Raw genomic sequence first — 69,129 nt, forward strand, 5'->3', positions numbered from 1 at the left:
TTTAACCAGGTTGAACTCTGCTTTCTGTTGAAGATGGCACATTATTGAAGAGTAGAAAAACTTTGTTGTCAAAAAACGATTTTTTCGACCTCTTAGCCAGCGCTCAGACAGCAACATAAGTTGCATATAAGGTTCCTCTTCTCATCTGAAACCGCTGCCGCTCACATACTGGAATCAAGTGATTTGGCTTAAAACTTTAATGAAAGTGGGGCCGCAAATTGAGTAAATGGAAAATATAGAATTAGATGCTGTGTAAAGTGTAGTAAAGTAACTTTTTTAGGTTGGTGTTAATAGTGGGTGTTATTCTACCCCTTGGAGGGGGTATGAGTACGGTCCTGATTAAAATTCCGGTAGCGTGCCCTTAGTTTCGACCTGGCTAATTATCGGAAGCGTGCCTGCTGGGGTTTGACGAGAAGCTTAAACAACTTTGTATAGAGGTTTGGTACAATATAATACTATTATTTATCCAGCACATAACGATACTGGGTCTGGCTATTAATATGTCACTGGAACTAACTGTCCCACAGAATAAACAAATACAATAATACTCTAATACAAACTATAAGACATTAAAAAACTTACAATTTTCCAAGGTATTTCCAACATAAACGGACCAGAGGTCAGTCCGACAATAGATCAGCACAGAAATAGCCAATCCAATAAATTGTATCATTATATCATAAATCAACCACATCAAATTTGGCCCACTGACGTGCATAGTAAGGAAGCGGTTGTTTCTCAATTTTTCTTTCCAAGCTTTATTTAAAGGATGTTTTATTTCATTTTAGTAAAAAGTGGTATTTCAAAACTTAGCAATTTTTTATTTTGCGTCATAAGTATTTTATTTCATATTAAGTTATTTCTATTTAATTGGACAGTTTACCACAGTACTATCCACTTTAACAAGACTTTTCCACAACTCTTCCCATTCACTCTAAAGTGAGCGAAGTTTCGATCATTTTAAAACATGCTTACAATGCCATTATTGTTTAGTGTTTGATTCTGCTTTTACCTCAATTTGTTTATTGAGGGTTATTTCATGGCAAGTATAGCCTGATATTTCTGCTTGATCTTTGTGACGAACAATTGGGTTTGTCTAACCGCGTGTTTCATCTTCTTTTTTTTGTTTTTTCGTCTTGTACGTGTTTTCTCATTGACGATAAACTGCTCTTTTCACACTTTTTCTAGTATGCTTCTTCTTTCCTTTTTTATGACCTGTCATGGTTTAAGGATGTATATTACTGTCTTTACTCAATTTAGATTTAAATTTATATTAGAAATTATTTGAGTACTTTGAGTTTCAATTTAATTTCCATTAATATTTAGTTTATATGGATAACGTGGTCGACTTAATATTTATCTTCCGGTTTTAGGATTGCCTTGAATAAATTATACATAATAATTTTGTGTTTTAAACTTCCACATATTTCTTTTCAACACAAAATATTTCACGGATAATTTAAAGCCATTTAGGCTACAAGCAGCACTTTCTTTGATATTTCTTAGGCCTAATTTAAGATCTGAGTTTATCTAACTTGATGATGAATTGGCAGAAAAGTTTTTTAATGCAGCATACAATTCCCACTATATGGCATACTTCCAATGTATCGGTTCATATTATGGTCCACGTCAAATTGTCCTACAGTACCATTGAATTACCCTTGGAGAATTGTGTTCATAGATTGTGTCAAATCACATTGGGTGTAAAAAATGAGGTGTTCATTAACGCAAACAAAAACTTTGTATGTGAAGAAAACTTTCAAATATTAGACACAGGAATAAAACTTATATTGTACATATAACGATTAATACATTATTAATGCCGATTATATATTTTAATATATTAGATTGTATAGCTTATATGATTAGATTATATATATTGAATACACACAAGAAGCAATGTATATTTTGTTTGTGCTGTGTTGGCTTAGGGTAATCACCTTCTTAGCCATCATTTTTCTTCTTAATAACAAAACTTAATATATTTGCTCTTCGAATTAATTTAATTCTGCAATATTTATTATTGGTGCAGATTTCTAAATAGTTTCAGCTATACTTATACTCAGGTAAGTCATTAAACGTAAATCACCGCAGAAATTCATTGGCTCTTGAGTTAAAAATAAGACTTTTTCTGGAGAGTAATTTCAATACATTTATCAGGGGCTATTTACTTTTTAATAACGTTATCTTACTCAGGAAAATATTTTATCCACTATTTATATTTGAAGGAAACATTGGCCTAAGTAAAATCTGTAATCAAAACATTAAGAGAATTTCAACTCTAACAAATAGATTTTCAAGACCATAACAGTGAACTGAGATGAGCCTCTATTTAAGGGATTAGCAGCAGTTCTTACAGCACGACTTTATTATTAAAATTTAAACATATACAATTCCGAAGGATAATAGTTCCATAGTTATTTAATGTTAGTAAAATACATTTATAATTATATGCTTTTTCAATAAGACTAGTTAAATTAGTTATTTGCAATTTTGGAATCTCATATTGTAGCTAATTCAGCTTTCATATTGCATATTGTATTTCATATTACAGCTATTGGTTTTTGGAGAAAAATTACACCTAGTGTTTTTCTAGGCTAGTAGAAATCGGTAGGGGTAGTACGCCTGTGTGTTGACCTAGGGACATGGATAAAAACAAAAATAATTGTTTTAAAAAAAAAATTAAATAAATTCTCATCGAAGATTTATTTTAGTATTTCGGAAAATTCGTCCCATTTATACCTATATATTCTTGTCCTTCTTTATTTCTTGGTAACTTTTTACTCATAACTATAGCATATATTAATTTTCACACTATGCTTTTTTTTGTTTGGTCGGGTTGATTTAATTTTTTCCAGTATATATCTATCAAACGAATTGTTTTTTTTAAACAGTGGCGGATCCAGGGGGCAAGGGGGGTGGGCACGGGCCCCCCTAACGAAGTCTAAAGTAGTGTAATTTACTTAATTAACGCAAGTTTGTCTTAATTAAACTTCCTCATAATGCAAGTTTATCGGATCAATCTATTTTGCCTCCTCCCCCTTAAGAAAATCCTGTATCCGTCCTTGATTTTGAATATTTAAAATTTATTATGTTTAACTTAATCCATCAAAAGTTACGAGACAATGATTAATTATTGAAATAGAAACTGTGACGTCACTATGTGTTTTGTTCCCACGCCAAGCTTCTACTTGGCTCCGAAAAGAATATTACTTGTAGACTAATTTTAATCTAAGGGACTATTAGCTTCACTGTATCTGATTTTTACTACGGAAATATATATTATGAAGGAAACTTTGACGTTCTTAACACATAAGGTGAAGAGAACTGTAAGATTATAAAGATATTAGTGCAAAAACGTTTGCCAAATTGAGACTTGATATAATAGTCATTTTTAAATTTACTTTTTATTTTGTGGATTATTAAATGACTCGGAGCATTGCTTGCTCTTCCTATCTCAGTTCCCGTTTGTTCTTCTGGGTTTAGAATTCCTAATTTTTTCTTCCTTGTAATATCGGCAAGTCTTTCCGTGGTTCCGGAAGTGGGGTGAACAAATCTGTTCTGAATTTGATCGTGGTTCCGCTATCTTGTCAAAGCTTTATAATCTTTGTGCTTCTTGACACTTTGCTTTCTGCATTAGCAATCTTGCGACCTGCGTCACTCAATTCCAGACTGGTTGCTGAATTTTCAGATTTCTAACCTTTTTCTATAGCTTTTCTCTTAAAATCCTTGTCTTTGAGTGACAAGGCCTGTCTCTTTCTGTAGCAGAGCTGTCTGTTTCACCGACTGCCTGCTGTCATCTTGTATTCGGCGTTGGTTTATCTAGCCATTTCTGTGTCAACACCGCTGGTGGTTCTAACGTATGAATATTTTTTCCCTTCTTCTCACCTATTGTTTGTCGTTAAAAAGATAAAAAATTGACATGGTTTCCTTATATGGACGGGTACAATTGCCTCAATTTTCTGTTCCTCTGAACAAATAGGTCCAGGTTTCCATGGTTTTGAAAAAAAAAATCCTTTTTGTATTCGGTTATGATGTACAATCTTTTCAGTCTGTTTTCCGTTGTGCTTTAGAGCATATGTTAAAATATTTGGTAGTTTCTTCATTGTTCTAAAAGGTCCTTCTCGTTTTGGTTTTAATTTCTATGTCCCTTCCGGTCGGTTTTCTGTACATAAGCTAAATCTCCTAGAGCATTTGCTGTTTTATTTTTTACTTTTTTCGTCATATTCTTCTTTTTGTGTTGCCTTAGCATTTTCCAAATTCTCATTGACTTAACTATTTGACTAAATTCTCCATATTCTCCTTTTCTATCGACTCTACACAGATTCTTGGATCTTTCAAATGTTGTAAGAAAAATGGTGTTTCATTTAAAAGACGTAAATATTCTGTCTTTATTGCAAAGACGACAAAAGGCAGATGGTCATCCCAGTTTTTACTCTCCTGTTTTGCGTGTATGTCTGGCATATAAGCGAGTTCTCTGTGCCTAAACCTGATTTTCCTGTTGGCTGACGCCATGTACGCAGATGTGTACCAGTGCTTAATTCTCAAATACTCAGTTATTTCGTCTAACATTCTTGCTCTAAAATATGGGCCATTATCGCTGAGTAGGGTTTTGGGGAAAATTCCATGTTCTAAAAAGAGCGATTTACTAAAATTTTCGCTATTGTGCTTGCTTTTTATCTTTAATTGGAAAAGCGTACATATATGAATTGAAATGATCAACTATAGATAACACACAGCGATTCCCTTGCTTTGAAACTGATAGATTTCCTCCTGAACCCCATATATCAATTGAATTTAATTCTCCTATTCTGCTGAGTTAGGTCGAAAATTTTCAATTTTTTAATGAATTCATCGACATCCAAAATTCCTGCGTATTCTGGTATAATTTTTGCAATTTCAAGTACTGTTGTTAGGGATGTGAATTTTTCTTCTGGTAAGGTCATTTTCTTTGTAATCTACAACTTTATTTAGTCTTCTCGACCCAGTCTTACAGCTTGCCACCAGCTGAAGAAAAGTAATTTTAGGTTGGTGTTAGTAGTGGGTGTTATTCTGCCCCTTGGAGGGAGTATGAGTACGGTCCTAAGGTGATTAAAACTTGGGTAGCGTGCCCTAAGGTTCGACATGACTAATTATCGGAAGCGTACCTGCTGGGGTTAACGAGAAGTTTAAATAACGCTGTATAGAGGTTTGGTATAATATAATACTTTTATTTATGCAACACACAATGATACAGGGTCTGGATATAAATAGGCCACTGGGATTAATAGGCCACTGTCCTACAAAATAAACAAATGCAATAATACTCTAATAAAAATTACAAGACGTTAAAACACATACAATTTTCCAAGGTATTTTCAAATTAACGGACCAGAGGTCAGTCTGACATTGGATCAGTACAGAGATAGCCGATCTCATAAAATGTATCTTTTATACCCTAAATCAACCACATCAAATCTGGCCCACTGACGTGCATAACAAGGAAATAGTTATTTCTCATTTTTCTTTCCAAGCTTCACTTAAAGGATATTTTCTTTCATCTGTGTGAAAAATTCTATTTCAAAACTTAGCAATTTGTATTTTGCGTCATAAATATTTTATTTCATATTAAATTATTTCTGTTCATAATTGAACAGGTTATCACAGAAGGGAAGCACCCATGTCATCAGCTATGCTCCTCCAAATGTATTCGCAATTTTTTCCCTTATGCTAAGGTCATGAGAGCTCATTTAGAGCCAGTTCCTCACCCACAAGTTCAATTAAAGCTGCCTTCATTTCTGGTGAAAAGGCCATGTTCAATTTTTGAATGTTTGCAAAAAACTGATTCGTCGTAAGCTCCCTTATGTCAAAGTTGAAAATTTTTACCTTCTAATGTAACCACATAAGTGTTGCATAAGCTCAACATAAGCACTACTTATGATTCTTAAGTTTCCGTCTGAGTGCCACCTTAGAAAAATAAGGATAATTTTTGTAATTTTAAGGCAATTTTGAGCTGTTTGGTTCACATTTTTCTTCCTCCTTGTTTTCAAATTTGTTCTCTTAGTTCATTTTAAAAAAATTTTAGGCATATTTTTTTATATTTCAATGTTCTGCTAGATTTTTGTTTATAAACCGTTTTCAGCTCCATGTAGGACATGGCGTTAGACCTAAAAACACACCTTATATAATCTCAATGGCTGGAAATGTAAGAGGTCTAACTGTGTGGGAGTTTTATTTATCAGCCTAGCATAAAAAATATGTTGAAATTAGGTTAAAAGTCCACTTATATATGGACTTTTTTTACTCAATTTAACTAAGCCTTCTAAAATAATGCGCAACTTAGAAAGGAGCCCAACCAGACCCTAACTGTCCGTACTGACATCACTGCAGCAGGTAAGGGTGCAAGAAAGCCCCCTGGCATATAAAAGCTGATTTATTACTGGATATTGTTCAGTCTAGTGAACTCTGAAGTTTGTAGTTCTTGGGGTGCAAAGGCAATAAGCCTTTAATGGATGAGCCTCAGCCAGTTTGGGTGGCCCTGCTCCAACTTTAGATACAAAATTAAATAAAATGATCCTCAAACTCAGTCAGTAGTGGCAAATATATTTGACTAAATTTACAAGTAAGTATATTAAAATTTTAAAACAATACACTTTTTTTACTTTGCAGGCTCAACTGTCGCATGGCAAAATTGAAGATGGATAATCTAAAAGGTCGACAAATCACTTCGATTCTTGATGGTAAGTTTTTAAGATAATCAATTTTGAACATGAGCAAGGTTTGATCTTGGCAGCATTCAAGAATTGCCCAAACAAGGCAATCAAAGGATCTCTTGTGGTCACTTCCAACTTTCACAAGCATCTGAAGATAAGTGTATGGTGAAGGAAAACAAATAGTTTTAGTCTTCTGAATTATAAGACACATCATGCTTCTGAAAATAAGCTTTGTTTGGCAACTATTGTCTTATTACCATGATCTGCAACAGCCTTAACTGTCCAGTAATTATGCACAACTGAATTTAAAATTCAGAAGCACAGTTGCTGACAGTTTGACAGAATTCAGAAAGAGGTGAACTGTAGTGTCAGTCTGGACCTCAATCACACCAGGGACAAAGCAGATAGTTACCTATATTAGTTTGAGTATCTTCAGCTACTTGCCATCTTCAAGAAGAGTACATATAAATTCCTACAGTTAGCTGCCTGTTATGTTGCCAAACACACTTAGGGTTAGGATATATATCAGTTTGTAGGGTATTCTATTTCTTCTCTCAGGCAGGCGTGGAAATTGCTGTGGAGAAGTGGAGCAGTTGCCTCCTCCGCCTTACTGCACAATGTTTATTTTTAAGTTTTACCATCTCTAAAATAATTGTTTAAAAGGATTATACAAGGAATATTACACTTTTTAATAATATATTTCAACAATTTTCACCACTTTGCAGCAGCAAAATACTTTTTCAAACAGTTCGTTCACCCTTTAACAGAAAACTTTCACGACTTTAAAACATTTTTAAAAATACAGTATAGTTGACATGTTTTCGATTTTGTATTACAGGACAGGGTTGGATCCAGGATTTTTTAGGGGGGGGCAAAATAGGTTTATGCGAAAAAAATTTTAGGGGGGGTGCAAAATAGGTTAATCCGATAAACTTGCGTTAGGAGCAAGTTTAATTAACGCAAGCTTGAGTTAATTAAGTAAATGACACTACTTTGGACTAACCTAGGGGGGACCGCGCCCCTTCAGCCCCCCCTTTATCCGCCAACTGCTTAGGGATTAGACGCTTTCAACAAGTTAGGACAAGAATTATTCAATTTGATAATTGACAGAAAAGGCCAAAAAGACTATATTAACATTTCAAGATCATAAGCAGCGCGCTAGCGATGCCTAAGTAAAGAACAATGTGGGCACAATGTGTGTGTGTCTTTTTTTCTCCATACCCGGGCACTTCGTATCGAAGGAGTTGTCGTAGAAACTTCGAAAAGGGCTAATTCGATTGGAAATTGGAGTGGCTAGTGCACTTGTTAATAGTCGAAAGTGATTGGAGGGAAACTAGCCTCCCCCCACGCCCATTATTTCCCCAAACACATCCAATCAAAATTTTTAGATAGCCATTTTGTTCAGCTTAGTTGATTTCCAGATAGAAAATATGTTTTTGAGGATGACACTCCCACAGAGCCCTCAGGGCAAGGGTTTTAATTTATGCCCTGGGGGCATATAAGGTTTTTTATAGAAGGTGTTGTCGTAGAAACTTCAAAACAGGCTCATTCGATTGGAAATTTAAAGGGCTATTGCCCTTTTTAATAGTTGAAAGTGATTGGAGGGCAACTAGCCCCCACCCACGCCTATCATTCCCCCAAACACATCCATAAAAATTTTTGAGATAGCCATTTTGTTCAGCGTAGTGGATTTCCAGATAGAAAATATATTTTTGAGGAGGACAGTCCCCCAAAACCCTCAGCACAAGGGTTTTAAGTTATGCCCTGGGGGTATATAAGGTTTTATAAAAGGTGTTGTTGTAGAAACTTCAAAAGGGGCTCGTTCAGTTGGAAATTCAAAGGGCTAGTGTCCTTTTTAATAGTCGAAAGTGATTGGAGGGCAACTAATCCCCCTCCCCCCCCACGCCCATCATTCTCCCAAACACATCCCATCAAAACTTTTTGAAAGCCATGTTATTAAACGTAGTTGAAAGTTTTGGAAATTAGGTATTTAAGGATGACAACCCCTCCCCCCAGAGCCCTCAGGACAAGGGTTGTAAGTTATGCCCTGGGGGCACATTAAGTTTTTTTATTGAAAGCGTTGTCGTAGAAACTTCAAAAGGGCTCATTCAATTGGAAATTGAAAGGGCTAGTGCGTTTTTTCATAGTTGAAAGTGATTGGATAGCGACTAACGCCCCTCTCATGCCCACTATTTTCCCAAACACATCTAATTAAAATTTTGAGATATCCATTTTGTTGAACGTAGTTGAAAGTTCTGGAAATACTGTCTTTTAGGATGATAACACCCTCAAAGCCCTCAGTGCAAGGATTGTAAGTTATGCCCTGGGGCATATAAAGTTTTTATTGAAAGCGTTGTCGTAGAAACTTCAAAAGGACTCATTCAATTGTAAATTGAAAGGGGTACAGCCTTTTTTAATAGTTGAAAGTGATTGGATAGCGAATAACTCTCACGCCCACCATTTTCCAAAACACATCCAATCAAAATTTTGAGATAAACATTTTGTTCAACGTAGTTGAACGTTCTGGAAATTACGTCTTTTAGAAAGATAACTCCCTCACAGCCCTCAGTGCAAGGGTTGTAAGTTATGCCCTGGGGGCATATAAGGTTTATAAAAAAAGATGTTGTATAAATCATAGGCAGCGCGATCGCGCTGCCTAAGTAAAGAACGGGGACACTCGAGAACGAGACAAGAAACGGGGACTAAGTAAAGAGGAGGACACCCCCCCCCACAACCCTCAGGGCAAGGGTTTTAAGTTATACCTGGGAGCATATAAGAACGATGTTGACACAATGTTTTATTTATTAATTTTTTCCTTTAGAGCAGGGCACTTCGTATCGAAGAAGTTGTCGTAGAAACTTCTAAAAGCGCTCATTCAATTGGAAATTGGAATGGCTTGTGCCCTTTTAGGCTAATATTCGAAAGTGATTGGAAGGCGAATAACACCCCTTCCACGCCCACCATTTCCCGAAACACATCCAATCAAAATTTTGAGATAGCCATTTTGTTCAGCTTAGTTGATTTCCAGATAGAAAATATGTTTTTGAGGATGACACTCCCACAGAGCCCTCAGGGCAAGGGTTTTAATTTATGCCCTGGGGGCATATAAGGTTTTTTATAGAAGGTGTTGTCGTAGAAACTTCAAAACAGGCTCATTCGATTGGAAATTTAAAAATCTAGTGCCCTTTTAAATAGTCGAAAGTGATTGGAGGGCAACTTGCCCCTCCATGCCCATCATTCCCCCAAACATATACAATAACAATTTTGAGATAGCCATTTTGTTCAGCGTAGTTGATTTCCAGATAGAAAATATATTTTTCAGGAGGACACTCCTCCACAACCCTCAGCACAAGGGTTTTAAGTTATGCCCTGGGGGCATATAAGGTTTTTTTTTCAAAAGGCGTTGTTGTAGAAACTTCAAAAGGGGCTCGTTCGATTGGAAATTCAAAGGGCTAGTGTCCTTTTTAATAGTCAAAAGGGATTGGAGGGCAACTAACCCCCCGCCCACGCCCATCATTCCCCCAAACACATCCATAAAAAATTTTAGATAGCCATTTTGTTCAGCGTAGTGGATTTCCAGATAGAAAATATATTTTTGAGGAGGACACTCCTCCACAACCCTCAGCACAAGGGTTTTAAGTTATGCCCTGGGGGTATATAAGGTTTTATAAAAGGTGTTGTTGTAGAAACTTCAAAAGGGGCTCGTTCAGTTGGAAATTCAAAGAGCTAGTGTCCTTTTTAATTGTCGAAAGTGATTGGAGGGCAACTAGCCCCCCTCCCCCCCCCCCACGCCCATCATTCTCCCAAACACATCCAATCAAAAATTTTTGAAAGTCATTTTATTCAACGTAGTTGAAAGTTTTGGCAATTAGGTCTTTAAGGATGAAAGCCCCTCCCCCCAGAGCCCTCAGGACAAGGGTTGTAAGTTATGCCCTGGGGACACATTAAGTTTTTTTATTGAAAGCGTTGTCGTAGAAACTTCAAAAGGGCTCATTCAATTGGAAATCGAAAGGGCTAGTGCGTTTTTTAATAGTTGAAAGTGATTGGATAGCGACTAACGCCCCTCTCATGCCCACCATTCTCCCAAACACATCGAATTAAAATTTTGAGATATCCGTTTTGTTCAACGTAGTTGAAAGTTCTGGAAATACTGTCTTTTAGGATGATAACACCCTCAAAGCCCTCAGTGCAAGGACTGTAAGTTATGCCCTGGGGCATATAAAGTTTTTATTGAAAGCGTTGTCGTAGAAACTTCAAAAGGACTCATTCAATTGTAAATTGAAAGGGGTACAGCCTTTTTTAATAGTTGAAAGTGATTGGATAGCGAATAACTCTCACGTCCACCATTTTCCAAAACACATCCAATCAAAATTTTGAGATAAACATTTTGTTCAACGTAGTTAAACGTTCTGGAAATTAGGTCTCTTAGAAAGATAACTGCCTCACAGCCCTCAGTGCAAGGGTTGTAAGTTATGCCCTGGGGGCATATAAGGTTTAAAAAGAAAGTTGTTGTATAAATCACAGGCAGTGCGATCGCGCTGCCTAAGTAAAGAACGGGGACAAACGAGAACGAGACAAGAAACGGGGACTAAGTAAAGAGGAGGACACTCCCCACAACCCTCAGGGCAAGGGTTTTAAGTTATACCTGGGAGCATATAAGAACGATGTTGGCACAATGTTTTATTTATTAATTTTTTCCTTTAGAGCAGGGCACTTCGTATCGAAGAAGTTGTCGTAGAAACTTCTAAAAGCGCTCATTCAATTGGAAATTGGAATGGCTTGTGCCCTTTTTAATATTCGAAAGTGTTTGGAAGGCGAATAACAACCCTTCCAAGCCCACCATTCCCCGAAACACATCCAATCAAAATTTTGAGATAGCCATTTTGTTCAGCGTAGTTGATTTCCAGATAGAAATTATGTTCTTGAAGACAGTCCCCAACAGCCCTTAGGGCAAGGGTTTTAAGTTATGCCTTGGGGCATATAAGGTTTTTTATAGAAGGCGTTGTCGTAGAAACTTTAAAACAAGCTCATTCGATTGGAAATTCAAAGGGCTAGGGCCCTTTTTAATGGTCGAAAGTGATTAGAGGGCAACTAACCCGCCTCTCACGCCCACCTTTTCCCCAAACACATCTAATCAAAACTTTGAGATAGCCATTTTATTCAACGTAGTTTTATTTTCTTGGAATTAGGTCTTTGAAGATAAAAACCCCCCCCCCCACATCCCTCAGGGTTGGATGTATTAATGAGGCACTGGGGGCAGGCAAAATTTTTATAGAAATCGTGTGAACTACAAAGGGGTTAATCACTTGAAAGTTAAAGGGCTCTTGCCGGTTTTAATAGTTGATTGTTATTTGAATGTGACTAACACCCCTCTCACGCCCACCATTTTCCCAAACACATCCAATAAAGATTTTAGATAGCCATTTTGTTCCATGCAGTTAAAAGTTCAGGAAATTATACTTTTGAGAAGGACACTCCCCCACCAGTGTTCAGGGCAAGGGTTATAAGTTATACCCTGGGGACATATAAGGTTTTTATTGAAATCTTTGTCGTAGAAACTTGAAAATAGGCTCATTCAATTTGAAATTCAAAGGGCTAGTGCCCTGTTTAATGGACGAAAGTGATTAGTGATATTTTGTTGTTGTTGTTGTTGTTTAGACCAGGGCCCTTCCTATCGAAGGAGTTGTCGTGGAAACTTCGAAAAGGGCTCATTTGATTGAAAATAGAAAGAGCTGATGCCTTTTTAATAGTCAAAAGTCATTGGAGGGCAAATAATCCCCTTTTTACTCCCACACTTCCATTTGCCCATTATGTTTAAAAACTAAATGTTGTCTTAAGATTAAATAAAAATGCACTGCGATAATGCTAATTCCCAATAAGGCATCTCAGCAATATCCCAAAAACGACTGAGGGTATTATGTTCAAACTTTCCGGACTACTTCTGCTCTTAAAACTTGAGCAAGTCAAAATAGCGTAAGTGTATCCAAGCTATCAAAGAAAGTAAACAGATTTTTATTTGAATGGTACCAAGTTTTCCATTTCAGGTCAACTAGTGGAGGTATGAAACTAAATTAAACAGTACTATTTGTGTCCAGATTTTTAGAAGGGTATATGTTGTTAAAAATTGCTGAAAAATTTTCTCCAGCATACAAATAGCAGGCCAAACTATAAAGTCTCAAAACACGAAAAGATTTAAAGTATTATTTTCTTTTTCCCTGATAAGATTATGTCAATATAAAGCGAACAGAACTTATTAAAAAAAAAACCTTTTCCACAAAATAGGTTTATTAAACAAAAGTAAAGAACTCTATTAAACCAAAAATGGACAAAATTCAAATCAAATAATCTACTAAGCGTGAAACTACCGCAAATCAGCATCGATAAATAAATTAAACCCAAAACAGACAGAAATTACAATAAATATCAGAATCAAACTCAGAACGAGCAGAAATTAACATTAGTTGGGCGCAAAACCCCAATGTCTTCCTAAGGCCAGAACAAAATTTGCACTTTACTGAAAAAATACAAATGAATGTGCATTGTCAGTTTAATATATATATGCTGATATTTAGTAATCAAAATGTTAATATTATTTGATTTATTGAAGTTATACAAGTAAAAACATTTATATTTTTTTCAGTAAAGTGCAAATTTTGTTCTGGCCTCAAAAAGGCATAAGGGGTTTTGCGGCCAACTTATGCTAATTTTTGCTCGTTTTGAGTTTGACTTGGTTATTTATTGTAATTTATGTTCGTTTCGGGTTTCATTTATTTATTAATGCTGGTTTGTGTTAGTTTCACGCTTAGTAGATTTGATTTTATTTTTGCTCATTTTTTGTTTAATGGAGTTCTTTATTTATCTTTGAAAAACTTCTTTTGTGCAAAAATTTTTTTTTAATTAATCTGAAGGAAAGAATAAGTTTTTCTGTCACTTCAGTAAGATCACAGAATAAGACGAAAGTCCAATAGTGCTAACTAGAAGGTCCATTTCTGTGGACTAAGGTAAATTCTATTCCACTGCATGCAAAATAAGCCGTGTTCTTTCAATTTTGCTTTTTAGGTTAATTTTGTTGCAAGAAGGGAATTTATTGCTTGGTTCCTGCCCGAAATTTGACATTGCTGCGCTGGACCCAATATAATTTAAGAGTTGTACATTCTGCTAGGGAAACTAAAGATATGACAAAAACCGGGGATAATACCAATAAGCAAATTGAAGCGGACAGACAAGCATTGTCAAGTATATTAGGAGAAAACGCTCCTTTGTAAGTGATACAGCTTGAAAAAGCCTTTAATACTATGCTATATTTTATCCACCAGAAGGCAATAGGCGACCTCACGGTAAAGCTAACACTGTTTGATCTTGCCTACTATTGGACAGAATATCTTATACTCACCTTTATAGGTAAAATTCTACTTTAGTTACTTTTACCTATCTTGGAAAGGGGTGAGGCTAGGAAAGTAAAACTTTCAAGGATGGGTCTACAGGCTAAAGTATGTCCTGGGAAGATATTTTGAAGTACATATCTCCTCTCCTTCTCCCTCTAGAGGATCCTGAAATTTGCCTACATGACAGGTCTATACCTATTGAAATTTTGACAAAACAAGATTTTAAATTAATTTTCAGTTGTAAGATTCTTTTTCTCTGGCTTTAGTTCTGGAAATGCAATTCCTGTTATTTGAGTAGTATTTTAAGCCATATCAATGTTAATTTTCAAAATTTAGGAAATGTATTTGCATATCTTTAAAACTCTATAAATGAGGATTGAGCAAAGTTTTGAAGCTAAAAACAATTTTGTTGGACTTCATTTTAAGCAGAAGATCTATATTACAAGGTTTCACTTTTATAACACACCAATTTTTAAAGGTCATCAAAGGTCAGGACCCTCTAGAGGGAGAAGGAGTGGAGGTAGGTACTTCAAAATACCTTCCCGGGATATACTTTAGCCTGTAGATCTATCCCTGAAAGTTTCATTTTCCTAACCAAACTCCTTTCCAAGATAGCAAAAAGTAGCTAAAGTAGAATTTTACCAAATTCTATTTTAGCTACTTTTGGCTATCTGTGAAAGGGATAAGGTTAGGAAAGTAAAACTTTCAAGGATGGGTCTTCCTGCTAGGCTAAAGTTTGGGTAAATATTTACCAAATCATATTACTGACTTACGAATAAAGTGATTATACCACTCAGTGTCTTTTTTATGCTCTTTACGAATATAATAATCATTTCTATCAGAAAATCAAATTTAAGCCATTTTTGAGCTCTTTAAAATGACAAAAAATATAAAATATATAGGGTGTAAAAAGGCTGAAAACATCTGTTTCATAATAAATCCGGTAATTATTTAGCCTTGGCCCCCTCATATGGAGACATATTAAGAAAACAATTCTTACTTTAAAATATGTATAATGATCCTAGTTCTTATATTATCCAAGGGGAGAACGTTTATCATCAAGTCTTTCCTCTAAAAATCTTCAAAAGAGAAAAAGTTTCCAAATATCACCACGTTTTCAATTCAATGCTTAAGTCTTTTTAAATTGCCACCTAATAAGTTCTTTTATAGATAGCGTTCATGCTGGTCTTTTTATTTTATTTTTAAATAGCAGTGGAAAAGGGTGAATAGCAGTGGTGAAGGGCGAATAGCAGTGGTGTAAATACAAAATATTAATAGCAGTGGCGAAAAGCAAATAGCAGTGGCGAAGGGAAAATAGCAGTGGTGCAAATACAAAATATTAATAGCAGTGGTAGGTTAGGATAGGTTAGGTTAGGTTTAGTCTAAAAGACATAATTTTATTGTCACATAAAACACATAAATTTTTTGTTAATGGCATGATTTATAACAGAATTCACAATTTCTATAATCTCAATATACCACTACTTTTTCTTTAAACATATTTTTTGACACAAGCGCTAAACATGTGCTAAACGCTGTCTATAAAACAACTTATTTGGCAGCAGTTTACAGCGGCAATTTCAAAAGACTTAAGCATTGAATTAAGAACGTGGTGATATTTGGAAACTTTTTCTCTTTTGAAGATTTTTAGAGGAAAGACTTGATGATAAAGGTTCTCCCCTTGGATAATATAAGAACTAGGATCATTATACATATTTTAAAGTAAGAATTGTTTTCTGAACATGTCTCCTTATGAGGGGGCCAAGGCTAAATAATTACCATAAATCCTTTTTTTAATCCACAAACACTGAATTTCCACAATTAACTTGGATAAATAAAAGTTGGAATAATTAATTTTGCACTATTATGTCTTTTTCTTCTTCCTTAACACTGAATGTTCAAGAATGTGTTTATGACAAAAAATCAAAAATATTAAAGCCAATGGAAGAAGGTGTAGAAAAAAGGCATCAAGTTGATTTTGAATTGAAGTAATCAAGTTAGGTTAGGTTTTACATCCTATATATTTTATATTTTTTGTCATTTTCAAGAGCTCAAAAATAGCTTAGATTTGAATTTCCAATACAAGTGGTTATTATATTTGGAAAGAGCATAAAAAAGGCATTGAATGGTATATTCACTTTGTTCATAAGTCAATAATATGATTTGGTAAATATTTACCAAAAAAGGTATCAAGTAGTATGTTCAGTTTATTTGTAAGTCAATAATATGAACTGCCAAAAATTTACCTTTTGAAGTAGGCTACCTACCTTCACTCTTTCTCCCTCTAGAGGGTCCAGAAATTTGCCTACATGACATACCTATACCTATTGAAATTTTGAGAAAACAATATTTTACCTTAATTTTTGGTTATCAGTTTCTTTTTCTCTGGCTTCAGCTCTGAAAATGCAAGTCCTATTGTTTGAGAAGAATTTTAAGCCATATCAGTGTTGTTTTTTTCAAAATTTATTATATATATTTATATATTGAGCAAAGTTGTGAAGCTGAAAACAATTTTCTTGTACTTCATTTAAGCAGAAGATCTATTTTGCAAGTTTTCACTTTTATATCACACAGATTTTTAAACATCATCAAAGGTCAGGAGCCTCTTGAGAGAGAAGAAGTAGAGTTAGGTACATCAAAATACCTTCCCAGGATGTGGTTTAGCCTGCAGATCCATCCCTGAAAGTTTTATTTTCATACCTCTACAGTCAGAAAATGAACTCTGCCTCACCCCTATATATGCCAGTGCAGGGTATGTATTTGTACATTGGGGGGGGGGGGATTAAAGTTCATCTTCATGCAAATAAATGTTAAATTTAGATTCAGGATGCAATTCTAACTGAAGAGGTAAGTTTGAAGTTTACCCCTACCTCCCTAATGTGCAAATATATACCCTGAATTGGTATATATAGGTGTAGAGGTAAAGTTCATCTCTAATGCAAATGCATGTTAAATTTGGATTCAGGATGCAATTCTGACTGTAGAGGTAATTTTATTTCTTAGTTTCCTGAATAGTCCATTGGTATAAAGCTTATCCCCAATAATTGACAAAATTGACAAGTTATTTAACAAAAATAAATTAAGAAGTAAGAAATATCTTGGGGGCCCAGGACCCCCCTGGATTCACACCTGGACTAACTTATTTTTGTCATCACACAAAAACTGACTATCACTAGAAGTGGGTTTAAAAAGTGGTCATAAAAAATATTTAGAAGTAATAGGCTATATTCCATAGGCACTGATTTCTAACAATTTTATTCAACAAAAATTTGATTGTATAGATGGTTTTTTTTAAAAGTCAGATGTTAATTGATGTCTATAGAAAATGGTGTGTTTTGTGAACATAAACTTAGCAGTAACCTAATGATAGCAAATAGAAAAATGTAAGCAAAGAATATACACATTGCTCTACTTCTAAAAAAAATGATGAGAAACAAACAGAAGAAGACATAGGAAAATATAAATGTTGTTTATTAAATTCATGGAAATGAATCATGTCTTTTTAGGAAGGTTATACATGAATGTATTTTAAAAAGTCTTCAAAATTTTGAAAACAATTGTATCAGTGTTGATTGTTTAGTTTTTTTGGTTTATATTTTTTTTTTCAAGTTTTAATTTTTTTATATTCATAAGTTTCTCAGTTAAAGCATTGTGTAATTTAGCCTCTTTTCTATCATCTTTAAAGAAGGGAGGCAATGGGCTATTTTTGTTCAGTTCTTCTGTTTGCTATTGGTACTAAGTTATAGTAAAGTATATTGCACAAAAAACATACAGTTAAATACAGATATCAGGAAAATGTTTGGAATTTGAAAATAAAATTTATAAATTCAAATGCTTATTGAATTAGATTTTTTTCCATTTGGAATGAATCACTGCCTTTGGAATATATAACTTTAAAATAATAATTTCAGTAATTGAAATGTGAAATTTTTACTAAATTTCTAACCTTACATTAGAGTCTAAAACTGTGGACAAGGTAATAAGTCCCATTTTAAAGTCCCACAGAGGGAACCCATAAATCATTGTTAAATTTGAGAAGAGTATTGAAAAATATGTCAAATGATGTATTCACTTTCTTCTTAGCTAAATTATATGAAAAATACAAAATTACATTTTCTGCAATATCTAAGCTTAGACAATAGTTATTCTTATAACATTTCCTGTTAAAATATATCTATTCTGTTGCACATCACTTTTTGTGATTCAATTAGTCTCTGACAGAGATGCTTTGCCCTAACTTTAAGATCATGTGTTCAAGATTAGGTAACCTAGTACTTTTTAAGAGTGTGCTGAAGTTCAAAGTGTGGGTCTGTCATAATGTCCTACTGTTGACTATCAGTGCATTTAAAATAGCCTAAGTAGGATCAGTAGTATCAATCAGAGTGAAGGGGGGCATGTGTCCTTTTTAATTAGGCCAACTTTAATATTTTAACTGTATACAATGCTGTCAATTTTAAACACAGGCTATATATATATATATATATATATATATATATATATATATATATATATATATATATATATATATATATATATATATATATCTCCAATTTATCCAACAATTTATTTCTCCATTACTTCAACCTTGTCATACATTATAGCTCCTATATTAAACTACTTATCTTCTCAGTCAGGAATTGATCTTAACCGGAATTTACCTCAACAAATAGATTTTCTTGGTTCAGCTTCCAAAAATGGTCTAAGGCTGACTGCAAAACTGTGAGTCTGGAAAGCTTATGCTCAAATAAATTCTCACAAAATATCTGAATTTTAGATGCCAGGTGAGGTAGAAAAGGCATGGCCCTGCTGCAAGTCCAGGTTAGTAATTGGCAATACAGCATGGAAGAATCCATTGTTTACCCTCCTTTGGGAGTTTGAGGGGTGTTTAACATCCAGAGAGGCTAAATGGTTACCAACTTATGCATCAGAGTCCAAGGGTTGCTCTGTGGCTCTATGTCTAGTCCCAGTTTTAGGTGTTTGCCTATCTGTCATAGAAGGCAGTGCATATTTGTCATCTGTGAATATGTCACTGCTGAATCTCAGAATCCTAGTAGCATGGAACCCCAACATAATGCTGCTTGGAGTAAAACTGAGTGGTTAGCCTATGTTGTCCCAAGGAACTGAGGGGTCTTATGCCCGGGTTATTCATTATCCAGCTCAAACTTGCTCTGCTATAGTGCAGCTTGAAAAGGACAATCAGAGATTCCAATGGGGGCTCCCATGGTAATTCTGGGGGTTATTTTTTCTTGAGGAAATAAGGACTGAGGGAAATGTGTTCCTGAGAGCTGACACGGTTTGTTGTCAAAACTTAGACACATATGAATTGAAGATTTGGTTTTATATTCTGTATTCTTGGTATGTGGGACATGTCCCAAGTACTAATACTTTGGAATGTCCTAAGTATTAGTTAAAGTATTTTGATACAAAAATAGCTTAGTGCCATAATAGGTACTGTAATGCTAATATTCTTTGCTATGCATAATTTCACTTTTTGTTCCAGTTATACTCTTTTATTTGTGTGTTACTCTTAGGTTAATAATTGAGAAGGGCCTGAGTCATCAAACACCTTTAGTCCTCAGTTTTATAAATTATGAGCAAATATTTGATTCAGCTGATAGAAGAGGTTTAGTGAAGGGGTTATCCTTGTATAGTATACCAGACAAATATATTGAAGTGATTAGTGCTACATACAAGAATAATTCTGCTGTAGTTAAGGTAAGAAATGAGGTTAATAGCTGGTTTTGTGTTAAATCAGGAGTTAAGCAGGGTTGTGGTCGATCCCCATTTATGTGGATCATTTTGATGGACTTTGCCTTAGGGAGCACAGGAAAGGCAATGGGAGAGCATGGAATCAAATAGGGAAGTAAAACCTTCCTGGACTTAGATTTAGCTGATGATTTAAGCATCCTAGATGAAAATGTAAGCAAAATGAATAAACTTTTAGTGGTTTTGCAAGTTCAGGGTGCTAGACTAGGTTTGAAAATTAATTTTAAGAAGATTAAGTGTAAAAGGTGACATTGGGTAATGAAAAGATAGATCAAATGGACAGCTTCACTTTCCTTGGTAGTATTATTAGTAAAAGATTGTGGGTGCAGTGAAGATGCTAAAAGTAGAATAGCCAAGGCTCAAGGGATTTTTTCACAGTTGAAAAAAGTTAGGAAGCATATGAAGATAAGTCTGCAGACCAAAATGGGAATATTGGAAGCTATACTGATCACAGTGGTTAAATATGGTTCAAAAGCATGGGATCTCCAAAAAATAGAGGAAGACTTGCTAGATGTTTTCCAGAGAAATTTCCTACAGATTATTTTGGGTACCTGACTGACTGACACTATTTCAGACGCTAGGCTTTACAAAAAGTGTGGTTCAATCCTGCTTTATAGGGCTATAATGAGAGAAAGGTTGAGGTGGTTTGGGCATGTTCTGTATATGAAAGATGACAAGATTGCCAAAGATTGTCTCTTTTGGCCAACCGTCTAGGGCTAAGCAGATGGCACGTTGTCTTCAGTTGGGATGGGAAGAAGTTGTAAGGAAAGATTTAAGGGAAATGGGAACTTCCTGGGAAGGTGTAAATAGGAAGGCTTTGAATAGGTTGGCATGGAGTAGGAGCATGCATATCTGGATAATTGGAATGGGAGTCAGTGATGGGATTTTATAAGCTCAGCCAAAGTCAACCCAGCTCTAAATGGATACCTGGAGAAATCTGAGGAAGGTAAATAGGAAGGGTGTGTGAAAGAACAGGATGGCTGGTCGTCAAATCCCCATCACACTTCCTGGCTGAAGGGCCATGAAATAGAGATCTGCACCACCAATGGGGACTATAAAATCCAGTGCTGTAGTCTTTTTTATACTAATTGTACATTGTTGTAGTAGAAGTACTATAGTTATATAGTAGAAAGTAGTGGTAGTAGTAGCAGTAGTAGTACATTCACTCACAAGAAAACTAGGTACTCTCACAACAATGGTACACTCAGAACTAACTACACAGATTAAAAAAAAAGAAGAAGAAAATAAACCTACAGAGTTGGTGTTAACCTCTCTGGTGGAAATCATGTGGGTTAGTCTTCTGAAAAATGAATCAATGCATATGTAACTTAGAGCGAATTTACTTGGGTAAAAAATTTCTTTGAATGCTCGATGTTTAAATGAAGGTTCTTTCACAGACATTGAACTGCTCATACTATTCCAAGCTCCTCCTACATAAAATGGCTAATTTTTTGGGTTTGCCTAATCCTTTTTGTCAGTTTCTCATCATCAGTTGGTTCATAATGCCAAGTAATGCTAATTTGAAAAAAAAAACAGCAATCTTTTGTATGAAGCCTAGTGTTGCATCTTGCCCCATTAGGTTTAGGCTGGGTTACAATTGTGATGACCATAATTGTTGTTTTAAGAAATATTATTGCACAGATAATCTAATGGTAAATTTTTTTCCCCTTTCTGATTTCTGCCCATTGGCGCCCATAAGCTGAATTTTAGGGAGGGGGGCTTAGCTGGTCTAATCGGCACTTCTAATGGTGTATAATAGAAATCTCAAAACAAAAATATAAGGCAGCATTATTCATCCAGGAGGGCAGAAGCCCCCATATGGGTGCCCATGCTTCTGCCCTGTAATAAATCTTAACTTTTTTACTCCTGTATTCCCACTGTTGATATACAAAATAGAAGGTGCTCATCTTATTCCTGAAAAAAAATTCTTCTACTAAATATCAATTAATAAAGCACCAGGGACATCAAGGTTAAACATTTTTGCCCCATTGGTCCATATTAGGTCTACTCACAGGCAAAAATTATGATTTTTCTCCTTGTAGTTTCAAAATGTTTTAGTGTTCAGGGCAGTATCACATTTGTTTAATCTCCCAACTTTATTGCTGTCATTTTTGCTCCCATAGGCATTAATAAAGAACAAACTTTAGCCCATAGAAATGAAAAATTTTAAAAGTGTTTAAAAAAAAACTGTCACGTACCAAAGCAATGTCATCTGAAGTGGATCTAAGGATCGTAAATATTATTTCTGGCTAATCCGAAAGATAAAAGTTCATTCTGAAAAGAAATTATGGGAATTTTGACAGTAGCCTGAAACCGCATAAAATAGCATGAAAACTGCACAAAAATGAAAAGTGCACCATTTGAATCACTATAGCTAAAAACCCTATTTAGGAGAATTACAGTCTCCCGTCTTGAGCAACAAAGAAAATCCCCTTTTCACATGGGATGATGTTTCACATGGGATTAAATGATGTGTCAATAAATTCTAACCTTTCTAACACAGCAACTCTCTTAATAGTTTAAAAATGTGTTTAAAAGATTGGCCATCAAGCAAGTCATGTAAAACATGGATGTTGGACGAGAATGGTAATAAACAAAACCCCAAAAATAACTATTAATTTTATTTTAGACTGTATCATAAAAGCTCTTAACTTTTTTTCTGGCTATAAATAATAAGTGTTTAAAATTTTGGGAGGAAGTTTGGATGACAAATGAAAATTGAATGAATGAATAAATTTCTATTTAGTTTTAAAGAAAGTAAAAGAGTAGGTAATAAGTTCTGTTTTGTCATTTTAATGGCAACAATAATACCAGCAACTGGAAAGAAGGAGGTGTAAAGAAAAACTAGTCATTTGATTTGTGTTTTTGATAATGTATTTTTGACTTTCCTGAAAGGTGTTTGAATGTTTTCGTTTGAAAATATATGTTTATCAAACCACAATTTCAGGTTTTTTTTTGTCTAAAATATAGGAATAACATCTTGACTGAAGCATTAGCTTCCAAATAATTTTGGTAAAAGATTCACAATTGAAAAAAATTAACATTTATCAAATTTCATTATTGGAAAGTAATTAGCCTTCTGTGTGTTCATTGTATCTCAAGGACAATTTATGCAAAACAAAAGGAGTTATATGAATGTTATTCTGTCTCAGGAGAAATGTCATGATCCAACTCTTAGAGAGCATACATCCCCCTGCTACACGGTAATAGAGACCAGCTCCAAATTAGTGTCAATCTCCCTAAAATATTGAATATTTGTAGTCCATAAAAAAGGGTGGTCCTTTCCTAGAATCTTTTTGGAAGGTTATCCTGGGAAAAGTTAAAAAAATAAACATGTTTGATAAGATGATTTTTTTTTGCAGACTCCAAATATATTCTGTTTAGCCTAAGGGTTTTGCCGTTGGAAGTTTTAAAAGAGCCATCTGTGCCTCCTAAAGAGCGGGTATGCATTCTCCAAAGGACCCTATTATATTTCTCCCTGTGAAATTAACATGAAAAAGACACATCTTCTTTGGCCGAGATATTTTTGCTGAAATACTGAAGACAAAGTTTCTAGTGTACATTCTATAGGGTACAGACAGTCAATGTATAATTTATTTTCTTTTTAGGTATCTATCCAATTTGAAACAATGGTTTTCGCTCAAAGTGAGTATACAGTTTGCTCTAAAATATTCTCTGGTGGTTTGTACCTTTCAATCAGCATCCCAGTGCAGTTCCTGACTACACCCCACTGCCATCAAACAGGAATTGGCAACGCTGGTTTGGACTATAAGGTCTGGTGCTGCATCCTCTACCCTTTTATTCAAAACATAGCTTGTAGCATACAAGGAATGCAAAAAGGCAATTATTATTGGTCTCAAGTCCCTTTTTGAATATATTGAGTCCTGATTTGAACGAATTAAATGAATGCTTGTCATGGGATCGGAGAGTAATGGGCATTGTCCCAGATATTTCAAACAAAGCTGTTTCACGGGTACTCAATCCTGGTTCAATCTTTCTACAGATAAGCATAACAAGATGAATGCTATGTGTGTGTCTGTTCATTATGAAAAATACCAGCAAAACGGAAGAATATGCGAAAAAGTCCGTGGAATGCAATTTAAAATAAAAAAGACCTCTAAAAGTTAAGACAAAACGAATATAGCCCATATTAAGAGATTAAAACTTTCACTAAGTGTTTTTTTTTCTTAATGTAAAATGTTCAAGGATGGTCTTTAAAATATTAGTCATAGGAATTATAGAAGAAATGTGCTAGATAATCGTTTGACTGACCGTATATCACACAATAAGCTCTAGGAAAAGTGCGGTTCTATTTCACTATTTAGTGTTTTCATGAAAGGAAAGCGTAGGTGGTTAGACCACGTTTAAGGATAAAGGATGACAGATTGACAAAGATTGTGCTTTTTGGCCAACTATCTGGGCTCAAACAAAATTAGAACTCCATAGGAGATGGCAAAGAGTGAAGTTCCCAGTAGATTAGGATAGAGTTCCGCCGAGATCTGGGGGGAAGAAGGACTAAAAATAGGGACCCGAGTTGAGGCATAGTAGAAGTTTTTATTTAATCTTGCCGGCTCTGTGGGCTTTTTTGCGTAATATATTAACGAAAATTTAAAGTGAAAACTACACTCAAATGAAGATAAAATCTGTGCTCTTAGTTATAGTCTAAAAAAGAATATTAATATAAAAATAAAATTTGAATAATTGACTCAGAATGGTACAATCCAGGCTTATAGGTGGGGGGGGCAGTTACCGGCCCCAATAAACTGGGCAGATTAACTGCATTGTTTTTCAAGAAACTTCAAATAACACAACTAATATATCATGCAAAGAAACCCTGAATCTTTCAATTTTAAAAAAAATAGCAATACTATGCCTCATCCCGGAGCCCTCTTTCACGGGGAAGAAGGTTTTCTTGTGTAAATTCTCTGTCACGCATGTGTTGCAGATTTTTTTTTGGGGGGGGGGGGTTGATTGGATGCAACTTTGCATAAGAATAAAAAATTGGCTATGTAAATGGAAAATGCAAATGCTTTTGTAAATTGTCTCCTACCACGTACATGTATGCTGCTTAAAAGATTTGGGTTTTCTAGATACAATTGAAACGAAAAATATATAAAGACGGGTAAAATGTTTTAATAACACTGTGAGAATAAAATGAAAACTTATTTACACAGAAATAATTAAATTCCGGTTTTTTCAGATTTGCCTCTTCAAGTCTTTTATCAACAGAAAAAACACTAGCTCATATAGGATTTTCCTTTCGTTTTTCATTTGTTTTGTTTAAGCTAGTTTTTTCTGTTTGGGTGAAACTATTTTATTTAAAACTTTTACCCGTTTTTTACATATTTTCCTTTCAGTTTTAAATGGAAGGGCATTATTGTCTAAGAAACTATTTAGTTGTGTTTTCCTGAAATAAAAAAGAGAGAAAATAAAAAAGGGAAATAAAAAAGGAAATGGTCATTCCCTTTCTGTGTTTTATTTAAAAAAGAATGACGTAAATGATTTGTAGTTTTAAAATTGAATTCTCTAACTTAACTTAAAATTTAATTGAGTCCTACTTCAGTCCTAAGCATCAGCACAGCATAAGGAAAACGAAACATATTTAAATCGCTGGAATAACTCCTTATAACTCATTTGTGTTGTTTATTAAGCTTTTCGGGAAAATCAGAAACAGGAAAAAAGAGCCAGGATAAAAACACTGAGTTTTAATATAATAATAGAGTTCTATAACTAAGGCTTAGTTGTATCCATCTACCAAATTAAAATTTAGAAAATTGGCGTACAGGTTTTTTAGATTAAAATACGTTGAAGTATTACCAGCTTCCTATTTTACAAACAAGTTCATGCCCTTCTCTTATTTTCTCTTTTGGTATAAGTTACAGCTGCAAGTTTTTCAGAAAATTGCCTGTTCCAGAGGGCCATATACCTTAAGAGAAAAGAATTTTTTTTTTTTTTTTTTTTTTATTTTCAGAAAAATATTTTTCTAAACAGCTGCTATTAACCCTCAAGGGTGAATAAACACCAAATTTTTGTAATGTTACAAATTAGAAAGTATTATTTATGAGTCTTTAACGTCCTTAAATGCATTTTTACAGACAGATGTAGAGCCAGTGAACTGTTTCCCATTAAAATTGCTAGGGGCTGAAGCAATTCACAATAATTTATATTAACATATTTTGTAAATTCTTGAAAACATCCTAATCTCCAACTATTCAAGCTACATTAAATTAAAAGAAAAGCAATTTAGATGGAAAAGATAACAAATGAAAATGAATAGAAAAGAAAGAATCAGATAACCTAACACAAACAACTTTTTGGAAAAAGTAGCTGTCAAGCCTTCTGCAACAAAACGAAGACCCCTTGCTTTAGTTTCAAATGCTAATTTTCTTTCATTGAGACCAGAATTTAATTGATCAATATACATGTAAATTTTCTCTGCATGTATAATCACAAATAAAACCAGTAAAATAATAAATAAAACACTGAATAAAATAAATAAAATCAAACAAAAATATTGGATATTTCAATCACACATACAGTGACTGTCATCAGCAGTATATCTGCTGATGATGGTCACTGTATTTGTGATCGAAATGTCAAGTATTTTTTGATTGTTTTCTTCACTGTTTAATCAAAGAATTTATTCCTATTTGAACTGTCATTCCTATTTTATTTTATCGTCATGGAAAGGCAGTACAATATGGCAGTTCATAAACATATATTTATCACAAAAGTTTTACCCATACTGCATTACGGAGCAGAAATTTGGGGCTACCAGACTGCCCAAGGATTAGAAACTCTACAACTACAATACTACACGCATGCATATGGGCTACATAAAACAACTCACTCTCTAGTATTGAAAGGTGACCTAGGCATCTACAGTTTAAAAATACGAAGAAAGATATAGATGATCAAGTTTTGGCTCAAAATCCTGAATTTACCCAAGGAAAGACTTATTTCTGCTGCTTATAAGGATCTTCTCACCCAAAAAAGTAAAATCACTTGGACAGCACAGATCAGAAAAATACTACAGGAAACAGGCTTTTCAGACGCGTGGAATGGAGGACAGGGGCCACTGGACCAAGAAAACTCCATAAAGGAATTCCAAGCAAGATTGCACGACCAGGAAATTCAACTTTGGTGGACAGCTTTAGTTATGTCGAATAGTCTTACTTTGTATAGAGATATAAAGCGGATTTATGGACAGGAGACATATTTGAAGCTGAGATTACCTAGTAAGTATATGAAAACGTGGATTCAGCTTCGAACCAATTGTCTACCAATACAAGGAAAAGAAGTTTGGAAAAATAGAGAAGGTCCGGAAACGAAGCGTATTTGTCTAAAATGTGGTGAGAATGATTTTGGGCTGGGTCATTTCCTCCTGCGATGCCGGCGGCTTTCTCATATAAGGGGGGAGGTTTTGAAAGAGGGTAATGATTGGCTACTTCGGGGGATTTTGAGTTCGGATTCACCACAAACGGTAGTAGGTGTGGTGAATTTTGCATTGAAGGGTATGAGTGTTGATTAAGAGGATAGTGATTTTAGTATGTATTCATTTTATTTATCCTTTTTCTTTTCTTTTGGTTTTGTATATGGCTGTAAAAAAAAGCTTTAATAATACATTATTATTATTATTATTATTATGGTCTGTAAAAATACCTATAACACTGAATTAGTAGCTAAACTAATCAAGGTAAAACTTTGGAATTTTATGAAGAGCAATTTCATAATCTTGACACAGGTTATACAATTCTGATATAAAAGCTAAAAAACAAAACAAGAGAAACCTAATAAACAAGTAATGTGATGTCATGATAACTAGTGTGTGTATGTAGGTCGCGCAAGCTACCGAACGTAGCGATCGTGGGGGGGAGGAATGCTATGTAAGGTTATATTTTCATGTGTCAAAGGTCTGGAACGCCATTGGTAAGCACCTTTGGGCCTGAGCAAGTAGAGGGATGAAGAATCAATGAAGCCGGTTTTTTTTAGCCAATGAGCCGGTATTTTTGCTGAATAGCTCTATATTCTTGGTTTTGTGGTCTTGATGAAAGATGTGAGAATTGCCGTTTTGCGAAAATTTCTACCTTTATTTATTAATGAGTATTCAAAATGTTATGGAAACTTCCTGTAATAGAGTATTTCTGATTTCGAAATTTTGCTTTCTTAGATTTATAATCCTTTAAGGACGTTTCTTTCATTTCCAGATATCAAAAGAAGAATTCGATCGAAGATCCAAAGATCTAATACCCTTTGAACATTTTGGAATTCACAATAAATTAATCCTGTCCATTATTTCAAAATGTTATGATGTATGCTATTCTGAACCTCATCAAGAAAGCTTTGATTGGAAGAAAACGTCAATCAAACAAGACCTAGATCGAAATGTTATCTCGATGCACAAAGATGAAAATAAATCCATGGAAGACATCAGTACAAAAATGAAGCAGAAGACTGCAAGGGAATCTAGAGTTTTTGTTCAACCTTATATAGCCGGAAAAGTAAGTTTTTTTATGATAACTGTTATCTAAATTAAAAAAAAACTTAATTTAATTAATTGATAAAAAAAAGACTTTCCAAAAAAGAATTTTTTCAAAGAAAATTAAAGGCCATTTTAAAGTTAAGATCAGCATATACAAATTCCTGTTAAAATTCAAACTCAAAACCACCAGGAATTACTATTAAAGAATAAATGAAACCCAAAACGAACAGAAATTAAATAAACAATCATAGCAAAAAAGTTGCGTCATTGGCGCTTTACTGAAAATGAATTGTATCACCAATATTTTTTTGTACTTAATATTGAAAACAATCATTGAAATTACAGTAAAATTTTGAACTGATGAATTTTCAGCAATTAATATCATTATATATCAAATATTCAGTTCAAGTAATTAGTTCTTTCTAAAATTGTTCAAGACCCCTAAAATTGTCCCCTTCCTTAACTGCAAAAACCTAAAGCCTACTGCGTCATTGGCGTCTTAACTGAAAACGAATTATATTACAATTTTTTTCTTTTCCGATTCTTACAGCATTGAAAATGAAAATAAAATAACAGTGAAATAAAATCTTAAACTGATGGATCTTTAAACAATTAATATAATTATATATCAAATATTCAATTTGATTTTGTTTATACTTTCCAAGACAGTTCAAGACACATATGGTTTTCTGTAAAGCGCCATGACGCAGTAGATTTTAGACTTTTACAGTGAGAGAAGGAGACGATACTCAAACTCTTGTTTGTAGTAATTTTTGTTCTTTTCAAGCTTGATTTGCATATTCGATTTAATTTTCACTCGTTTTAAGATTTATTTATTCATTTACATTAGTATCTATTGTATGTTTGTTTGCATTGATTCTTTAGTTAATTTCTGTTCGTTTTGGGTTTAGTTTATTCTTCAATAGCAAAATATTTGTTTTTGTTTTAAGCTTGATTTGCATGTTCAATTTAAGCATTACTCACTTTAAGATTTATTTATTCATTTATTTTATTACTTGTTGTGTGTTTTTTTTTGCTATGATTGTGTATTTAATTTCTGTTTGTTTTGGGTTTTGTTTATTCTTTAATAGTAATTTCTGGTCGTTTTGAGTTTGAATTTTAACAGGTATTTGTATCTGCTGAGCTAAAGATTAAAATGGCTTTTACTTTTCTTTAAAAAAATTATTTTTTGGAAAGTTTTTTTAATTAATTTTTGTTCCTTTTTCTTTGCAAAGAGCTTGCTCTTTAGATATTTTTAAAAATACCTTATTTCCAAATCAAACTGTTTTTTTCAAAATCAAATGTTCATCTAAGTATTAAAACTAGTATCAAAGTAACAATATAAAAGTAAAAAAATGGGTTTGCGTCCACCTCGGAGTTTTTATTATCTCATGTTTGAACTATTTTTAACAAGATGGCTATCTCAAAACTTTTATCAGATGGATTTAAGGAAAAAGGGCCTGGGGGGGCTAATTGCCCTCTGATCTCATTTGACTCTTTAAAATGAACTAGAACTTTCCATTTTCAATCAATTGAGCCCTCTCTGAAGTTTATTCGAGCATCCCTTCTATAAGAACCATATATTCACCCGGGGCATAACTCACAACGTCTGTCCTCCAGCCTTGAGGGGTTGTGTCGACCCCGAGTTTTAATATCTGATGTTTGAAACTATTTTTAACAAAATGGTCACCTCAAAGTTTTTATCGGATGGGTTTGCAGAAGAAAAAGGCGTGGAAGGCCCTCTCTGAAGTTTATGGGAGCATCCCTTTTATAAGAACCATATACGGCCCCAGGACATAACTTACAGCGCCTGTCCCCCAAGCTCTAGGAAGTTGCGTCGACACCGGAGTTTTTGTTATCTGATCTTTGAACTATTTAAAAAATGTTTATCTCAAAGTCTGTATCGAATGGATTTGCGGAAAAAAGGGTGTGGGGTGAGGCTAGCTGCCCTCCGATCTCTTTTGACTCTTAAAAATTGAACCAGAACTTTCAATTTACTTGCAAAGGAGCCCTCTTTGAAGTTCATACGAACATCCCTTCCGTAAAAACAATACATGCACTCGGGGAAGAATTTGAAACACCTGCCCCCGGGCCCTGGGGAGTTGTGTCATAACGGGGTTTTTGTTATCTGACCTTTGAACTATTTTTAACAAAATGGCTACATCAAAATTTTATCAGATGCATTTTGAGGACAAAAGGCATGAGGGAGGGGGATAGTTGCCCTCTGATCTCTTTTGATTCTTTAAAACTAAACTAGAACTTTCAATTTCCAATCAAATGAGCCCTCTCTGAAGTTTATACGAGCATCCCTTTTATAACAGCTATATATGCTCTGAAGGATTGTGTCGACCCCAGAGTTTTCGTTATATGATCTTTGAACCATATTGAAAAATGGCTCTCTCAAACTTCTTATTGAATGGGTTTGAGGAAAATAAGGCGTGTAGGGATGGGGCTAGCTGCCCTCCGATCTCTTTTGACTCTTAAAAAGTGAACGAAAACTTTCAATTTCCAATCAAATAAGCTCTCTCCGAAGTTTATACGAGCATCCATTTCATAAGAAAAATATATGCCCCCAGAACATAGCTTACAATACTTTCGCTCGGGCCCTTGAGGGTTGCCTCGACACCGAATATTTTTTTACCTGACTTTTGAAGTATTTTTAGTAATATAGCTATTTTAAAACTATTAGCGGATACGTTTGGGAAAAACGGCGAATTGGGGGCTAATTACCGTCCAGTATCTTTTCACTGTCAAAAAGTGAAATGGAACTTTCAATTTCCAATCAAATGAGCCCTCTCTGAAGTTTTTACGAACATCCCGTCCATAAGAACCATATATTCCCCCAAGGCATAACTTAAAACACCTGCCTTCGCGCCCTGGGGGGGGGGGGCTGTGTTGACCCCCGAGTTTTTGTTATATGGTTTTGAAATGTTTTTTTTTAAATGGCCATCTCAAAGTTCTTATCGGATAGGTTTGAGGAAAAAAGGGCGTGGAGGGGGGGGGGCTAGGTGCACTCCGATCTCTTTTGACTCTTAAAAATTGAATTAGAACTATCAATTTCCAATCAAATGAGCCCTCTTTGAAGTTTATACTATCATCCCTTCCATAAGAACCATATATGCCCCCAGGACATAACTTATAACGCCTCCCCCGGGCCCTGGGGGGTTGTATCGACACTGGAGTTTAGTTGTATGATCTTTGAACTATCTTGAACAAAATGGCTATTTAAAAATTTGTAACCGATGCATTTGGAAAAAAGAGCATGGGGGGGGGGGGCTGGTTACCCTCCTATCTCTTTGGACTTTTAAAAAGTAAACAAGAACTTTCAATTTCCAATCAAATGAGCACTCTCTGAAGTTTATACGAGCATTCCTTCCATAAGAACCATATATGCCCCCAGTGATAACTTACAACGCTTGCCCCCGGGCCCTTGGGGGTTATGTCGACACCGGAGTTTTTGTTATGTGACCATTGAACTATTTTTAACAAAATGCCTATCTCAAAATTCTTATCGGATGCATTTGGGAAAAAAGGGCGTTTGGGGGGCCCTCTAATCACTTTTGACTCTTCAAAAGGACACTAAAACTCTCGATTTCCAATCAAATGAGCCCCCCTTTGAACTTTATACGCCGACCCCTTCCATATGAAGTGCATCTGGGGAAAAAAAATAATAAAACATTGGAGCTGTATGGTCTTTACTGTAGGCAACGCTATAAGCGTTACTTCTGTTAATTGTTGAAACATAGCCTTCCGTATGCAAAACCTACACAATTAACTAAATAGCTAGGATTGGCTAAATATCGCAGGATTTAGGCTTCCTGTGGACGAAACATTCATAATTAAAGAAATGGGTATGATTTGGGTAAATCCGAGAGGATTGGGGTTTTTCAAGGACAAATGCTCAGAAATCGTTTAATCTTTCCGTAGGCAAAATGTTCATTGTTGGTAAATGGGTAGGAGCTATGGTTAATGGTGAATGAGAGAAAAATGCACCTGATTGTGCACATTAGTCTTAAGATTATAGTCCATACCTCCGGTATGAACGCAAAACTGAGACCTTTTTTTCTGGGTTTGGAACGTTTCAAGAAAGTAGTTCATCATTTTTAATATAGTTCTCATAAAGCTTTTGAAAATGACTCCTAAGATTTTGATTTCATCTCAAGTTATAAGTCTTATGTTTTCTGTGGACGGAACTCTGGTTTTTAAAAAACTTAAACGTTTTTTGTTCTCTTCGATATCTGTATTCATCCTATGGTTCCTAGCTTAAAAATACGGAGGGGCTATCACCGTACTCCCCATTGGCTAGTTCTTGATAAGCCAGGTCAATGTTTTATTCCCGGATAACAAAAATCGCCTATTCATTTAAATAACGAGTTTGTTTGCGATTTGAATCATCTGATATGTACCATCTCTAGGGAGCAGGTACTACCTCCTGTATGGACGCTAAACTGATGCCTACTTCTGAATTTGAAACGTTTCAAAAGAGTAATTCATAATTTTTCAAGATAGTTCTCCTAAGCATATTAATTAAAAGTTTTAATCAAGTATTTTCTAGGATTTGCATCATTCTTAGGAGGGGTAGGTGGTCTCTTGTTTCTGCTCGAAAATAGCAGTTATTGTCACGTTAGTGTTATTGTTAGTCACTTTAGTCACGTAGTTATTTTGGCATTGATGTGGATTTTGATTAAACAATGCGATTTAAAAAAAGGAAGTAAAACAAACAAGAGAAATCACCTTTATCACAATTAAAAGTGATAACTTTTGCTAAGATATGAATTTGTTCTTTGTTTTATTTCACAATGCTAATGTTTACGTTTTAAAAAAGCCTAAAACGTTCAAAAATGGCTTTGGGTTAAAATAAAATTTAATTCACTGAAATAGCCGATGTCAATTATATTCAATCACATTATTTAGTGTCCATACTTCTAAAACTAACGAAAAATGTTTTTTTGTAAAAGATTTTCTTAATCTTTATTTTGTTTTTTTTTGGGGGGGGGGTGGGGGGGTCGGAGACGCTAGCGTGTCTTACGAGAAAGGAAAATCAAACCAAAAAACATTTAATTTAATAAGTCATAACGAGCCTTCATAACAAATATAATAAGTTTCTAGCTAAAATATATAAATAAATAAAAATAAAAATATAATCCAACGTTCTAAACCTCCTAGAGCCTTATTTATGTTTTTGCAAACACGCTTCGAAAAATTTCCCACGCCTGTTACAGATATTGTACAAAAAACAATCAGTCTTCCTGGATTAAGAACTCTGACAAGAATGACAATTGAAATATTTGAAGGAATTTTGACGGGTAGTTGTATTATATATCGCCGATTTCTGAACCAAAATTTGATCCTGTTTTCCAAAAAGGGAAGGAAAGCTAAGGCAGGTTGTGTATAAAAACAGAAATCTAGGCTACGATTTAATTGTTTTTTAGTGTACCTTTTCTTTTCTTCCCTCTTTTTTTAAGTGCTGAGGATATCTTAGCGGCGATCTTTGCCGAAATATCTGCTTTATTTTCCGCTGGCTGAAAATCATCCTTGCTCTTGGTTTCTTAATTAGTTTTATATTTTTGTTCTTCATGTTCTTCGTTTTTTGTTGACCGTCAAATCATTACAGAAAAAGGAGAATCTGGTTATCTGAATTGGGTAAGTGGAAAATTACATCAGTATGTATATCGTAACAGATTAGGAAACATCGGAAATTAAATTTTTCCCGGGAAAAACCTCCTTATACAGTTTTGGTTATAGTCGGCGCAAAATTAAAAAAGAGAAGTGTGGTTGAAAAATAAGCTAAAAACAAATGACACAAAACAGCTTAAGAAGGTTTAGAAGGTATACGGCGTGAAGATATAACTATTGTATGAGTTTTTGCGCAAAAAAGCGTTGTGAAATTTAAATAATTAGCTTTGTTTGTCAATTTTCAAGTGGCAACACTGAGGAAGATGTAATACTGCCCTAAAACACCTTAATTTTGAAAGGACCACAAGAAAACTCTTAGGAAATCCTTCTTCTCAGGTATAAATAGACCGAATATGGCTACTGGGGAAGGGAAATGTTTTAATTTTGATGTTCTTGGAACTTAAGATATTTTGTGTGGTCGTCCATCTTGAATCTTTGACGTTTCCAAGATGATAAAAGTTTTCTGCTTTGTACGTGGTTAGAATAGTATATATTTATCTTAACATATTATTAATGTACAAAAATTATTAAAAGGAAAGCAAAGGTCAAACATTTGGCAACGCGATATTTCTAAGAGTTATTTTAATATTTTTTAAAAGCGATATGACAATAAAAAAAAGTAAACTTATATTTTACATAACGAATGTGAGTGATGGGAAACAAGTGCTGATCCTTCTATACAACCGAAAACAAATAAAGAAGCAAAAGAATTATTGATTAGGTATTTCCTCTCTTTTCTTCTGCATAATATATGCACCCTTAAGTATTTATAGAGGGTTAATCTAAAGCCGAAATTTAGGAAGTGTAGCTACCCTCCGGGAATCAATGCCGTTGGTAGACTCCAAGATGACAATTTGAGAGAAACTTCCCAGAAACAGTTGAATACTAAACTTGAGAGTATAAAATTTGACTATGTAGATGATAGATGGAACAATCTTAAGAAGATAGTTTGTCAAGTCGCTGATGGTGTCTTAGCGAAGAAAGTTAGAAACGCTGCTAAGAATATTAGTGAAAAAGGCTTTATGTTTAATAGAGGGGAGGAGGGATTTTTTACAAGAATTATTCGAGTGATAGACCACATGAAAATAAGGGGAGTGTAAAGAAAGTGGAAAGCATTAAAATAAGAAATAAGGAGGTGTGAAGTGCAGGCCATAAATAAAATTGCTGAAGATCTGGAAGATGCAGTCAGACGGCATAATAGTAAAAATATTATACTGCCATGTTAATGAATTGAGAAGGAATGGCTAGTCTAAACTTAAAGATACTGAAAAATAGGGATGTTGCCCCAATTCTTCATAAGGAAAGAATTAAAGAGAGATGGGCAGAACATTTTGAGAATGTGCTAAACCGTGATAGAGTTACAGGAAAAGATATAGAGAAGAATGAAAAAATGTATGACAGTTTGGATGTGAAGGAAGATTTGTTTCTCAAAGAAAATTTAGTAACAGTACTAAAAGGATTATAAAATTATAAGGCCCGAGGTGCTGATAGTGTGTTTGAAGAGTTTTTTTTTAATGTGGTGGTTTGAAGTTAGAGATACTCTAACTTCACTTAAGATTATGAATACGAATTTTCGAAAAAGGAGAAGTACCTAGCGACTAAAAAAAAACCTTATTAAACCCCTCTTTACGAAAGGTGATAAGAGTGAGTGGTGTTAATTTTAGAGGTACTAGCTTGGTTTCTGTAGGGAGTAAATTGGTTAGTATGACGATACTTTTTAGACTTAGAGATGTGTACATAAAGTCTTAAGAAAAGAGCGGTGTGGTTTTGGGAAAGGAAGAGGATGCGTCGACCAAAGTTTCCCTCTGAGGTTAATAGTTGAAAAGTGCTTGAGTCATCAAACCCGTTTAGTCTTCAGTTTTATGGATTATGAGCAAGTGTTTGACTCAGCTGATAGAAGAGCTTAGTAAAAGTCCTATCCTTGTGCGGTACACCAGATAAATGCATTAAAGAGATTAGTGCTATATGTGAGAATAACATTGCTGCGGTTAAGGTAGGAAATGAGGTTAGTAGCTTTTTTCGTATTAAATGTGGAGTAAAGCAGGGTTGCGTCCTACTCCCATTTATATGGATCATTTTGATGGACTTCGCTCTAAGGAGCAGAGCAAGGGCAATGGGATAACACGGAATCAATTGGGGAAGGAAACTCTCCTAGACTTAGATTACGCTGACTATTTAGACATCCTAGATGGAAATGTTAGCACAATGAATGGATTTTTAGAGGTTTTAAGGGCTCAGGATGCAAGAATAGGTGTTAAACTTTATGTTAAGGAGACTAAGTCGCTAAGACCAGGAATAGGTGAAGTGGAAGAGGTGATCTTGGGTAACGAGTAGATCGATAGAGTGGAAAGCTTCATTTACCTAGGTAGTATTATTAGTATGTTAAAAGTGGAATTGCCAAGGTCCAGGGGTTTTTTTCACAGCCGAAAAAGGTTCGGAAGAAAAAGAACATAAGTCTTCGGACCAAGATTAGAATATTGAAAGCGAAAGCTACAGTGATGACAATGGTCAAGTATGGCTCTGAAGTGTGGGCGCTTCGGAAGACGGAGGAGGATTTGTTGGATATTTTCCACATAATTGCCTACGGATTGTTTCGGGTACCCGGCTGACTGACTTTATCTTAAACAGTAAGCTGCACGAAAAAGTGGTGCAATCCCGCTTTCCAGGGCTATAATGAGAGAAAGGTGTAGATGGCTAGAACATGTTCTGCGGATGAGGGAGGACAGATTGCCAACGATGGCCCTTGTCGGCCAATCGTACATGGTCAAGTGACAAGCAGGTTGTCCCCGAATTGGGTCGGAGGATGTACGGATAGATTTTAGGGAAGTGGGGACTTCTTGGGAGGGTGTAAAGAGGGAGGCTTTGAATAGATCGGGATGGGGAGGAGCAGGCGTTGCTGTGCTGGTCTCGGGCGGCTTGTTGTTGTAATGAGCTGTTAGTGGTAGTAGTTATATTTAATATAACTAATATATAATAGTATTAAGCATTGACAACCAACTCGCATATTTCTAACTGAATCTAGATCTTTCGCTTTTTATATGGAAAAAATTGCTGTTGATTGTTTAAGATGTGGTAAATTTCACGTGTTTTCTCTCTTAATAATTCAATTTTCACTAAAGAAAAAAATCTTATTCCCCTAAAATTTTTAAACATTTTAAAGGTTTAATACTTCGCAGCAAGAGGTAGTGCAATATCGTTTACAACAAAATAATCAATTTATACAGACCATTAAGATAATGCGAGTTCATTTGCATAGATAAAAATAAGTACTAAAAAAAAAACAAAAAAAAATCAGCCGTAAAATAAAAATTTAAAACTTTAACGATTCTATATTATTGGCTAAAATTAGTTTTACTATGAGCTAAAGGAAGTAGAAAATTGTGCCCCAAATACAAACTACAAATGACCTTCACTTCATCTAAGCCAAGTCATTGAGTTTTCATTTGGTTGGTGTGCTTTTTCTTTTGCTCCGAACTTGCAATGAAACTTTTTATTTTGATACTTTTTGCTTTTTAGTGCCAAGTTACCAAGATTAAACCCCCTGCTACGATGTCACTGAATGTAGATCTCATTCCTCATGGCCAAGAAAAACCTAAATCACTTTTGTGTGCCAATGAATTTCGAATTCCTGATGTGGTTTTACTTCAGGGAAGAATACTCGTACATTCATTCGATTGGGACTTAAATGGGACGGATGAACAGGCAGTTCATATCCTTCACAAAGCGGTTCATGTAATTTTTTTTTTCTTTTTTTGCTATTTCATAATATCGGTCGTGTAATAGTATCGGTATTTTAAGGTAGTAATAAATTCAGATTGTGTATAGATTCTTCCTGTGTCTTACGACCTTTACATACATACATAAATATTGGAGCCAGAACCCCTATAAAAAATTGTTCTTGGTTAGTTGGGGGTAGGAGAAGATGAGTCACTCAGAAAAGCAAAACTATGAAACAGCTTTGTATACTTTGGGGGATGCCTTGAATTGTGGATATATCAAAATTTGATGTTTTTACTCACCTTGGTAGGTATTTGATGGGTTGATATTGACATTTCAGTGCTTTATTGACAACTGGAGCTATTTTTTTGTTGAAGAAGTTGCATGGTCATGTTGTGTGTTGTTTTGCTACAATTTTGAGCAATACGAAATCTTTTTTGTCTTTTTTGAACAGTTTCCCAAAAAATTAAAAAAAAAGCGGAGATAATAGAACTGCTCCGACGTTATAGGTTAAAAATTCGGGATTGATTTCGTGACTTATATTAGTTTTTATAAGTCTTTTTCTTCATTTTCCAAGTAACTAGAGAACTTACAGTGACTGGATCAATAAATGGGGAAAAAATAGATTTTATTTCGTATATCAATAGCCTACATAATTAAGTTTTATTAGATCATTCTTGGTTTATTAGAAAACGTGACTTAAGACTCATTCACAATAAGATTTTACTAATACCAAGATTTTTAACTAGTGCCAATTTGAGCCAACCAGAATTTTTCAGCCAATCAGAAAATTCGATGAAAAATCTGATTGGCTGAAGTTAGCGCTAGCTAAAAATCGGCATTATTAAACTTTCATTGTGAATGGGCCTTCACACGTCTCCCTTTGCTTCTCTCCTCACCCTATTTAAGAAGGAAAAAATAATAACTTAATTAATTGCACGCTCAAAATAACTAAGCACACCCAGAAATGCATTTTACAACTGAACAGGTGTTCAGTTGAAATTTTACTGAACATCTGTAAAAATAAATAAATGCAAAACAAAGGTTTATTGATAGTGTATGGTGATGTTTTCTTATTTGGACAGGTATCGATGGGTCGTCGGATAAAGCTCATTTTTAGGGGTTCTTGCTGGGGTTTACTTTGTTTAAGGCAGTCAGGCCGCATTTTGTTTTGACGTGCTGCCCTTATAGGTTTTACTCTCTATGGAACGTGCTTCGATAATTCATCTGATGGAGGGATAACTTTTAATCATAGTTTTAGATATATTTCGTATTTCATATGTATATATCTTTGTATTTCTTAGTCCATCGAAATTTTGGCCTCTTGCCGAAAAGAGTAATAAGGAAAAATCTTGTTTTATTTAAATTTTAGGTGTTAGTTTAATTATAAAAAAAAATTACTATCTACTTTAGGGATTCATAAAAAATATCTTGAGTGTCATCAGTAAACGAAGGCATGGTTTTCAATTGGGTCAAAGCGAGACAGTTCATTCTTTTGGTCTAGACGTACCTGATCCGTGGTTGCAAAATACATGGAGCGTGCCTTTAAGCAATAGGTAATTCTTTTTCCTCTATGAAATATTTATTTTAGCCCGAACTCCATGTGACCTTAAAAGGTTTGGTGTTAGTTTTAGGTGTTAGTTATATTTTGGTGTTCAGTTTTTTTGTGAGGGGGGATAAGTTTTTTTCTTTTGAGACAGTCCCGATTGCAGAGGACCATAATATGCCCTGTAGCCCACTGGACCGTCATGGTATGCAATGTTTTTTTATGTACAAAAAACAAACAAACAAATTTCTATGATTTGAACTCGGCTCTTATTTCTCACTAAAAATCAAATAATATGACTAAATAATTATATAATAATAAATAACTTAAAACCATATTTTTAAAAATTTATCTAAACTTGTTCTCAAATCAGTGAGCTAATGTGGTATTTTCGAGGCAACCCTGATTGCAGTCTGTACTGATTGATTGCCATGTACTTGACCGTCATGGTGTAGAATGCTTTTCTTGTGTAAAAAAAATTATAATTATCACATATCAATATAAATTATCACATAATAATAAATAATCGATCAATATATTGAAAAAAAGCTAGCTAAACTTTTTCTCAAATCTATCAACTAATGCGGTATATTCAGGAACTCTGAAGTGTAAGGTACTCTTCATACATGATTCAGAATTGTGACAACAGAAATATTTTCGGGGGGGCCAGAAATTTGTCAAATTTAGTACAAGGTTTTCGCCAGAAATGTGCCAAATTTATTACAAGGTTTTCGCCAGAATTGTACCAAATTTAGTACAAGGTTTTAGCCAGGAATGTGTCAAATCTATGTAAATATTTTAAATTTTATGTATGTTTTAGTTTACGCCTTGGATAGGGACATTCTGGTGTTGATAGGGACATACTTGTGCTTAACTCACAGCCAGGGTTTATGACCACTTGCGTTTATATCATGCTTCTATGGTGCTTTATTTTGTAGGAATTACTAAGCTCACAACTTTTTTAATTGAGTCTTTTCAAGCAGGATATCTGGTCCATGTCCGTTGATTTTTTAATATGAATTTAAGGGCAGGGAGATCTCTTAAAACTTTTGTGAGTTTCAAGATTATAAAGCTCATAATAGTATCACAATAGAAGCTCAATTAGTATAAACAATCGTAAGCAGGTAGAAAAGTTCCCAACATGTGTTCAATCACTACCAGAAACAATAATTTGGTCGTACAGCTCGCAATAGATGGTCAATCCTTATAAACAATCATAAGAAGGTAGAAAAGCTCACAATTAAAGTTCAATCAGTATAAATAGTTAAAACAAGTAGACAAGCTCACACTGAAAGCTCAGTTATTATAGCGATCATAATCAGGTAGAAAATCTCACACTAAAAGCTCAATCAGTATAGAATCAATATAAACAATCATAAGCAGGTAGAAAATCTCATACTAGAAGCTTAATCAATATAAACAATCTTAAGCAGGTAGAAAAGTTCCGTATAGGTGTTCAATCATTATAAGAAACAATAATTTGGTCGTACAGCTCGCAATAGATGCTCAATGATTATAAACAATCATAGGAAGGCAGAAAAGCTCACGATTAAAGCTCAATCAGTATAAATAGTCATAAACAGGTAGACTAGCTCAATGACAGCCCAATTATTATAGCGATCATAAGCAGGTAGAAAATCTCACACTAGAAGCTCAATCAATATATACAATCTTAAGCAGGTAGAGAAGTTCCCTATAGGTGTTCAATCATTATAAGAAACAGTAATATGATCATACAGCTCACAATAGATGCTCAATCAGTATAAATAGTCATAAACAGGTAGACTAGCTCACAATGACAGTCAATTATTATAGCGATCATAAGCAGGTAGAAAATCTCACACTAGAAGCTCAATCATTATAAGAAACAATAATTTGGTCGTACAGCTCACAATAGATGCTCAATCATTATAAACAATCATAGGAAGGCAGAAAAGCTCACGATTAAAGCTCTATCAGTATAAATAGCCATAAACAGGTAGACAAGCTCACAATGAGAGCTCAATTATTATAGCGATCATAAGCAGGTAGAAAATCTCATACTAGAAGCTTAATCAATATAAACAATCTTAAGCAGGTAGAAAAGTTCCCTATGGGTGTTCAATCATTATAAGAAACAATAATTTGGTCTTACAGCTCACAATAGATGCTCAATCATTTCAAACAATCATAGGAAGGTAGAAAAGCTCACGATTGAAGCTCAATCAGTATAAATAGTCATAAACAGGTAGACAAGCTCACAATGACAGCTCAATTATTATAGCGATCATAAGCAGGTAGAAAATCTCACACTAGAAGCTCAATCAATATAAACAATCTTAAGCAGGTAGAAAAGTTCCCTATAGGTGTTCAATCATTATAAGAAACAATAATTTGGTCGTTACAGCTCACAATAGATGCTCAATCATTATAAACAATCACAGGAAGGCAGAAAAGCTCACGATTAAAGCTCTATCAGTATAAATAGTCATAAGCAGGTAGACAAGCTCACAATGACAGCTCAATTATTTTAGCGATCATAAGTAGGTAGAAAATCTCACACTAGAAGCTCAATCAATATAAACAATCTTAAGCAGGTAGAAAAGTTCCCTATGGGTGTTCAATCATTATAAGAAACAATAATTTGGTTGTACAGCTCACAATAGATGCTCAATCATTATAAACAATCATAGGAAGGCAGAAAAGCTCACGATTAAAGCTCTATCAGTATAAATAGTCATAAACAGGTAGACAAGCTCACAATGACAGCTCAATTATTATAGCGATCATAAGCAGGTAGAAAATCTCACACTAGAAGCTCAATCAATATAAACAATCTTAAGCAGGTAGAAAAGTTACCTATAGGTGTTCAATCATTATAAGAAACAATAATTTGGTCGTACAGCTCACAATAGATGCTCAATCATTATAAACAATCATAGGAAGGCAGAAAAGCTCACGATTAAAGCTCTATCAGCATAAATAGTCATAAACAGGTAGACAAGCTCACAATGACAGCTAAATTATTATAGCGATCATAAGTAGGTAGAAAATCTCACACTAGAAGCTCAATCAATATAAACAATCTTAAGCAGGTAGAAAAGTTCCCTATAGGTGTTCAATCATTATAAGAAACAATAATTTGGTCGTACAGCTCACAATAGATGCTCAATCATTATAAACAATCATAGGAAGGCAGAAAAGCTCGCGATTAAAGCTCTATCAGTATAAATAGTCATAAACAGGTAGACAAGCTCACAATGACAGCTCAATTATTTTAGCGATCAGAAGCTGGTAGAAAATCTCATACTAGAAGCTCAATCAATATAAACAATCTTAAGCAGATAGAAAAGTTCCCTATAGGTGTTCAATCATTATAAGAAACAATAATTTGGTCGTACAGCTCACAATAGATGCTCAATCATTTCAAACAATCATAGGAAGGTAGAAAAGCTCACGATTGAAGCTCAATCAGTATAAATAGTCATAAACAGGTAGACAAGCTCACAATGACAGCTCAATTATTATAGCGATCATAAGCAGGTAGAAAATCTCACACTAGAAGCTCAATCAATATAAACAATCTTAAGCAGGTAGAAAAGTTCCCTATAGGTGTTCAATCATTATAAGAAACAATAATTTGGTCGTTACAGCTCACAATAGATGCTCAATCATTATAAACAATCACAGGAAGGCAGAAAAGCTCACGATTAAAGCTCTATCAGTATAAATATACATAAGCAGGTAGACAAGCTCACAATGACAGCTCAATTATTTTAGCGATCATAAGTAGGTAGAAAATCATAAGTAGGTTAATCAGCTCACAATAGATGCTCAATGATTATAAACAATCATAGGAAGGCAGAAAAGCTCACGATTAAAGCTCTATCAGTATAAATAGTCATAAACATTTAGACAAGCTCACAATGACAGCTCAATTATTTTAGCGATCATAAGCAGGTAGAAAATCTCACACTAGAAGCTCAATCAGTAAAAACAATCGTAAGCAGGTAGAAAAGTTCCCTAAAAGTGTTCAATCATTATAAGAAACAATAATTTGGTCGTTACAGCTCACAATAGATGCTCAATCATTATAAACAATCACAGGAAGGCAGAAAAGCTCACGATTAAAGCTCTATCAGTATAAATAGTCATAAGCAGGTAGACAAGCTCACAATGACAGCTCAATTATTTTAGCGATCATAAGTAGGTAGAAAATCATAAGTAGGTTAATCAGCTCAAAATAGATGCTCAATGATTATAAACAATCATAGGAAGGCAGAAAAGCTCACAATGACAGTCAATTATTTTAGCGATCATAAGCAGGTAGAAAATCTCACACTAGAAGCTCAATCAGTAAAAACAATCGTAAGCGGGTAGAAAAGTTCCCTAAAAGTGTTCAATCATTATAAGAAACAATAATTTTGTCTTACAGCTCGCAATAGATGCTCAATCAGTATAAACAGTCATAAATAGGTAGACAAGCTCACAATGAAAGCTCAATTATTATAGTAATCATAAGCATGTAGAAAATCTCACACTAGAAGCTAAATCAATATAAACAATCTTAAGCAGGTAGAAAAGTTCCCTATAGGTGTTCAATCATTATAAGAAACAATAATTTGGTCTTACAGCTCGCAATAGATGCCTCAATCAGTATAAACAGTCATAAATAGGTAGACAAGCTCACAATGAAAGCTCAATTATTATAGTAATCATAAGCATGTTGAAAATCTCACACTAGAAGCTAAATCAATATAAACAATCTTAAGCAGGTAGAAAAGTTCCCTATAGGTGTTCAATCATTATAAGAAACAATAATTTGGTCATACAGCTCACAATAGATGCTCAATCATTATAAACAATCATAGGAAGGCAGAAAAGCTCACAATGACAGTCAATTATTATAGCGACCATAAGCAGGTAGAAAATCTCACACTAGAAGCTCAATCAATATAAACAATCTTAAGCAGGTAGAAAAGTTCCCTATAGGTGTTCAATCATTATAAGAAACAATAATTTGGTCTTACAGCTCGCAATAGATGCTCAATCAGTATAAACAGTCATAAATAGGTAGACAAGCTCACAATATAAGCTCAATTATTATAGCAATCATAAGCATGTAGAAAATCTCACACTAGAAGCTAAATCAATATAAACAATCTTAAGCAGGTAGAAAAGTTCCCTATAGGTGTTCAATCATTATAAGAAACAATAATTTGGTCATACAGCTCACAATAGATGCTCAATCATTATAAACAATCAGAGGAAGGCAGAAAAGCTCACAATGACAGTCAATTATTATAGCGACCATAAGCAGGTAGAAAATCTCACACTAGAAGCTCAATCAATATAAACAATCTTAAGCAGGTAGAAAAGTTCACTATAGGTGTTCAATCATTATAAGAAACAATAATTTGGTCTTACAGCTTGCAATAGATGCTCAATCAGTATAAACAGTCATAAATAGGTAGACAAGCTCACAATGAAAGCTCAATTATTATAGTAATCATAAGCATGTAGAAAATCTCACACTAGAAGCTAAATCAATATAAACAATCTTAAGCAGGTAGAAAAGTTCCCTATAGGTGTTCAATCATTATAAGAAACAATAATTTGGTCATACAGCTCACAATAGATGCTCAATCATTATAAACAATCATAGGAAGGCCGAAAAGCTCACAATGACAGTCAATTATTATAGCGATCATAAGCAGGTAGAACATCTCACACTAAAAGCTCAATCAATATAAACAATCTTAAGCAGGTAGAAAAGTTCCCTATAGGTGTTCAATCATTATAAGAAACAATAATTTGGTCTTACAGCTCGCAATAGATGCTCAATCAGTATAAACAGTCATAAATAGGCCGAAAAGCTCAAAATGACAGTCAATTATTATAGCGATTATAAGCAGGTAGAACATCTCACACTAGAAGCTCAATCAATATAAACAATCTTAAGCAGGTAGAAAAGTTCCCTATAGGTGTTCAATCATTATAAGAAACAATAATTTGGTCATACAGCTCACAATAGATGCTCAATCATTATAAACACTCATAGGAAGGCCGAAAAGCTCACAATGACAGTCAATTATTATAGCGATCATAAGCAGGTAGAACATCTCACACTAGAAGCTCAATCAATATAAACAATCTTAAGCAGGTAGAAAAGTTCCCTATAGGGGTTCAATCATTATAAGAAACAATAATTTGGTCATACTGCTCACAATAGATGCTCAATCATTATAAACAATCATAGGAAGGCCGAAAAGCTCACAATGAAAGCTCAATTATTATAGCAATCATAAGCAGGTAGAACATCTCACACTAAAAGCTCAATCAATATAAACAATCTTAAGCAGGTAGAAAAGTTCCCTATAGGTGTTCAATCATTATAAGAAACAATAATTTGGTCTTACAGCTTGCAATAGATGCTCGATCATTCTAAACAGTCATAAATAGGTAGACAAGCTCACAATGAAAGCTCAATTATTATAGCGATCATAAGCATGTAGAACATCTCACACTAGAAGCTCAATCAATATAAACAATCTTAAGCAGGTAGAAAAGTTCCCTATAGGTGTTCAATCATTATAAGAAACAATAATTTGGTCATACAGCTCACAATAGATGCTCAATCATTATAAACAATCAGAGGAAGGCCGAAAAGCTCACAATGACAGTCAATTAGTATAGCGACCATAAGCAGGTAGAACATCTCACACTAAAAGCTTAATCAATATAATCACTCTTAAGCAGGTCGAAAAGTTCCCTATAGGTGTTCAATCATTATAAGAAACAATAATTTGGTCTTACAGCTCGCAATAGATGCTCAATCAGTATAAACAGTCATAAATAGGCCGAAAAGCTCACAATGACAGGCAATTATTATAGAGATCATAAGCAGGTAGAACATCTCACACTAGAAGCTCAATCAATATAAACAATCTTAAGCAGGTAGAAAAGTTCCCTATAAGTGTTCAATCATTATAAGAAACAATAATTTGGTCTTACAGCTCGCAATAGATGCTCAATCAGTATAAACAGTCATAAATAGGTAGACAAGCTCACAATGAAAGCTCAATTATTATAGCAATCATAAGCATGTTGAAAATCTCACACTAGAAGCTAAATCAATATAAACAATCTTAAGCAGGTAGAAAAGTTCCCTATAGGTGTTCAATCATTATAAGAAACAATAATTTGGTCATACAGCTCACAATAGATGCTCAATCATTATAAACAATCATAGGAAGGCCGAAAAGCTCACAATGACAGTCAATTATTATAGCGACCATAAGCAGGTAGAACATCTCACACTAGAAGCTTAATCAATACAAACAATCTTAAGCAGGTAGAAAAGTTCCCTATAGGTGTTCAATCATTATAAGAAACAATAATTTGGTCGTACAACTGACAATAGATGCTCAATCATTATAAACAATCATAGGAAGGCAGAAAAGCTCACGATTAAAGCTCAATCAGTATAAATAGTCATAAACAGGTAGACTAGCTCACAATGACAGCTCAATTATTATAGCGATCATAAACAGGTAGAAAATCTCACACTAGAAGCTCAATCATTATAAGAAACAATAATTTAGTCGTACAGCTCACAATAGATGCTCAATGATTATAAACAATCATAGGAAGGCAGAAAAGCTCACGATTAAAGCTCTATCAGTATAAATATTCATAAACAGGTAGACAAGCTAACAATGAAAGCTCAATTATTATAGCAATCATAAGCAGGTAGAAAATCTCACACTAGAAGCTTAATCAATATAAACAATCTTAAGCAGGTAAAAAAGTTCCCTATAGGTGTCAATCTTTATAAGAAACAATAATTTGGTCTTACAGCTCACAATAGATGCTCAATCAGTATAAACAGTCATAAATAGGTAGACAAGCTCACAATGAAAGTTCAATTATTATAGCAATCGTAAGCATGTAGAAAATCTTACATTAGAAGCTCAATCCGTATAAACAATCGTAAGCAGGTAGAAAAGTTCCCTATCGGGGTTCTATCAAACAGTTCGTGGTAACGAACTGTAAGTAAGGAGCGACCCGGCTCAATGGTAACCGAAACTCTAGAAAACGGGTTTTTGATGCCAATAGATATATCAAAAGAATCAGATTTCAATGCTGATTTCAAATATATAACTTTCATCAAGTTTAGAGCTACCCATCAAAAGTTACGCGCCTGAGAAAATTTGGCTGATTTTCAAAAAAAGGGGGAAAGACCCCCTAAAAGTTATAGAACCTTAATGAAAATCACACCATCATATTCAGCGTATCAGAGAACCCTACTGTAGAGGTTTCAAGCTCCTATCTACAAAAATGTGGAATTTTCCATTTTTTGCCAGAAGAAAGATCACGGATGCGTGTTTATTTGTTTGTTTGTTTGTTTTTTTTTTTTTTTGTTTTTTCAAATGGTGGTACGATAAGAAAACTTTTGCATTGAATAAATGTTGATGGCTAAATTTACACTCAAAAGAAAGTTAAAGTTCCAATATAAAGTTAAACAAAAAAAATGAGGGCAACAAGGCCCCTCCCACGCTTATTTTTTTACCAAAGTCACCCGATCAAAATTTTGAGATAGCCATTTTGTTCAGCATGGTCGAAAATTTGATAAATATGTCTTTTGGGATGACTTAATCCCCCGAAGTACCCAGAGGGAGGGCTAAAAGATATGAACTTTACCCAATGTTAACATATAGTATTGGTTATTCGGAAGTATACAGAAGTTTTCAGGAGGTTTTTTTTCTGCTAGTGGGAGGGATGGGTGGGGCGGGGGTTATGTTGGAGGATCTGTTCATGAAGGAAGTTTTCAGGGGGGAAGGAAAATCGCCATGAAGGGGGCGCCGGACTTGCCAGCATTATTGATTGGTTATTGGGAAGTATACAACCATTTTCAGGTAGGATTGTGTCTGGAGGGGGGGCTCGAGCAGGGAGGTAATCTGGAGAATATGTCCGTGGAGGATGTTTCTTTGGGACAAGGGACATTTCTATGAAGGGGGCGCCGGATTTCCAAGCATTATTTAAAAAACGATCAGAAATTAAATAAAAAAAAAACCAAGTTTTTTCAAATGAAATGTAAGAAGGAATATTAGAACTTAAAATGAACAGAAATTATAACGTATGTGAGGGGTTCTCCTCCAAGTCAATACCTCGCTCTTTAAGCTACAGTTTTTTTTAGTGCTTTCAAAAGAGCTATCTATTCTAATTAAACGGCCTTTGTGATTCAGGGGTTTGTGAATCAAATTTTTTTTAACTTTTAACGTAAAGAGCTTGGTATTGACTAAGGGCAGAACCCCCTCATATACGTAATAACATATACGTAATAAAAAAAAACAATAAAAAAACAAGCGATACGGCTCAATAGTAATCGAAACTTTTAAAACGGAATTTTGATGTCAATAAATGTATCAAAGGAATGTGTTTATAATGCTGATTCTAAATATATAAATTTTATTAAGTTTAGTATTACTCATCAAAGGCAACAAGCCTGAGGAAATTTACTCGATTTTTTAAAGAGGGGGAAACATCCCCTACAAGTGGAAGAATTTTAATGAAAATCACAACGTCAGATTCAGCGTATCAGAAAACCCTATTACATAGGTTTCAAGCTCATATCTGCAAAAATATGCAACTTTGAATTTTTGCCAGAAGAAAAATACACGAATATAGAAGTTAGTTACGTAAGTTAATTTGTAAAAACATTCATTTAGCAAAAGAAAAGTAAAATTTTTATGCTAATAAAAGCTGCATTAACTAAAAAACGATCAGAAATTAAATAAGAAAAACAAGTTTTTAAACTGAAAGTAAGGAGCGACATTAAAACGAACAGAAATTATTCCCTACATGAAAGGGGCTGTCCCTCCTCAACGCCTCGCTCTTTATTCCGTATATGAAAGGGGCTGTCCCCTCCTCAACGCCTCGCTCTTTACGCTAAAGTTTTTTATTGTTTTAAAAAAAAAATTGTGAGACAGTCAAACTTTAGCGTAAAGAGCGAGGCGTTGAGGAGGGGACAGCCCTTTCATAAACGGAATAAAGAGCGAGGCGTTGAGGAGGGGACAGCCCCTTTCATGTACGGAATAATTTCTGTTCGTTTTAAGTTTTAATGTCGCTCCTTACTTTCAGTTTAAAAAAATTGTTTTTTTTATTTAATCATTATAAGAAACAATAATTTTGTCGTACAGCTCACAATACATGCTCAATCATTATAAACAATCATAGGACGCCAGAAAAGCTCACGATTAAAGCTCAATCAGTATAAATAGTCATAAACAGGTAGACTAGCTCACAACGACAGTTCAATTATTATAGCGATCATAAGCAGGTAGAAAATCTCATACTAGAAGCTCAATCAGTATAAATAATCTTTAGCAGGCAGAAAAGTTCCCTATAGGTGTTCAATCATTATAAGAAACAATAATTTGGTCGTACAGCTCACAATACGTGCTCAATCATTATAAACAATGATACGACGCCAGAAAAGCTCACGATTAAAGTTCAATCAGTATAAATAGTCACAAACAGGTAGACCAGCTCACAATGACAGCTCAATTATTATAGCGATCATAAGTAGGTAGAAAATCTCATACTAGAAGCTCAATCAGTATAAACAATCTTAAGCAGGCAGAAAAGTTCCCTATAGGTGTTCAATCATTGTAAAAAACAATAATTTGGTCGTACAGCTCACAATAGATGCTAATTTAATATAAACAATCATAGGAAGGCAGAAAAGCTCACGATTAAAAGTCTATCAGTATAAATAGTCATAAACAGGTAGACAAGCTCACAGTGAAAGCTCAATTATTATAGTGATCATAAGCAGGTAGGAAATCTCACACTAGAAGCTCAATCAGTAAAAACAATCGTAAGCGGGTAGAAAAGTTCCCTAAAGGTGTTCAATCATTATAAGAAACAATAATTTGGTCGTACAGCTCCCAATAGATGCTCAATCATTATAAACAATGACAGGAAGGTGGAAAAGCTCACGATTAAAGCTTAATCAGTATAAACAATCACAAGCAGGTAGAAAATTCACAATAAAAGCTCAATCATCATAAACAACCAGGACCAGGTAGGAAACCTCACATTAGAAGCTCAATCAGTATAAACAGTTATAAGTCGGTTGAAAATTGTAATAAGCAAATTATACGAGCTATTTCAAAACAGAAGGTGTTTTGCAGAAAATGCGGAATTCTAGCCCGATTGGTGAATATCATAAAATTTTTGAAATTGCCAGTAATTTCTGCCCAGCCCCCAAAATAATGGTCTTTGCTTGACTTTGAGCTATAACTTACAGTGTGGGAGTTGAAGTGGAGTCTTCTAGTTTATATCAGAAGCTTTTCAGCAAAGCTTTTGCTTCTTTGAGTTCTGTTTCTAGGTTAGAGTGGAAATCTTAATACTGGCACCAGTTCTAGTATGCACCATTTTCAACATCGGGGTTAGGAAAAGCCAAGGTTTTTACAGCCCTAGCTCTTGATAGTACGATTAATCAAAATGAGGCGGTAAAGGAGTAGCTAAAACTATAGACAATTCGTTTGTAATCTTTCTCCATCAACTTTTTAAGCACCTACGCTTCAGAGCCATACTTGACAACTGTCATTGCTGTGGCCTCTAGTTCGCGGCGCTTCAGATACTGAATATTTCACATATTCTGTGTATTTACATTCCGTACTAGAAATGATATCTAGGTAAAGTCCCATTCGAAATCATCTCATTCCATTCGCGGACGACCTGCTTTCCGTTTAGCCCTAGACGGTTGGCCGAAAAGGACAATCTTCGGCAATCTGTCATCCTTCATCCGCACAACATGCCCTAACCACCTCAACCTTTCTCTCACTATAGCCAAAGATAACGAAATTGAACCACACTTTTGCGCTCAGCCTACTGTTTAAAATACGGTCAGTCAGCCGGGTACCCAGAACACTCCGTAGGCAATTTCTCCGGAAAACATCTAGCAAATCTACGTCCACTTTTCGGAGCGCCCATGCTTCACAGCCATATTTGACCACTGTCATCACTGTAGCTTCCAATATTTTAATCTTGGTTTACAGACTTATCTTCCTATTCTTACAAACATTTTTGTGAAAAAACACCCTGAGCCTTGGCTATTCTACTTTTAACATCTTCACTGCTCCCACTGTCTTTACTAATAATACTACCATGGTAAGTGAAGCTGTCCACCTGATCAGTCTTTTCGTTACACAACCTCATCTTTTCGTCTTCACGTGTTCAGACCTCCCAAGAAGGTTCTGGTTCCCTTAAATCTTTTGTTACAACATCCTCCCGCCCCATTTGGGGACGACCTGCTTTTTGTCTGCCCTTTGACGGCTTCCCGACAAGGGCTATCTTTGCGCAATCTGTCATCTATAGATTTTATGTGTTGAAATGATTATAATTGGCTGTTAAACTACGGCCATTTTTGGCACTGTTGCTTTCTGATTTGCATTTGAGGCAGCAAAACTTTTTCCTCTCTATAACGTGGAGTGACTTGTAAGCAAATATCTTACAGCACATTCAAAATTCGAGAGGAGAATTAATCACGTGTGCCAAGTAAATTGATGTCTGCAATGCGTTTGAGGCTAATACAAATTTGTTTCTTGAATCAAAATTATTCTTTCCATCAAAAATATTGGAAACCAACGATTTCTTTTGTGTTTTGGTGGGCATGTTCTTTTTTGTGTTTTTTTCTTCTTTTTTTTATAAAGCAACAACGTTGACTTTGTTATAGCAGTTAGAGAATACAGTTAGTTTTAATCAGAAACAGAGTATTTTGAGACCGTCTTTATTAAGTATTTGAAACATGTCGGTATCATTTCTTCCTGAAGACAAATTTCTTCTTGGAACATTGTTTTCAAGGCATCAGGGGTGGACGGGTAAAGTGTTCAATTGTTTCAGAACCACCTAGCTAAGGTTGATCCACCAGTACTTTTATTGGCAATTTGACCAAAATGTGTTCCATTAATTTATTTTGCCCATTGGACACAATCTAATTTATTTTGGGTTCTTTGTGAATGTGTTCTTCTTTCTTTTTTTTGTCTTCTCATCTACTCCATATTGAACCCTTGTATGTTTTTTTGGGTAATAAAGATATTGATTGATTGTTTGAGTGTGATAGACAAAAGGTGGAGTAAAAAAAAATTATGGTTGTTTGTCTTGGATTGAAAGGCTGAAGTTGGTAACAACTGGGGTTGTTTTCTGGGTATTTTCCAGTGGTAATAATGGTGGGATATAAGTTTGGTATACAGGATATAGTATGTGATTCGTTTGGGATATAAGATAAACTGCTGGGGTGAGGGTTGATAACAGGCTTCGAACTCTCATAGTTCTGGGAAACCCAGAACTATGACAGTTGAGTTTTTGAAGCCTGCTTTGACCAAAAAATTTAGCTGTTGTAATTGTCTTTGGAGCCAGTAAACAGATCGAAAAGGGTTTGAGCCACGAGATTCTACGACTAAGCGCTCTGTTTCTCTGTGATTGAACTAATTCATATTTTAAGCGAGTCCTTTGATTTTATTTGAAATGAAAAAAAATTGCTTATTATCCATCGTTTTTTCCCTATCTAGTGTCCACAAAAACGCGTGAAAATTTTTAACGTAGCTTTTTTCTAGGTCTGTTGTGAGTATCGTCGAATCCAGTGGTAATGACAGTTGCTTAGGACCATCTATCAGAATGGTAGAAGAAGCAGCTGAGCAAACTGCAGCCTATAAAGAAGCCTGTGCATCTCATTTGAATCGTCGTATCCTACCTCGTGCCTCGTTATTCGATTTACTTGAAGCTTTAAAGGTTCTTTTTCTTGTTTTTAAATCAAGTAGAACGCAGGGGGATAAATTTTGAAAAAAAAATCAACATCTTTTCGGGGTTTTTCTTTAAAAAGAAGAAAGAATTTACCCAACCCCTAGATTATGAAACATTTTTGTTTTTTTTCTGGAGTAAAAAAAAAGAAAGAAAAAAAAAATCCTCATCGCCCCTACATTTTATGAATTTATACCCTGATAGAAAATACTACTTGCTACTATATCTACTTCGAGGAGAATGTCTGTGTCATAAATTGTAACAAATGTTATGCCTGTTAGCCTCAAAATAGATATGTTAAAAATTTCTATACATTCTGATTTTATGAAATAACGATATCATATTTATAGTAAAATAATTATGATATCAAATTATTTGATTAGCAAACAGCTATCAACTGTCTAAGTTGTCGTTTTATTTAATTATCAGATAATGATTTATGAAATAAATATTTGATGCTGAAAATAAGTTGATAATCTAATTATTGGCTTACAAAATAGTAATTTTATTTTTTAATTATTTCACAATGAATTTGTTGTAATTGTTTGGTAAAATAGAAACTTTAAATGTTTCTTACTGTAATATTTTTGAGGCCAAAAGCCTTTTAAAGTGTGATGAAACATATACAATGCGTTTCTAGACCTTGGGCAAACTGTTTATTTTAGGGGCATTAAACTTAATTACTGGAAAAAAAAAGAAGATTTTTCTTAGAAAAATGTTAATTGAATAACCGATATCGGTCTAAAAAATGACATTACACAAATATTAGAAAAAAAGACTGGGCGTTCAACTGTAAATATTTATTTCCATGCATGTTTGTTCTTCTGTAAAAAAAAGCAAAATTTTTCATCAGTTTAAAAAACTGAATTTTCTGTTCTATGGATATAAAAATTGGATTATTTAAATTTATGTTTTAGAGTTTAAGTTACTATTCGTGAGAGCAGCTCTTCACTTTGAACAGAAAAATAGAGAAGTAATTACTAATTTTCAACTTGAAATGAAGAAAAATTAATTTTACATGGAGCCAAGATTAAAACGAACTGAAATTATTTTGATTGAGGAAATCGAAACTAAATGCACATAAATTATCATAATGAGGCTGAAGCAACCCCCCAACTATTTTCTGCAACCTGAAGCACCCCTCCCCCAACTATCTAAATTTTGAAGAAAAAAAAACAACAACTTTTTGGGGTTTTTCTTTTAAAAAGAAAAATGAATTTACCCAACCCCTAGATTGTGAAACATTTTGTTTTTTTCTGCATTAAAAAAAAAGAAAGAAAAAAATTCCTCATCGCCCCTACATTTTGTGAATTGGTGCCCCTGGTAGAAAATACTACTTGCTACTATATCTACTTCGAGGAGAATGTCTGTGTCATAAATTGTAACAAATGTTATGCCTGTTAGCCTCAAAATAGATATGCTAAAAATTTCTATACTTTCCGATTTTATGAAATAACGATATCATATTTATAGTAAAATAATTATAATATGAAATTATTTGATTAGCAAACAGCTATCAACTTTTATTTAATTATCAGATAATGATTTATGAAATAAAAATTTGATGCTGAAAATAAGTGGATAATCTAATTATTGGCTAACAAAATAATAATTTTATTTTTTAATTATTTCACAATGAGTTTGTTATAATTGTTTGGTAAAATAGAAATGTTAAATGTTTCTTACTGTAATATTTTTGAGGCCAAAGGCCTTTTTAAAGTGTGATGAAACATATACAATGCATTTCTAGACCTTGGGCAAACTGTTTATTTTAGGGGCTTTAAACTTAATTACTGGAAGAAAAAAAATTTCTTAGAAAAATGTTAATTGAATAACCGATATCGGTCTAAAAAATAGCATTACGCAAACATTAAAAAAAAAGACTGGGCGTTTAACTGTAAATATTTATTTCCATGCATGTTTGTTCTTCTGTAAAAAAAAAGCAAAAATTTTCATCAGTTTAGGAAAACTGAATTTTCTGTTCTATGGATATAAAAATTGGATTGTTCAAATTTATGTTTTAGAATTTAAGTTACTATTCGTGAGAGCAGCTCTTCACTTTGAACAGAAAAATAGAGAAGTAATTATTTTGATTTTGATTGAGGAAATCGAAACTAAATGCACAGAAATTATCATAATGAGGCTGAAGCAACCCCCCAACTATCTAAATTTTGATTAAAAAAAACAACAACTTTTTGGGGTTTTTCTTTAAAAAGAACAAAGAGTTTACCCAACCCCTAGATTGTGAAACATTTTGTTTTTTTCTGCATTAAAAAAAAAGAAAGAAAAAAATTCCTTGTCGCCCCTACATTTTGTGAATTGGTGCCCCTGGTAGAAAAAAATACTTGCTACTATATCTACTTCGAGGGGAATGTCTGTGTCATAAATTGTAACAAATGTTATGCCTGTTAGCCTCAAAATAGATAGGCTAAAAATTTCTATACATTCCGATTTTATGAAATAACGATATCATATTTATAGTAAAATAATTATGATATCAAATTATTTGATTAGCAAACAGCTATCAACTGCATAAGTTGTCGATTTATTTAATTATCAGATAATGATTTATGAAATAAAAATTTGATGCTGAAAATAAGTTGATAATCTAATTATTGGCTTACAAAATAATAATTTTATTTTTTAATTATTCCACAGTGAATTTGTTGTAATTGTTTGGTAAAATAGAAATGTTAAATGTTTCTTACTGTAATATTTTTGTGGCCAAGAGCCTTTTAAAGTGTGATGAAACATATACAATGCACTTCTAGACCTTGGGCAAACTGTTTATTTTAGGGGCTTTAAACTTAATTACTGAAAAAAAAAACATTTTTCTTAGAAAAATGTTAATTGAATAACCGATATCGGTCTAAAAAATGGCATTACACAAATATTAAAAAAAAGACTGGGCGTTTAACTGTAAATATTTATTTCCATGCATGTTTGTTCTTCTGTAAAAAAGGCAAAAATTTTCATCAGTTAAGAAAAACTGCATTGTCTGTTCTATGCATATAAAAATTGGATTGTTTAAATTTATGTTTTAGAGTTTAAGTTACTATTCGTGAGAGCAGCTCTTCACTTTGAACAGAAAAATAGAGAAGTAATTACTAATTTTCAACTTGAAATGAAGAAAAATTAATTTTACATGGAGCCAAGATTAAAACGAACTGAAATTATTTTGATTGAGGAAATCGAAACTAAATGCACAGAAATTATCATAATGAGGCTGAATCACCCCCCCCCCCCCTCCCCAACTATCTTCTGAAGGTTGGTATTATTTTCTTTACTGAAAACGGGACATATTTTGAGATTCGTTTCTTTTTTATTACTTTTATATTTTAAAATATTTAAATACTAGTTGAAATTCAGCGAAAAAAAAGTTTTTTTTAGTTTAAATATATTCATAACATTCAGTTTATTTTTTAGTTTTAATGTGGCACTGTTTTTTGTAAATTTTTTATTCTTGAAATGCACTGAAATTTAACAGCTAAGTAATCTTTGAAGCCATCTTTTTACTTTTAGTTATGCATAATGGACTCTCTAAATTTAAGGGAGGAAATTTTATATCAGTTTAAGTATGTTCCTCGCAATCAATATAATTTTGCTATTTTAATAAAACTCTAGTTTTAGATAGCTATTGCCTCCTTTTCAATTCATTCCTTTCAAATCTATGTAAAGTTGATGGTTAAATGAAACTTCTAGAAACACCATTTTGTAACAATAGAATCAATAAATTCAATTTCCACTATGGTGCAATTGCGTCAAGTCTTTAGACCTTTAGAGGCTTTGTTTGGGTCCTCACTCTAATTTTTGTTAAGTTTTTTATTCAGTCCTATCTATTATTTTATTTCCATTCTTTTGACGTTCGATTTACTTTTCAACTGGTAAAACCATCATGCTCCGGTTTTGATCACCGGCCAAAGCTGTCAAAATCATCAGTTTTGATCACTGGCCAAAGCTGAAAAAACCATCAGTTTTGACCACTGGCCAGAGCTGTCAAAACCATCAGTTTTGACCACTGGCTAAAGCTGTCAAAACCATCAGTTTTGACCACTGGCCAAAGCTGTCAAAACCATCAGTTTTGATCACTGGCCAAAGCTGTCAAAACCATCAGTTTTGATCACTGGCCAAAGCTGTCAAAAACATCAGTTTTGACCACTGGCCAAAACTGTCAAAACCATCAGTTTTGACCACTGGCCAAAGCTGTCAAAACCATCAGTTTTGACCACTGGTTAAAATTTTATGTTCCCAATTATGAATGTTTTGTTCGTTAGAATTAAAGTCATAAGGTGCCGTATATAGGCTTTTTTATGCAAACCTTAAGCTAGGATATTCCTTGGGCGTCCTTAATTTTCTGGTCTAAGATAAAGTTGAACATCATCTGGAATATATAATAAAATATGTGTAGAGAGTACGTGTATATTCTACATCTGGGATAAGTAAAGAACGTAGGTAATATAGATTAGTGGTTTTCAGGTCTAAACTAAGCTTCACGTTATCTGATAAAGATAACGAAATGTGTGCGGAGAATAGGTATAGATTCGATATTTGATATAGGTATAGAATTCAGATTAAAGAGATCTTTTATTTTCAGGTCAATTCTCAGGTTTTTATTACATTATCTGGTATAGATAACAAAATATGTAATATCCAGGATACCAAGACTATATGTGCATAGTATATCTGGTAGATGTATAGATAATATTGATTAATGATTTTCAGGTTTAAGACAATCTTCACCTTATCTGGTATAGATAATGAAATATGTGCAGAGAATAAGTATAGATTCTCTATCTGATGTAGGTAGAGAATGTAGAAAATATTGATTAATGTCTCCCAAGTTATTGCCAATCACCCCCTTTCCAGATTTTTTTTTTTTTTACTCAGTACTCCCTGAAAATTAAGTCGTTTCAAATTTTAATAGCAATTAAATAGAAAGGTATTAAATTGAAAATCAAGTATTTTACAGCAGGCATCAAGACATGGCTAATTGTAGAAAAAAGCCAATGCGGATAGTCCGAGTAATTGAGAGGCAAAAATGTTTAAATGGGACGGGTAAATATGACTCTTATTGGACAAGTACTTGTGTGTTATTTTTGGAAAGGCACGCCTCCCTAGAGTCTCAGGCAGGTTGACCAAGAATTTAAATTTGACATAGGACCATTAGATTAATGTATCTACCGTTTTTATGGATTGCAGTAAAGAAAAGTGCAAATTCCGCGCAATTAATTTTTGAAATAATGAAACACTTCGTTGGACCCAGATTAGAAAGGTAATACAATAACATGTTTAAAAATTATAAATCATCTTATTGAGGAGAACTAACCTATGTTCTGCATATAGTCCAGTTGTACTTGGTTCTATTTTCAGTCACTGCAATTTTAGCTCATTGCAATTCTCATCTGAAAAAAAACAGTTTTTACCTCTAATAAATTGGAAGTATATGCATGAAAATCATCTACTATAATCAGACGGTACCCCAAAAGCTTCTATTTTATAAAACGCGTTTCTTCATGCAACACAAGCCACGTATCTTCAGAGGAGTATGAACTATTTTGCAGCGTCAGATATACAGAACCAAATATAAAAAAGGTATTTTCGCACTTAAATCTACCCCACACTATATTTGCTCATACAAAGCTCATATTTTATGAATTTAGAACTCCTGGAACTTGAGTTAGCTTTTTTTTTTTTTTTTTTTTTTTTTTTTTTTTTTTTTTTTTTTGTGAAATACCTTTGGAACTTCATGACTCGGTAAAGGACTTTGTTTTCCCGTGCATAAATAGACCCACCTAATAAAAAGAAATTTGCAACAAATCTGTGATCCAGTATTGCCATCACCATAATGCACCCAGGGCCATCACCACCACCCCTGAGTTGCTCCAGTGCCCACTAGAGGGTTGCAGTGTCCCCTCTAAGAATCATTGATATAAATAATAAAATACGGTGACTTTATTGGTTGTAAACCAGATATTCGATAATAAAATCAGGCTTAGTGTGTTTTCTGAAAAAGAAAGTTGACTTTCTGAAAAATTTAACTTTTTCTTTGGATTAAACTTCAAGCCTCATATACTTAAAAGTGCGAATATAAAAGGCTATCATCTTTTTATAATTAGTAAACGAAAAATATTTTAAACTGTCAAGGGGCTACATATGGGCTGCAATAGCCCATAGGCTATTAGTAGGGTGGTAAAATTTACGTCTGATTGTTTGCACTGGTTAAGCGGAAGCTCACACTACCTATATACCTCAAAAATGTCGGAAAATTTTTAATTAATTTTAACGAAAAAAAATATCTCCATATCCAGTTATACAATGTTTGGTAGTCGCGTGGGCTAAAGGAAAAAAGAATAAAATGTTAGTGAATAAATTAGCAGAAATAAGCTAACACATATAGTACCAAACTGCTTAAGCAGATTTACCTTTCCCTTGAAGATGTATATGTCTTTGGGAATCAACAAATTGTTAATGTTTGAACTTTGCAAACAAAAAGTGGTTTCCAACTTAACTAATTTGCTTTGCTGACCAACCTACACGGTTCAACATGGCAGCACTTACGAAAATGTGGTATTTCCCTATGAACTTCATAACATTGAAACAACCGAAAAACAAACTTAAAACCTGTGATCTTCATGTCTAGATGGACCAAAGATGAGTCCAGTGGCAAAAAGAAAATATTTTTATTTTAATGTTCTTCGCACGTTATGTGTGGGTCATTATATCCAGATGTTGTGCAATAGCTTACGCAACAGGTTGATACAGAAATTCTTGAGAGGTCGCGTTCCAGTTGTTCTTTGTTAATGAAACTTCATTAAATTGGCGGTTCAAATTAGAACTATTCCGAATTATTACCAGCTGCCCTCTTCCCTAGTCGCAAACCGTGGAAGATTCTGTAAAAACTTGCCTAAAATATGAAGAAGAAAAAAAGTATAATTTTTGTTTCGAGTCAACTTACATTAAGCCATAGGACGTGACAAGGTGGTTCCATATAATCGAGTGAGGTATCAAGCCAAACTTTTTCTTTCCAAAATTAAGACGGGTAAAATACTTTTGACGTAAAACAATGGTTCCAAAGTTTCTGAGGATTCACTATTATGGAGATTGGTAAATTGGAGACATAAAATCAAATACCTCGGAACGTCATTTAACCCACGCAATCATTCCTAGGAGCTCCTTTAAAATAGGAGAACTTGAAATTGAATTTTTACTAAGCTAAGCTCATTTACTGTTACTGTTCCTTTATTTCTTCCAGAGAACTTTTATTGGAATCTGTTTTCACGAGATAATCTGGGGATTTTTCAAATTCAAAATCTTAGTGCAATAAGTTTTGCATAGGATTGTTGGAGGATAGCTCTTAGCTATTTTTAATATATTATTTTGTATTTTCCAGGTATATAAGAGTGTTATTCCAACAAATACTCTTTACATCCTTGCTATGGAGAAGATCATGGCGAAGATGCATGAAAGTAATTAAATCTGAAATCTGCCTGATTTTATTGTGATAAAAGAAGTAACTTTGTAAATAGTAATCAGAGATAATTATAAGCTTGTAATATACTGAACAGTTGACTCAAGACTAAATATATTAACAGAAATTTCCTCCCTAACCTCGACCCCTCTCTCTCTTCCTATTTTGTGTATCTCTTTATTTGTCTTTCTTGCCCTCTCTTTCCCTCCCACTTTTTTCTCTGTCTCCCTCCTCCTTACTTTTCATCTCTCTCGCCTTTCATTTTTCTAAAGGGAGATGGGATGGGACTCATTATTTTGCACTTAATTCTACCAGAATTAAAGAGCTCAACATCTGCTACTCCTAAAAAGCTTATAGTGACATTAAATGACTTGAGGCACAGTTGAGCAAGCTCTCCCTGCACCAACCTGGTTATAAATTCATGTTTCATTACAGACCTTGGCAGTAGGATCAAGCCGTATTTTGTATTGCAATTGGAACGGGCACCTCAACTATTCTTGGGGAATTGGGACGGAAAAGAGGTGGCTTCTTTCTTTGTCTAGTTCTCGAAGCACTAACGCATCCAAACTTTAATTAAGAGCTGTTATTCCCATGGACTCAGGTGTCCTAAACTTAGTTCCCACTTAGTGTCCCATGGAATCTCTCAAGGAGTCACCGAGTCTTAATGAAAATCACACCATCAGATTTAGAGGTTTCAAGCTCCAGACTTAAAAAATGTATTTTTGTCAGAAGAAAGATCACGTATGTCTTTTTTTCCTCATAGATAATCGTATCGAACCCATGGTCCAGGAATGTCGGAAGAGGGCTCATTCGAACGGAAATTAATAGTTCCAGTGCATGAATCTCCGGCGCGATTTGAAAAACAGTCAGTAATTTAAGTATTTTTAAAATGAAAGTGTGCCACGAAGACTTTTTCAGAAGGAATCGTCTGCGAGAGATTTTCCGGGGAAATTTTTAGCGAGAAGGGAACTGCCTGGGCAGAATTTTCTGGCGGGGGGGGGTACTTTATGTTGGAAAACTTTCCATAGAGGGATATTTTGTTGGGGAGGGAAATTTCCATGGAGGGGGAGCAGGACTTTCGGGCATTATTTAAAGAACGAAATTAAATAAAACACAAGTTTTTTTTTCTGAAAGTAAGGAACAACATTAAAACTTCAAACGAGCAGAAATTATTATATATGTGAGGGGGGTTGCCCCGTCCTCAGTACTTTGCTCTTTGCGCTAGGAAGTTTGACTTTGTGTCCAATTTCTTTAAGAGCGACTCTTGAAACACAAGGGCCGTTTAATTAGAACGTAAGAAGCTTTTTAAGATTGTAAAATACTAAAAAGGTATTGAGGTATTGAGAATTGGCCAACCCCCCTCACATACGTAATAATTTCTGTTCGTTTTAAGCTTTAATGTTGCTCCTTACTTTAAATAGAAAAAACTTGTTTTTTATTTAATTTTGGATCGTTTTTTAAATAATCCCTGAAAATCCAGCTCCCCCTTCATGGAAATTTCCCTTCCCCATGAAAAATCTCTATGAAAATTTCTTCCAACATAAAACAACCCCCCCCCCCCTACCAGAAAAATTCTACCCGGACAATTCCATTCTCGGTAAAAAAAAAATTCTCCCGGAAAATCCTGGAGTTTTGGTCACGACGCGTTAGAGGTTGATCTTAGAGACTTTTTCATCGAACATGTAATTCCTCCTCTATAGAGTGACCTACGGCTCTTCACCTCCAAAATATAGTCTGGAAAATAACACAACAAAAAAGAGCTTTAAGGACTAATAAAGCTTTCTAGACTAATAAAACACTCAGGACTATTACTTACCATATTTGCCCACAAAAGTTTTTCAAGATGGAAAGGCTGGCGTATTAATTCATCGAGGTAAAATTAATAAAGCAAAGGCATAAATCACAAGCAACCGAACGGAGAATGAATAACTGACTTACACTCAAGGGAAAAATAAAAGCCAAAAAAAATGTATGAAAGAAAATAAGAAAAGAAAATTCGGAAAAAAATCATACGAAAAAATGTCTGCTATATTTTTTTTTTTTTACCCTGTCACAAACATTGAAAATACTGATATAGAGGAGCAAATTAAGGAAAAGAGAAAATAGACAAAAACACACAAACAAGAATACAATATAAGCAGTAAAAAACAACGAAAAATTAATTACGACTAGATCCCGGCGCCGCGCCGGCGGATCGACCGAACGCCGCAAACGAGGGGCCCGGTTGTCCACCGCCGCCGGCAGAGGTGGCAGCGTTCGGCTGACTCAATAAATTTTGCGGCAATTCTTTATTGCGTCAACCGCAAAGTCGGGCTTTTCTTTCTCGTGTGGTTTAGTATTTGGATTTTCCTGATTAGAAATCAAGCAGGGCTTGCACTATCCCCCAATTTTCGGTATTTCCCCGAAAATCTATGCGTCACCCCGAAAAAAAACTTTGGTTCCCCGAATCCCCGAAAATCACCCAATCTCGGTGCCACCCCCTAGCGATTTATCACCAGTGACTCTCTCTGCCAAACATTATTTTGCATACCATAATTCTTCACTACTCTCTTGTTCGTTAATTTTCGTCTCTTTTATTACTTTGCATAAAAACTAGACAGATGCAATTACAATATATACAGTTCTTCATATGTTGACAAAAAAAGTATCGTCTTTATGAAATGAGATTAAATCATTTCGAATGCAGATTTACCACTTGCTATCTCTTACATCATTTGTAGTCAAGAATTTTATTTTTAAGTTGAATAGAACGCATTCACTACTATACAGCTTCAGTTGGATTTTGAAATTGATAGTCCACAGATTTTTTCTGCAGCTGAATCGTCAGTTTGCACAATTTTGTTTTCTTTTGCTGTTTTTAGATAAGGTTTTCTTAATGTTTAATACACAATTGTTGAACGCCTGATAGTTTAAAGAAAATAAAATCTTCTTTATGAAAAAATTCCCCCCCCCACCCCAAAAAAAAGCCTTCTATTGAGACAAAATTTAGCTATAGACTAAGCTATGTGCAAATTTGGGTAATTAAAGATTGAAACGGAAGTTACCCCAAAAACATGATTCATAAAAAAAAAATGTAAATTATTGCCTATAGGGGACTATCATTCTTAAATGATAATACCTCATTTTTTTTTTTAATTGGAAGCAGGGATGCCAAAAAGATAATTATTTTTGTTCATTTAAAGTGGAGACGGTATCCTATCATGGTGGTATCCAGAGGGGGGGGGAGTAGGGAGCTATCATATTTAAATCATAATACCTCGATTTTTTTTTAAAGCAGGGATGCCCATAAGATATTTTTTTTTAAGCAAAGACGGTATCCTATCAAGATGGTATCCAGAGGAGGGGGGCGGGGTATAGGGAGTTATTATATTTAAGGGATAGCACCTTGAATTATTTTATTGAAATCAGGGATACCAAAAAGTTTTTTTTTAATTTAAAGTAGAGACGGTATCTTATCAAGATGATATCCAAAGGAGGGGTAGGGAGGTATTATATTTAAATGACAATATCTCAAATTTATTTATCTTTAAACCAGGAATGCCAAAAAGTTAATTCTTTTTTTTTATTTAAAGTAGAGACGGTATCCCATCAAGGGGGTATCCAGAGGGGGGGGTAGGGAAGTATTATATTTAAATGATAATATCTTGATTTTTTTTTTATTGAAAGCGGGGATGCCAAAAAGTTAATTATTTTATTTTTTTTAATTTAAAGCAGAGAGGGATGTTGTTGAACATTAAATGGCTGCTTTAAAAAAATAAGAAAGGAAGTGTGAAGAGAGGTATGAAACTTTAAAAATAATATGACAGTTTGTTTGTTACCAGTCGCTACTAGGTGGAGTATCCTATAAAAGTGTACTGTCAATGAGTAGAGAAAGTAAATTTGTAAATTTAAGCTGTGATTTGAGAAAGTCTGATGAAAACATTAATGTTAGCAGTCAACATTGATCGCGCGAGTGGCGCACCGCCGACATCTTACCAGTGGCGTGCCGGCGGCGGACCGCCGCTGCTGTTTTTGGTCCCACCGCCACCGGTCTTCCCTCATCGGCGCGGCCCCGGGGTCTAATTACGACATCCAGCATTAGAAAATTAGAAAATAAAAACTACGTTATCTACGCGTTTGGAATCTTAACGAAAGTGTGTCCCTTTTAAAAGTAACATCAAAAACTCTGTATTTCTTAGCGATGTAACCGCAAGATTCCTGATCGAAAGAGGAAGGCCAAGAAAAATTTACAATATTTAAAGAGCTTAAAAAAGTTCCAAACCACCATAATAAAAAATATGTGGTGCGTAAACATTGAATTGCAGAGTCTTGCTATGCAATACTTATCAAACTGCCCTTTTATTTTGGCAAAAATACCACAATTCTTTTGAATATTTTTCTTGATAGCTTGAATAAAAAGAGTTCGCGTATTCTTCCTAGACACGCAAAAAGGAAGTCTCAGATTTTTAGAGTATCCATACATGTGACAGATAATAATCCTTCTGGGAGAGTCACTGGGTCCAGAATTTAGAAGGGACACCATAAGTTTGGTTTTAGAATCCTCTTAGGAAAGACTAGATTGGACAACATTAACGACAGTTTGAAGTTATTCAAAATCATTTGGTAGCAAAACAATGTTATCAGCATGGGATAGATGGCTGATATCAATGAACCGATCAATCAGGAAAGTGGGAATATATCTAGTAGCTATTTGGATAGTGTTATTAAATAAAGCTGGACTATTAAGTGAACCTTGTTTGACCTCTCTCTTTCCTGGAATACAATCCACTACTACTAATAACAACTCAATGCAGCAACAAGCCGCCTGAGGCCAAAACAGCAATGCACGCTCATTCTCCATTCCAAGCTATTCAAAGCCTCCCTCTTTACACCTTCCCTGGAAGTGCCATTTCCCTTAAATCTTTTCTTACGACATCCTCCCACCCCATTCTGGGATGATCTGTCTTTCGCTTGGCCCTAGACGGTTGGCCGACGAGGATGATCTTTGGCAATCAGTCATCACTCAAGCGCAGAACGTATCCTAATCGTAATAATGTTTCTCTCATTTTAGCCTTAGAATGCGTGATTGAACCATATTTTTTGCAGAGCTACTACTACTACTACTAACAACTCATCGCAGCACCAAGCCGCCTGAGGCAAACACAGCTACGCACGCTCCTCCTCCACCCCAATCTATTCAAAGCCTCCCTTTTTACACCCGCCCACGAAGTTCCCATTTCCTTTAAATCTTTCTTTATGACGTCCTCCCACCCCTAACGGGGACGACCTGCTTTCCGTTTAGCCCTAGATGGTTGGCTGAAAAGAACAATCTTCGGCAATCTGCCATCATTCATCCGCAAAACATGCCCTAACCACCTCAACCTTTCTTTCATTATAGACCTAGAAAGCGGTATTGAACCACATTTTTCATATAGCCTATTGTTTGAAATACGGTCAGTCAGCCGGGTACCCAGAACAATCCTTAAGCAATTTCTCTGGAAACATCTAGCAAATTTTCATCCGCTTTTCGGGACGTCCATGCTTCAGAGCCATATTTGACCACTGTCATCACTGTAGCTTCTAATATTCTAATCTTGGTTTGCAGACTTATCTTCCTATTCTTCCAGACTTTTTTTGAACTGTGAAAAAACACCCTGAGCCTTGGCTATTCTATTTTTAACATCTTCACTGCTCCCACCATCTTTACTAATAATACTACCAAGGTAAGTGAAGCTGCCCACCTGATCGCACTAATCAATTTAATGTGTTTTCCCGGTATACCATGCAAGGATAAGACCTTCGCTAAAGCTCTTCTGTCACCTGAATCAAACGCTTGTTTACTGTCTATAAAACTTAGGACTAAAGGCGTTTGATGACTCAAGCACTTCTCAATTATTAATCTAGGAGTGAAAATTTGGTCGGTTCATCCTCTCCTCTTCCTAAAACCACACTGTTCATCTCCTAAGACTTTGTCTACAGCATCTCTTTTGTACATGGCGTCCACTTCACACCTCCTTAATTCCTATTTCAATGCTTACTTTACACTCTTTTTATTTTCATATGATCCATCGCACATATAATTCTTGTATAAGCCCTTCCTCCCCTCTGTTAAACATAAAGCATTTTCGCCAGTATTCCTAGCTGCGTTTGTAATTTCCCTAAGACACATTCAGTGAGTTCACAAACTATTTCCGTAAAATTATTCCATCCATCTAAAATTAGCATTAGCATCCATCTAAATTAGCATTCAAATGTCCCTGGAGGGCCTTGGACACAAATTGCTGAGACACAATTGCCTGAAACAACAGGGAAAGTGCTTCAGATGCTCGCTCTGTAGTCTATCCAGACTGAGAGCTTTTCCCGTTTGTATCAGTTGAATTTATGTTGCTACTGAAGGGTAAAGAATAGGATATGGTACTTTACAGTCCCTACCGGTGGTGCTGATATCTGTTTGTGCAGTGGGGGTTGGGGGCCAGCCATCCTGTGCTTTCGTACACCCTTCCTGTTTACACTCCCAGATTTCTCTCGTATCTATTTAGAGCTAGGTCGACTCTGGCTGAGCTTACAGGGTCAAGCTACAGACCCCCGTTCCGAACCAAATAACCTGCGACTTATTTGATAGGTAACTATAAAGAATGTCTCGAAAAGAAGACTCGAGCGGTGGTGGGTCATATGAAAAAAATATCAGCTGAAAAAGAAATGGTGGGAAGTGCGCATGCCAATCAGAAATGAAATTCTAATCAAGTTCAAAAGAGCACAAACGTGTAATTTTAGAATTTTTTTTCTATAGAGGTAGAGGCTTATTTTTGACAGAATAAGATATATCATATGCTGCTTGTTTTTTTTTTAATTTTCCAATAACCTTACGGAATACACGTTTCCTAGGTTTCATAAGTTCAAAGACAACTCTAGAACGAAGTCTTTCTCAATCCAACGATATACGTATGATGCCAGAAACGATGTTGGAGCTTTGCCTCTTTAAGCCGAGGAAAATCCGACCAACTTTGTTTCTGATTGTTTTTTCAAACAGTTCGTGATAACGAACTATAAGTAAGGAGCGACCCGGCTCAATGGTAACCGAAACTTTAGAAAACGGTATTTTGATATCAATAGATACATCAAAAGAATCAGATTTTAATACTGATGTCAAATAAATAAGGTTCATCAATTTTAGTTATACCCATCAAAAGTTACGCGCCTGAGAAAATATGGCTGATTTTAGAAAAAAGGGGGAATGACCCCCTAAAAGCTATAGAACCTTAATGAAAATAACACCATCAGATTCAGCGTATCAGAGAACCCTACCGTAGAGGTTTCAAGCTCTTATCTGCAAAAATGTGGAATTTTGCATTTTTTGCCAGAAGAAAGATCACGGATGCGTGAATATATTTATTTTTTTTGTTTTTTTCCAAGGGGTGATCGTATCGACCCAGTGGTCCTAGAATATAGTGGGAGGGCTCATTGGAATGGAAATTAAAAGTTCTAGTGCCCTTTTTAAGTGACCAAAAACATGGAGGGCAACTAGGCCCCCTCCCACGCTCAACTTTTTCCCAAAGTCACCCGATCAAAATTTTTAGATAGCCATTTTGTTCAGCAGGTTCAAAAATATGATAAGTATCTCTTTTAGGATGACTTAATCCCCCGAAGTTCCCGTGGGGAGGGCTGAAAGTTATGAACTTTACCCAATGTTAACATATAGTATTGGTTATTGGGAAGTATACAGACGTTTTCAAGGGGGATTTTTTTCTGGTAGTGGGGGTGGGGGGGGGGTCGGGGGTTACGTGGGAGGATCTTTCCATGGGGGAAGGGACATTGCTATGAAGGGGATGCCGGATTTCCCAGCATTATTTAAAAAAGATCAGAAATTAAATAAAAAAAAAAGTTTTTCAACTGAAACTAAGTAGCGACATCTAAACTTAAAACGAACAGAAAATATTACATATTTGATTGGGTTCACCCCTAGTCAGCATCTTTCTCTTTAAGCCAAAGATTTTTTTAGAACATTCCTAAGAGCTATTTATTCTAAATAACGGCCTTTCTAATTAATCGGTCATTTTGAAAGAATTGGAATAAAATTCAAATTTTTGCTTAAAGAGCAAGGTATTGACTAGGGGCGAACCCCCTAATATACGTATTAAAAATATATCAATATAGAAGTTCGTTACGTATGTTAATTCGTAAGTTACGTATATTTATTACTAATAAAAATGTTCGTAAATAAAATTAAAAAAGTTTCGGGAAAGCCATTTAACCAAATAAAAGTAAAATTAATATACAAATTTGTTTTAATTATTCATGCACGGTGAGCCAAAATCAAAACCTGCATTAATTCAAAAACGTTCAGAAATTAAATAAAAAAAACAAGCTGTTTTTAACTGAAAGTAAGTAACGACGTTAAAACTTAAAACGAACAGAAATTATTCCGTATATGAAAGGGGCTGTCCCTTCCTCAACGCCTTGCTCTTTGCGCTAAATAGAAATTCAGTTAATTGTGCCAGAAAAAACTTGAGGCAAATGACCCTGGTAACCGTCCAATACCTTGAAAACCTAAACCCAACTCTATGCATTCAGGCGTAAGTTCGCATGTAGGTTTTTAATCATAACCTCTCTTACTACTGGCGTTGAGGAGG

The 69,129-nt window shown here is 34.6% G+C and overlaps 1 protein-coding gene across 2 annotated transcripts; it reads left to right on the plus strand.

Annotated features, from left to right (window-relative positions):
- The first annotated feature begins 13,854 nt into the window (after positions 1 to 13,854).
- On the plus strand, positions 13,855 to 60,621 carry LOC148955074 (transcriptional adapter 1-like). 2 transcript variants are annotated; one of them, XM_089108048.1, is made up of 8 exons: positions 13,872 to 13,953; positions 18,708 to 18,895; positions 23,452 to 23,488; positions 28,051 to 28,344; positions 37,518 to 37,733; positions 39,132 to 39,274; positions 52,869 to 53,043; positions 60,443 to 60,621. In XM_089108048.1, the coding sequence occupies exons 2-8, from the start codon at positions 18,852 to 18,854 to the stop codon at positions 60,524 to 60,526; spliced, it is 993 nt and encodes a 330-aa protein (XP_088964174.1). In that variant the 5' UTR covers positions 13,872 to 13,953; positions 18,708 to 18,851; the 3' UTR covers positions 60,527 to 60,621. The 2 variants fall into 2 exon arrangements, with proteins under 2 accessions (XP_088964173.1, XP_088964174.1); XM_089108047.1 differs by lacking the exon at positions 18,708 to 18,895 and having other exon boundaries at positions 13,855 to 13,953.
- The last annotated feature ends 8,508 nt before the right edge of the window (positions 60,622 to 69,129 follow it).

Source organism: Artemia sp. Qi Xiang Cuo, chromosome 2 (genome assembly GCF_049724085.1).
Source record: "Artemia sp. Qi Xiang Cuo chromosome 2, ASM4972408v1, whole genome shotgun sequence".
In the NCBI taxonomy this organism is placed as follows: Eukaryota; Metazoa; Arthropoda; class Branchiopoda; order Anostraca; family Artemiidae; genus Artemia; species Artemia sp. Qi Xiang Cuo.

Coding starts and splice junctions, on each gene's coding strand:
- LOC148955074 (XM_089108047.1), top strand. CDS start 13,868: ATGACAAAAACCGGGGATAATACCAATAAGCAAATTGAAGCGGACAGA. Junction 23,489..28,050: donor AACAATGGTTTTCGCTCAAA/GTGAGTATACAG, acceptor TTTCATTTCCAG/ATATCAAAAGAAGAATTCGA. Junction 37,734..39,131: donor TCCTTCACAAAGCGGTTCAT/GTAATTTTTTTT, acceptor TATCTACTTTAG/GGATTCATAAAAAATATCTT.